The 57,381-nt window shown below is 48.1% G+C and overlaps 3 protein-coding genes and 1 long non-coding RNA gene across 6 annotated transcripts; all 4 read left to right on the top strand.

Annotated features, from left to right (window-relative positions):
• The first annotated feature begins 6,342 nt into the window (after positions 1-6,342).
• Positions 6,343-8,079, top strand: LOC125962699 (uncharacterized). The gene is made up of 2 exons (XR_007474275.1): positions 6,343-6,527; positions 7,926-8,079. It is a non-coding gene; the product is annotated as an uncharacterized LOC125962699 (long non-coding RNA).
• A 3,345-nt stretch (positions 8,080-11,424) lies between these two features.
• Positions 11,425-21,612, top strand: ZNF544 (zinc finger protein 544). The gene is given in 6 exon segments (XM_049703255.1): positions 11,425-11,491; positions 14,113-14,204; positions 15,503-15,629; positions 15,917-16,000; positions 19,672-21,589; positions 21,591-21,612. Coding segments are annotated over 5 exon segments (2,184 nt in total). The 5' UTR covers positions 11,425-11,491; positions 14,113-14,171.
• Position 21,613: 1 nt separating this feature from the next.
• On the top strand, positions 21,614-23,379 carry LOC105748719 (60S ribosomal protein L32-like). Its single transcript, XM_049703322.1, has one exon. The coding sequence runs from the start codon at positions 22,842-22,844 to the stop codon at positions 23,319-23,321; it is 480 nt and encodes a 159-aa protein (XP_049559279.1). The 5' UTR covers positions 21,614-22,841; the 3' UTR covers positions 23,322-23,379.
• A 6,075-nt stretch (positions 23,380-29,454) lies between these two features.
• On the top strand, positions 29,455-46,212 carry ZNF8 (zinc finger protein 8). 3 transcript variants are annotated; one of them, XM_012538003.3, is made up of 5 exons: positions 29,455-29,650; positions 34,161-34,287; positions 34,582-34,677; positions 39,138-40,581; positions 42,367-46,212. In XM_012538003.3, the coding sequence occupies exons 1-4, from the start codon at positions 29,585-29,587 to the stop codon at positions 40,532-40,534; spliced, it is 1,686 nt and encodes a 561-aa protein (XP_012393457.1). In that variant the 5' UTR covers positions 29,455-29,584; the 3' UTR covers positions 40,535-40,581; positions 42,367-46,212. The 3 variants fall into 3 exon arrangements, with proteins under 3 accessions (XP_012393457.1, XP_049559245.1, XP_033267681.1); XM_049703288.1 differs by having other exon boundaries at positions 29,475-29,650; positions 42,343-46,212; XM_033411790.2 differs by having other exon boundaries at positions 29,475-29,650; positions 39,138-40,568.
• The last annotated feature ends 11,169 nt before the right edge of the window (positions 46,213-57,381 follow it).

The raw sequence follows: 57,381 nt of genomic DNA on the forward strand, positions 1-57,381 counted from the left end.
GGCCACATTGGTGATAAGACAATCAATCAGAATTAGAGACTTTACTTAGAGGTTAATGTTTACTCACACAGGGGATAGCAACAGCTCCTATAGTCCAGGTGGCTGACAAGTCTCCTTACCTCTACAAGGTGATCCCCTGATACAGCAGCGTAGCTGCTGCAGCTCTAGTGGCAGAGAATATCCCTGCTGTCTTCTCACTGAGAACAGCCAAAGGCAGGAATTCCTTTCCTTTCATGACACCAAGAGAAAGAAAAGCTGGTTTGGAAAGCTAAAAGCCCACAAAATGGGAAGGAAAGGGATGTGTGAGCGGTGCGTGGGAGTGGCGCCTCCTGGAGTTTTGTGAGGGACTGCCCAATGGAGCAATGTTTTGTTCCTGGAACTAGGAGCACACCCAAGCCTGCGGGGGTCCAGCTGATCGAAGGTGAGCTAGTCAGCAGTGTTCCATCTGGTCCTGGGTGGGGTGCTGGGCTTCCTCCGCCTGCAATATTCCCTCATCCATGTGAGACAGAGTGGTTCCTGCCAGTGGCACCAACACTCAGCTTTTACACCCCAACTTTGAGGGCTCCCCCAGTAACAATGAGGAAATTGATCTTCCAGAGAAGAGGAGACATGGCTTAGACCAAACCAGGAGTTGAGGGAATCTAGGATTTCCAAGTCAGCCTGGTCTAAAACCGGCAGATATTTGAAAACAGACAAACAAACAAACAAACAAAAAACACAAGCTCTGCAGCAAGATGGCCTCGGTTCAAATCTGGGCTTTGTGTCTTACCAGCTGTGCCTTTCGAGTTAGTTACTTAACCTCTCTGTGCCTCAGCTTTCCTATCTGTTCCAAGGGGAAGTTCATATAGAGTCTATCTTATCCGGTTGCTAAAAGAACTGAGTCAATACACACGTGTGCTTTACCAGGCTGGTAGTCAGTAAGCCCTTAATCTATTACTGTTGTTATTACTATTATTACTAGCTCCTCTTTCAACACTTGACAATTTATAAGCACTAAATAATAATAGAGAAAAACCAGAAACACCCTGAAAAACAAAGGCAATGAGGGAAGACCAGCACTACTAGATAGTAAACTGTATTATGAAGCATCTATAAATTTAAAGTTGTAGTATTGGCACATGAGTAGATAGACATATTCAACAGAAAAGAAAATCCAGAAGTAGACTCAATTACATATGGAAAGTTAGTGTATGATAAAAGGAGCACCTCAAACAGTGAGGAAAAATAGACAATTTTGCTAAACTACTTAGTCTACCTGTGGCAAAAGATAAAATGAAATTCATTCCTCACACCTTACACTAGGATGAATTCTGAGTGGATCAAAGATTTAAATGTAAAATATGAAGCTATACAAGTAATAGAAGAAACATGGGTGAATGTCCGCAAAACTTGAGACTATTTCCTACCCATGAATCAAAATCCCGAAGCAATAAAGGAAAATACTGATAAATTTGATGGTGTAAAAATAACCATTTGCATGAAAAAAAAACAACAACACCATTAGCAACATAAAAAGATTACAAACTTGGAAAATTGCAATTTGCAAGGTTAATATTGCTAATAAGGAACTTCCAAAGCTAGAGTAAAAGACCAACAAAAAAAAATGGCTAAAATATGAACAGTTCGCAGAACAAGAAATGTAATGGTTCTTAAACATATTAAAAGATGCTCATAACTAGCGAAATTCTCACTCATTAGAGACACACAAATTAGAACTGTATTGGAATACGATTTTTTACCTATCAGATTGGCAAATATTCAAAAGTTTGGTGCCATAGCCAGCTGATGAGACGGTGGGGAACACGTCCTACCATAAATTGTTAGCGGGATGCAAAACGTATAACCTCAAAGGACAGGAATTGAGCAAAATTAAAAACACATTTATCCTTGACCCAGTAATCCCACTTCTAGAGATCTATTCCAAATATACACTGCCCAAAATGCAAAATGACGTAGGCACAGGAGTAGCCATTGCAGCACTGTTTGTAATAGTAAAACACTCAGTACAGCTTACATGTCATCAGTAGGGGGCTGGTAGAGGGAACTGTGGTCCTGCAACACAATGGTGCCCTAGCAGCTGGCAGAGAGTGATCGCCCGCCAAATCATTAGGTATAAGCAACGAAGTACATCAGAGCACTATGTGTGGTATGGAATATTTTACCCAAGGAAGAGTGTGGGATACACGTGCAGAATGTATTTGCTTAGATACTTTTTTAAACGGAAGGATAATCCAAAATTAATATAAATGATTACCAGTGGGAGAGGGCAGGGATAGAGGGAGGAGCAGCCAAGGAGGCTAGGCTTCTCTAAGTGTAATTTTGCTTTTGTAGTTTTCATTTTGGAACCATGAGAGTGCTTTGCATAATTAGAAATTACTTAAGTTTTAAGTGATCTCTAAAAATTGAAAGTGTTCAGTGAAAAGCTTATCACATGAATAATTATTTCCATTAACTTAAAAACACAGCAATTTCACCTTAGAGATAGATCTTAAGGACAAAAAGAATTGCCAATAACTCTTGAACTGTCAGTAATAAGATTGGAGGTAATTTGAAACACAAAGCAACTAAGTAATTCTGCTGATGTAATTGGGAGCCAAGATTTTCAGCTTGAAAAAAAAAATCAAAGCATAAAATAAATAATTAAAGCCCTGTCACACTAAATTTGATATAGAAATATCAGGATAAATCTAAAATGTTTCTCTTAAATATATATTTATATATCCCAATTTTTAAATGTCCACTGAAGAGGTTTTTAACAATAATTACCATAGTAGCAATGAATACTACTAGTACTCAGATTATGGTCTCTAAAACACATTTCCCATTAAACAGAACCAGGGTTCCTCAGCAAAATGGCCAATTCCAAGGCTGGTACTGGAAATTTACAGAATGAGCCTGTAACATCTTCTCAGACAGGAAAGTAAATAAGCTATCAAAGGCTACTGAGGTCATGTCAAAAGGACACAGGAGCCAGACTGAAGGAGCTGATCTTGGCCAAAGTTTGGTTAATTGAAGCATCAAATTGTTCACTGAAATAGGTTAAACCACAGAGAATATGTTTAAAATCCAAGTATATAAAACACACTCACTGGCCACCTTTGAAGGACGCTAACACATCTCAGTTTTTTCAAAGCAAAGGGAAAGAATGAAGCATTTGTCCTCTCTCTTCTGTACATCTTAGGTGGCGCTCGAAAAGGGACCTGAAGGTAAGTAATCGCGTGATCGCGGGACCGGAGGGGAATTTGGTCCGCTCAAGAGTAAGCGAAACCTTCGGGATCAGTAGATTAACTGTAATGGGAAATTCCCATTCAGTAGAATTTCAATACATTAGACTCCTGAAACAGTTATTACGGAGTTCAGGAGTAAAAGTGAAACCAGAATCTTTTGATGAATTGTTTGCGCTGGTTCGTAAACATTGTTACTGGTTTCAACCTACTGGTCATAACCAGTTGAATTTAAAAGTTTGGAAACAGGTTATACGAGCCTTAAGAACAGTTCATCAGCATAGAGACCCTATATCTGTCCGTGTTTAGTCTCTTTGTAAATTAATTTCCCTTGCCCTGGAACCTTACAATCTAAAACTGAAAATAAAAATGGGGCGCGCCCTCAGCGTCCAAATTCTGCTCCCGATCATTCTGCTGCTTTTCGTACTCTGTTTCGTGAGTCTCCTATAGAGGACCTTCCTCCGCCTCCTCCTCCCCTTGTGTCTGAGACAGGAGAGGATTTTTCAGGTTCCAGTGATGAAGGGGCTTTTTCTGATGATGATAAAGATCGGGAGCAAGCTAGCAAACAAAATGAGATGCCACTTTCTCAACAGAATGAGATTTCTGATATACTTTCAAAGTTAAAAAATTTGATGGTTAAATTGAAAAAAAAAAAAAAAACAATGAGCCATGTCCTACTATTCCTTCGGCTCCTCCTTTAGAATTAACAGCTTATCCTGTTGGAGCCTCTCGTCAGTTTCGCTTTCCTCTAAAACCTGAATCTAATAAACTTTTATTGGAAGAAGAGATGAATAAGGAAAAAAAGCAATATTCTGAGTCATTTTTTGCTTTCCCTATTGTTAGACAAGCTATGCCTGCTAGTGATCAATTTCAGAATGGATATGTAAATGTTGAGTATAACCATCATGATATAAAAATTTAAAAAATGCTAAAAGAAGCCATTAATGCGTATGGGATACATTCTAATTATATTTAAGGACTTTTGTCTGGATATGCTACAGAAAGCATATTAATTCCTCATGATTGGGAAGCGATTGCTAAAACTGTTCTTAAACCTGGACAATATATACAGTTTAAGACTTGGTAAAAAGAGGAAGCTAAAAACATGGCAAGGACTAATGCGGCCCGCAATCCTCCAGGGCCACTTTTAGATAAATTAATAGGAGCAGGCGCATTTAGTAATCTACAAGCTCAAGCTCAATTTGATGATTTACGAATCATTCAAATACGTATGTGTTGTTTACGAACATAGTTACGAATGGAACCCCCTGAAAAAACAGCACAATCTTTTACTAAGTTAATGCAAGGGCCTGGTGAGCCTTACACTGATTTCTTGTCTAGATTGCGTGCAGCCATTCAAAGAGCTGTAGCACAAATAGAGGTGCAAGATTTATTATTACAATCTTTGGCCTTTGAGAGTGCAAATCCTGAATGCCAGAAGGCATTGCGACCTTTACGGGCTGTAAACGCTCCACTCGAGGAGTATATAAAAGCTTGCCATGATATTGGATCTCCTACTTATCATGCCAATTTACTTGCAACTGCCATAAATAAAGGTTCAAATAGAGGATAACTGGCAAATTGCCTGTGCTCATTATATAGGCAAAATATATAATCTCTATCCTTCTGATAAATGTTTACAATTTTTGAAAAAGACTAATTAAATTTTGACAAAAATAGTTCAATCAAATCCTGTTATAGGACCAACCTTTTTTACTGATGCCAATAAAATGGGAAGAACAGGATATGCTAACAATCATGATCAAAATGTGTTACAATCTCCATATGTTTCAGTTCAAAAAACAGAACTATTTGCTGTAATACTATTGTTACAAGATTATCCAATTGCTCTTAATATAAGTACAGACTCTCAGCATGTGGAATTTACAGTTAAAAATATTGAGACCGCTTTTATCCCAAATGATGGATCAGAACTGCACTCTTTATTTTTGCAAATACAACATATAATTAGACTATGTACTGCACCACTTTATATTACTCATATTCGTGCTTATACTCATTTACCCGGCCCATTGGTAGATGGAAATGATTTTATTGATACTTTAGTGGGTACCGTACAGTTAGCTACAGCAGAACATCACAGATATCATACTAAGGCCAGAGGATTGAAAAATAAATTTAATCTTACATGGAAACAAGCAAAAACTATTCTCCGTACATGCCCGCAATGTGCTGCCATTAATCAACCTTGTTTGAATATTGAAGTTAACCCTAAAGGCTTATCTGCTAATGCTATCTGGCAAATGGATGTAACTCAATATCCTGGTTTTGAAAAGTTAAAATATATTCATCATTCTGTAGATACCTACTCTCATCTTTCATGGGCAACTCCATTATCTTCTAAAAAAGCTGATGTTGTAATAACTCATTTATTAAAAGCTTTTGCTGTTATGGGAATTCCCGACAACATAAAAACCGATAATGCTTCTGCATATCACTCTCAAAAATGTCAGACTTTTTTTACAACACATAATATACAACATATTACAGGTATCCCAAAAAACAGTACGGGACAAGCGGTTATTGAACGACAAAACCGCACTTTGAAAAAAATACTTATAAAACAAAAAGGGGGAGATGAGGTACAAAGTCCTAGGAAAAGAATACATATTGCTTTATTTACTCTTAATTTTTTGAATCATGGAGAAGATGATTTTAGTGGAGCTGACAGACATTGGACAAAAATAAGTACACAAGAACTTAAACAGCCTGTTTTTATATTAAATGAAAATACTAACACTTGGGAACCTGCCGAGGTTCTTCGTTGGGGCCGGGGATACGCTTTTGTTTCTGCAGGAGCTGAATCCTATTGGGTGCCGGCTAAAAACATAAAGCTTCGGGATGGCAACTAAGCGTAGCTTTGATGTGACGGGAATGACGAAGGGATTTGCGGAGATGGATTTGAGCAAGAGAGCATTCCGTGTGCTGTTGGATCAAACAAAGACGGCGTCTCCATTGACCTGGGGGCAAATGAAAAAGTTTGCAGGCACTGCTGAAAATCTTGTCATTTCACAGGGTAAACCCCTCACTAGCACCAATCCTTTTGTGGCTATGTTGGCAGTGCTGTCTGCACAGATAATAAGCATATCAACCAATGAGATAAATTGTACTAACCATACTTATTGGACTTATATTCCTAACCCTCCTCTTAATATGGGGGTTACCTGGTGGGATGCCCCAATTCTTGTATATGTAAATGAGTCTGGATGGTTGCCTGGTCCTTTTGATGATAGAGGCCCTTTGAAGCCGGAAGAAGAAGGAAGGATAATAGAAAATTACACGGTGGGTGTTAATGGACCTCCTATTTGTACGGGAAAGGGAGATCATTGCCTTAAAATGAATTATCAGGCATGGTTAAATGTTGTCAAAAATGAAAACAGATATCATGGGTTATATCTTTTGAGTGCTTATAGTTTTAAAAGTTCTAATTCCACTCTTAATGAGAAAGTTTCCGCACCTTACTTGCCTCCATGTCAGGTTCCTTTTGTGGATCGATTATCGGATTGGGTCCATTGGACTCGATGCCGAGGAGAAATGGCTCGGGTTCTTGCTAATACTTCTTGGGGAAGCGTCATTGATTGGAGCCCTTTTGGCTCCGTCCGAGGAAAAAGGGGTCTGAAGAATTTACACTAACATAGAGAGGATAATACTATTTATAGCAATACCATTAATGATACCATAGTATGACATGCAGGAGGGTTTTCTCCTCCTGTCCTCATTTAAATGGATATCCTATCCAAAATGATTTATGGAAGCTTATGACAGCTTTGAAAAAGATTAATTCCTGGGTAGGACATATGGTTAACAAATCTGGAAATCATAGTTTGACTTTTCATAAAAATGTTACTCGGTATACTCGTAGTTGTGTAAAATTACCTTATATATTGTTAAAGGGACCAGCTGTATGGAATGAGACTCAAGGTATTATAATATGTAAAAATTGCTCTCTGTATACCTGCATTAACTCTAGTATATCTTTTAACATATCTACTGAAAGTTTGTATATCTTACGAGCTCGGACATGTCTTTGGCTTCCTGTCAATCTTGGAAGGGAATGGCAAGAATCTCTTCCTATGGCTGTTTTGCAATATTTAGCTGATGCATTAAAAAGAAGTAAAAGATTTGTAGGAATGTTGATTGCAGCTATCATGGGTATTATAGCCATAACAGCTACTGCTGCAGTAGCTGGAGTTGCTTTAGAACAATCTATTCAGACCGTTGATTATATAACTGATTGGCATAAAAACTCTGAAATGCTTTGGTCCTCTCAACGACAAATTGATTCGGAAATACATTCGGAAATAGCAGATTTACAACAAGCTGTGGTTATGTTGGGGGACCAACTTGTAAATTTACAAAGACAAATGAAGCTACGTTGTGACTGGAATCAAAGTGCCTTTTGTGTCACTTCGGTTCCATATAATCAGTCTGCATTCCCCTGGGCAAAAATAAAAAAGCATTTATTACATCACAAAAATTTGACAGAAGAAATTGTGAATTTACAAGGGAAAATTCAACAAACTTTTCAGAAGAGATTACAACAACTTAATTCACAAGAAGTATGGACTGGAATTATTCAAGGACTTAATAATCTAAATCCCATGTCTAAATTACATGCTTTATTTGGTTCTACTGCAGGATTGCTAATGCTCATTATAATAATCATATGTTTAATTGTAGTCCGACGACGAGTGAAAGCTACCCGCCATGCAACATCGCAACAAGCTGCCGTGTTCTCCTTGATGCTGCACAAGCTGCAAAACAAAAAGGGGGAAATGTAGTGGAATAACTGAGGACATGGAAAGGAGACGTGACCCATGAGCCCCCCCCCCCCAGCAAACTGGGGGCTGGCGAATAAGCCAGAACTGCAAGCAGTCCTGATTGCTTTGAGCAACCCCCCACCCCCACCCCCGGCAAACCGGGGGCATGCGAATAAGCATTGAGTGCTTTGGGCACTGATCCATGAGATGTCCTCTGTATAATCAGAATGGTGGGAACACAAGGAAATGTTCTTGTGCTACTTCAGTATAATCAGAATTGTGGGAACACAAGGCAATGTCCTTGTGCTGCTTTTGCTCAAGGACGAAGCACGGCATGTTTTCAAGAAAGCCCATTATTGCTTGTATAATCAATAAAAATATATGTTGCTGCTTTGGCATTTCTGGAATGTTAAAAAAATACGTCTTAAAATGTAAACATAGATAATGCTTTAATAAAAGCTACCACAACAAGACAGACGGCACTGTTTTGCCTGAGTGAGCGGCAGCCCTCTACTGCTGTGCTTCGGCACAATTCATCTCGTGTGATGAGCTTGCTTTCGGCCCTGTCATAAGATAACTACAACATTAGGGAAACCAAAAAAGTTGGTAAGGGAAAATTTTTCCTTATGGAAGAATTCCAGCAAGTAGACATAGAAAGAATGATATAATTAGAAAACCACTATTTTGTAACTCCTAATGAAATAATGGGTGTAAGGCAACGATCATCAACGACTGCTAGAACCCATTCTGTGAAAAATGTTGGAGAACTTTGTAATAGACGGATCAGGCTGTCAACACCTGAATGATCAAAATAAACATCAAAGAAGCGCGCCAGATATCATGTGCCTTCTGATATGATGCAAAAGGAAATGTGCAACGCCTATGAAAGACTGTCAAATATACATACAAATTTGAATCTAATTAAGCCTCTAGATCCAACTACCAGTTTACAGGAAAAACAAGGGAAAGAGAAATGACACCATAAGGATACCATTACCAAAATCCAAAATGTAGTAAAAATTTACAGGAAAAATTTACCTGGTTTCAACAAATAAATGGAAATGAAAAAGCATTTGTGGAGGAAATCCATAAACTACAAGACTTAAGCACACATTAACCAAATGCAAGGCGTGAACCTTTTTCAGATCTCAATTTGAATAAACAAAAAATTTTTAAGACGACACAATTTGGGGTAAACACTGGATATTTGACATTAAGGAATTATTGCTAGTATTTTTAGGTGTGTTAATGATTTTGTAGTTATCTATTTAAACTCATTTTTTCCCATGATATCTTTTTTTTTTTCAATCGCTCAGACATCCCAGGAAGTTGTGCCATCATTAGACCTTTTTTTTTAACATTTTATTTATTTATTAAAAAAAATTTTTGGAGTATAGTTGATTTACAATGTTGTGTTAGTTTCAGGTGTACTATCTTTCTTCTGATAGTTATTGGTAACCTTATGTACTGATTATTAACAGCTTTATTGAGACATCATTCACATAAAATTCACCCACTTAAACTGTACAATTCACCCACTTAAACTGTATAATTCAATGGTTTTTAATATACTCAAGAGTTTTATAATTTTAGAACATTTTCATCACCCCCAAAAGACACAGATATCCATTTAGCAGTCACTCACATCGCCTCTAAAACTCCTCCAGCTCTAGGTAACCACTAATTTACTTTCTCTATGGATCTGTCTATTCTGGAAAAAATCATTATCTTTTAGAGATATGTTCTTAGGCATTTATGCATGAGATGATGTGTCTGGGATTTGCCGCAAAATCATCCAGCGGTGGCTGAAAGCAGGTAGGGATAGATTAAATTTAAAAAGCAGAATGCTGACAGTAAATGCAGCTGAGTACTGCACAGAGGAAGCACGGGGTTTCATCATACTATTCTCTTTACTCTTGTATGTTTGTAATTTTCTGTAATAAAAACAAACAAGGTCGTCTATTTTACCATAATGAAAAGCCCCAAGGTGGGCATAGGCAATATTGATTCAGTGACTCCGGGAGGATCCCATTACTTATTCTGTTTCTTTCCATCTTTCTGCTCTGCCATTCTCAGCATGTTGACTTTGCCTCTTGGGCTGGTTTCCTCATGGTGCTGGCATGGCGGTACTTTTCTATACATTACATGCAGACAACACTGTCCAGAGGCAATATAAGGGGACACACTAGTGTCTTATGTCCATTTTTAAGAGAGAGGGAAACTGCCCCAGAACCCCCAGCAGACTTGTCATTTCTCCTTGGCCAGAATGCCCTTGACTAATTCAATCACAGGGCAAGAGGTATGAGACCACTCCATCAAGACTATCCTTTGGGAAGTTAGGTTCCAGACATTCTGGAAGAACATACAAATTGCAGAGTCACATGAGCAAGTATGAAGTGTGCAAATAAGAAGCAATGGCCTTAGGTAAAGCAACCAAGAAGGTCAACTCCAGGAGAGTCAAGGCAAGGAAGACTGGTCACAGGAGCAACCCAGACACAAGAGCACAATCCAGGAGCTTAACGATGCCTGAGGTTCAAGTAGAGCCAGAGTGGTTCCCACCAGAAGGCAGGCCTGGGAAGGTTTCCTGTGGTCTCTCCCTCCTTGAAAAGCCAGGGCAGGTTACCAGGTCTGTGGGTCTTAGCCCCACAAACAATGGCCAGACCACATATAACAGAACTCTTTGACCCACAATCTCTATTTTTTGCCCCTGTCCCACTTACGACCCACCAGAGAAAGCCAGATAAGCTCCCCCGAGCAATCACATAGGATGACCCACTACTAGTTAGCCGGCCTCCAACTTCCATACTCCACACTCAGGACACACCTGAGGCCATTTCTGTTTGTTGCTGTCAAGCTTTCCCTCTCCTGTGCCGGCCTTTGAGCCTTTGCCAAACGCAAAGACTGTGGTGGACTCCCCTGCTCTAGCGGGCTCTGAAAAAACGTCTTCTGTGGTCCTCATCAGGTGGTCTCCCTTTACTTCCACGGCAGGTCTGGCCGTTGCAAAGGCCCACGAGGAAAGCACGAAGCCGTGCACGGTTCAGACACGAACGTCGCGCCCTCGACCTGTGTCGCAGACGCCCATGAGGAGAATCAGAGTCGTCCATTACTTCGGGGCCGAGGGGCAGAGCTAAAGGGAGCAACATTCTCAGCCACAACCCGAGCTGTCGTAAGAGAAAAAAAGTTGGGTCGCCGACGCCCAGACACCAAAGGCCTCGACGCTGCCGCTGCCGCTGCCGCCGCCGCCCGGAGCAACGGCCGCAGCAGCAGCTGGAAAAACTGCCACTGAAGCGAGAAAAACGGCCGCCAGCCCGCGGCCTTCTGGGACTTGTAGTTCGTTGCGCCGAGCGCGCGCACTTCCGCCACCCACCGGAAGTGCCGCCATTACCCGCGAGCGCAGGTGAGCCTGGCCCGGGAACCTGCGTAGGGAGTCAGCTGTACCCGCGACGCCACCCCAGTCCCAGAACGTGGACACGTTTTCTTCCACTGGTACGTGGACTTTTTATTTAACTTGAAGAGAAAGCGTATGTTGTCCAGATGAACAAAGAATTAGGGGCAGTCCTGGCAGAGCAAATGGCATCGGGCAAACTCCGGACCAGGGTGTTGGCCTGTGTTGGTTGTGTTTGATGATGCCCCAAGTTAAGGGCTCGGTGTGAGAGGGGGCTCGGTGTGAGAGGGGGTTGTATAGTGGTGTGGAGAGCAGGGACACAAATTCCATTGTGCGTGAGGGCTGGGGTTTGGATTACAGAGCCTCAGTAAGTAGAAGCATCAGGCGGTGGATAACTCAGTGCAAGGGATAGTGCCAAGGGAGTAGAAAGAATGAGGAGGACTCTGACTTTCCATGTCTAGTGAGGAGCCAGGATGGAGGCCGCAGTGCAAGAGATGAGGAACCGTGGTCACTCTCAGCTGTGTTGAGTCCAGGAGTCTTGTCAATGATAGAGTTAATCCATAGTTGATCTAAGAAAGAAACGGAACTTAAAAAAAAATTATTTGTTTTATTTATTTTTGGCTGCACTGGGTCTTCGTTGCTGTGCACGGGCTTACTCTAGTTGCAGCGAGCGGGGGCCACTCTTCGTTGTGGTGTGTGGACTTCTCACTGGGATGGCTTTTCTTGTTGCAGAGCACAGGCTCTAGGTGCATGCTTCAGTAGTTGTGGCACGCAGTCTCAGTAGTTGTGGTTTGCAGGCTCTAGAGCGCAGGTTCGATAGTTGTGGAGCACACACGGGCTTAGTTGCTCCACAGCATGTGGGATCTTCCCGGACCAGGGCTTGAACTGGTGTCCGCTGCATTGGCAGGCGGATTCTTAACCACTGTGCCACCAGGGAAACCGAGAAATGGAACATTTTATTCAAGTGAACCTGAGGATTATAACTCAGGAAATAGTCTTTCAGAAAGCTCTGAGGACTGTTCCACCCTAGAGATCAAAGCACAGTTATATACCTTTTTGAGACAAAGGGTCATATATCAAATGATGAGTTGACAGTTTATGTAATCCAGAGCTGCAGTACAAAGCCAGTAGTGGGTCACTATGACCCCTTACAAAGAAGGAAGTTTGTCTCCTAAGGAGATAGGGTTAATGCAGATACAGGATACACACTAAATGGGAGGGAAGAGACCCAAACAAGCAGAGAAAAAGTTTATGTTTAAATTTTTCTTGTCTTGCCATAAAATATGAATTTTATTTCATCAAGTCTTTAGAGACATGGCTGGATGTGGAGGAGGGAATGGCAGTGACAGGGAACTTGGGAGGGAGGTCTAGGCTGGACATAAAGCCTGGGGCAGCCCTTGAAACCTCACCCCCTCACAGGCAGGGAAAGCGGAAACTAGAAAAGGAAGGAGAAAGAGAGGCCTCTAGAAAGAGGGACCCCTGCCAGACCAGCCCCCTCCTGGGTCCAGCATGAGGAAAAGAAGGGGAGTTTTATGTCCAGCTATAACCAATATAATTAAATCTGCTGTGCCCCTACTGTGTGTCAGCACAATGTTAAGCAATTATAAATGCAGCTCACATAATCATCACAGCAGCACCACAAGGCAGGTGCTCTTCTCCCGGATGTCTACAGATGAGGCTCAGAGAGGTTAAGGAGGCCTGTTCAGAGTCCTACAGAGGCACGTGGTGGAACTAGGACTTCGAAAGCAGGCAGTCTGGCTGCGGAGGGGAGGTGTTCCCAGCCCTCACCCTAGGGTGTCTCCAGACTAGGAAGAAGAGGATCAGAGGGTGGAAATGGACACGGGTAGTAGGAGATTGCCCGTGGCTGGATGGGAATGTCAGAACAAGGTAGCATCATATAGAGTCTTCAGCGGCCTTCTTAGGTGTGGTGAACATCTGTGTGTGTGCATGGCGTGGGTGTGCTTTTGGTACAGGCAGGGTGAGAGGGAGTCAAACATAGGGAAGGGTTTGGGGCAAGATTCGGGAGGATTTTTGCCTGGCTGTCTCAGTGGGACTGTCACGTGACTACAGCCAAGATACTAGATGGGCAGAGTATGGGAAGCAACGACAGTGTTAAGCAAAGCAGGGGATAATAGATGTGGCCCACGGGCAGTGGGGCAGCACCCAGCAGCTCCAGAAGGATGATACCCACCTCTCAGAGTGCCCTTAGCTGTCCTCCTGGTGATTTTCATATCCTCCTTGTCCCCATACCCCACCTCCGTTTTTAGAAACCAGCTGATGTTTCATTGGGATATTTTTTAATTGTACGATTAATTGTTTTGACACTGCCTCCACTTCTCCCTATTTAGTATCTTGAAATAAGAGGAAATACTGGTCCCTCCTTTATTTGAGTGTTGAAGGACTGCTGTGTATCTTTGGGCTCATGGTTCAGACACCGCAGCACGTGCCTCAAGGCATTTACCTTGAGCCTGGGGTAGCCCAGGCCCGGACCCAGGCAGACTGGCCCCCTCCACAACTGGAAAGCTGGCTCGGCCACCTCAGCTGACCTCAGAGCCTTGAACAGGGAGATCACGTGATCAGAGCCCCGCCTCTCTGCCCCTCACTCCCCAAGGGATGGTCCTCAGCTGGCATTGGCCACCCTCTCCTTTGGGGATGGGAATGGACTCAGGAGTGTGGACATACTTAGGTGGGGCTGAATCCCTAATTGTTCCCCCAACCCCAGCCCTGCCTTCCGAGGACCTCTGCCCTCTTCAGGACAGCTTCTCCAGGTATGAGGAGGAAATGGAGGCATATCCTCAGCAGATCCTGTCTCAGGTGAGTTGGGGACCTTCGCTTTCATTGCCTTAGTCTCCTTGGCTGTAAAATGTGTCCAAGGATAGCACCCAACTCCTCAGGCCAGCACACACGAGAGTTCTGTAATGCTGCCCTATGCCTTGGGGTGAAGTGTACAGGCTCCCTGCGTGAACAAGCCAGGAACTCCACAAACCTGGTTCCCTGGGCCAGGTCTCTGCCTCAGACTTTTTATTTGTGGTTTTTGCTCAGTGGGCCCTTGAGGGCAGGCAGAGCTGAGCCTCCATAAACATGCAGGCACTCTGGGCCCATTGATCCTCACTGAGACCACTCAGGAGGGCAGCTGAGAGTGTCCCCATAAAGAGCCACAGTCACCCTTAGATGGCTCACGGTGCAGCACACGGCGGGTGGGGGCGGGTCCCTGACCTCCTTCAGGGTCCCAGCATCATACACTTGCCTGTGCTTCCTGGGTGCCAGGGGTCAGTTGCACTCATGTCCTGTGAGACTCCCCGGTGCAGGAGGCTGTCTTCATAGTCGCATCAGGGCAGCTCATGCCGAGAAGTTCAGGGACACATCCAGGTGTCCAGCTAGCAAGTCGTGAAGCAGAGAGGCCAACTTGGTCTACTTGGGCTGCTGTAACACAATACCACCCGCTGGGTGGCTTGGACAACAGCCATTTGTTTTCTCACAGTTCTGGAGGCTGAAAGTCCAAGATCAGGGTGCTAGCAGAGTTGGTTTCTGGTGAGGACTCTTTCTGGCTTTCAGATGGTGCCTTCTCTATGTCTCCACATAGTAGGGAGAGAGAGAGGCCTCTGGTTTCTCCTCCTCCTCTTGTAAGGACACCAGTCCCATCACATTAGAGCCCTGCCCTATGACCTCCATTAGCATTAATTCCGTAAAGGCCCTGTCTCCAGATAAGTCACATTGTGGGGTAGGACTTCGACATGCGGATTCATGGGGAAACAATTCAGCTCATGGCATTAGCCTTCTAAAAACACACCACAGCCCTGATTTGTCCCATGGGCCACTGTGTGCTGACCCCTGATCTAGAGCATCCTCTTTGACTGGCTTCCAATCTGTGATTTTGTAGAGAGGCTGGGGACGGGGATCTCCAAGAGGGGTCCCCGTTGTTTCCCAAAACAGAAAATCGGGATCACTGGTGTGACCAGTGGTAGATGAGATACCCAGGCAGAAATGAAAAGGCCATGGGCCTGAGTCTGGGTCTGATCTGAGCAAGGGGTTCTCCCTCCCCTGTACTGTCCTGTCCCCCCACCTCCTCCTCGAGAAAGCAGGGTCCCATGGTAACACCAGTGATGTTTCAGCCACCTGTGAGCTTCAAGGACGTGGCTGTGACCTTCACATGGGAGGAGTGGGGACAGCTGGACCTGGCCCAGAGGATGCTGTACCGTGAGGTGACTCTGGAGACCTGCAGTCACCTGGTCTCCCTGGGTAAGGCAGGCACTGCCCATCGCAGGACCCAGAGTGTGGCTCAACTCAAGGGTGTGCCCAGGCTGGGCCAAAACGTGCTGGAAGTGGGTCCCTTTGAGATTTGGGTCCTGGTATTGCCGCTTACTCCATCTCCAGAGCAGATCTGTGGCTTGTCGTTCAGGGAGTGGGAAATCTCCTCGGGAGGATGCAGGGGCCCTCCTAGTCCATTCACGTCTGACCCCAGGGGCGAGGGCTGGGCCTGTCACCAAGCAGAAGACCAAGCCCTCTGTTTTTCCTCCATTGACCAGGGCTTCTGCTTTCAAAACCGGATGTGATCGCCCGACTGGAGCAAGGGGAGGACCCGTGGAGGGTGGAGCCGGGACCTCCCCAAGGTGAGAACAGGCCAGCGGCCCAATGGTTAAGGTCCAAGGAGCAGGGAGGCCATTTTGGGGGAGTTTGCTCAGGTGTTCTCTGCTGCCTCCTCGTGTCCAACAAGGCAGCTATGTTCTCATCCACATCAGCCTGTCTCTGTGCCCAGCCCACCCACAGAGAACACTTGTTGCTGTCGTCAGGACATGTCTCACACATGGGTTCATTTCTGTCCCCGTCTTCCTCTGGTCTTCACCCCTCTGCTGCCGCATTTCATTCCCATATCCTCATGCCCCCTCTTTTCCTCCATCCTCTCATCCTGACTTCTACCCAGGGTGGAAGCTCCTCAGCCCTCCCCTTCAGGCTGGTCTTTGCTCTGCCATTTGGGTGATCGGCCGTCCTCCATGTTGGACGTTCCCATGTCTTCAAGATGATTCCAAAGTGTGGTAAAAACTTGTGCGTCCAAGCCTTCCAGAAGGATTCCTACTAAATCTTCCTGGACCTCCTTTCCCACCTCCCCTCATCCCATAGGCCCACCTCCTACCCTGTGTGTCAGCCTAATTAGAATTATCTTTTTTTTTCTTTTTTTCTTTTAGAGCTGTATCAAAATACAGTTTACATACCATACAGTTCACCCATTTAAAGTATGCAAAGCCTCTTAGTATATTCGCAGTATGTGTATCCATCACCACAATCTATTTTAGAACATGTTCATCATACTGACTAATTGGGCTGCTTCTGATCTTTTGTTGTTTTGTTTTAATTCATAGACTTTATTTTCTTATTTATTTATTTATTTAGCTGTGCTGGGTCTTAGTGCGGCATGTAGGATCTTTAGTCACGGCATGAGAACTCTTAGTTGTGGCATATGGGATCTAGTTCCCTGACCAGGGATCAAACCCCAGCCCCCTGCATTGGGAGCACAGAGTCTTAGCCACTGGACCACCAGGAAAGTCCCCATTGATAGACTTTATTTTTTAGAGCAGTTTCATGTTTACAGAAGGTACAGAGTTCCATATACCACCCCACCCCACACAGTTTCCCCTATTATTAATGTCTTGCATTCTTTGGCACATTTGTTACAGTCGATGAACTTATATTGATAAATTATTATCAACAGAGATCAACAGTTTACATTAGGTTCACTGTGGTGTTGTACGTTCTGTGGGTTTGGACAAATACATAATGTTATATATGCACCACTATAGTATCGTACAGAGTAGCTCCACTGCCCTAAAAATCCTCTGTGCTCCACCTATTCACCCTCCCTCCACCCTAACGCCTGGTAACCACTGATTATTTTACTGTCTCTGTAGTTTTACCTTTTCCAGAATATCCTATAGTTGGAATCATGCAGTACGTGTTCTTTGCTGAGTGGCTTCTTTCATTTAGCAATAAGCAACATGTTTGTCCTTTATACCACCTTGCCCTAGCCTGGAGGCGTTTAATTTATCTCATGTGTTCCTGCGCCTTTTTACCCTGTTACTCTCTTGCCTGCAGCTTCTGTTATTTCTTACTTCTGAACTCTTACCTACTTTTACTTACCCTTGGTTCTCAAATGACATCATTCTGAATCTAGTTTACCAGCAGTGTCTTTCTTCTCTTCTGTCATAGACGTTACTTTCTTGCTGACCCACACAATCTGTCTTCCTCATTTCAAGATCTTGGTGCAGATGCTACTGTAGAATTTTAACCTCCTTTGCCCAGTTTCCAACAGCCAGGCACATCTTGGACATATCTTAGCCACTCAAAGATTTCTTTCCTTTCCTCCTCCAAATACCCTTTCACTCCCCTTCATGGGGCTGTTGTTTCATTTGAAAAGTTCTCATCATCAGAGATTCCAAGTCAACACCCCAAAGGAACACAGCAGTGTCTTGGGAAGGAGAACAGTGCTGGTCGTGGGAGAGGTTGGGCATAGATAAGGACCTTCCCCATGAGGGAAAGAAGGTCTTTGTTGGGCAGAAGGGAAACGTCCTCCTGGAAGTCAAAGGATAGCCAGAGAGTGTAGGTCATACGTTGCCAAATGGAGGACACTTATCTCCTTGGCAGGCATAGGGAGAGAAGCATGGGACCCTGGGCAAAGGCCTTGATATTACTGGATGTGGGTGGCTACCTGACTGAAAAGGACAGTATGTGGACAAAGTGACAAGTAAAAAGGGAATCCTGGAGGACGCAGGCAAGGATCCTGAGCTGGGAGCCTGTGGCACTCTTTGTTAAAGGCCCAGTATCTTCAACAGGCCGAGGAATCCCCTTTAGAACCATAATAAGGGTGACGACATCAACAGTACCATGTATAGCAGTGCACCGTGTGCCAGACACTGTGTGAGGCTCACATGCTGATTCGTTTATGCCTCGAAGTAACCCTTGTTAGCTAAGCATTCGTCTTCCTGGCTTACTGCCAAGGAAATCGAGCCTCAGAAGTCGCCAGCTGGTGGAGCCCACTTGTGGCCCAGTCTGGCCAAGCACCCTGCTTCAGGGGCCACAGCACTTTTCTGGGGAGTCTGTGGCATCAATTCTGGAGTGGTTAAAGGGACTTTTATTTCTCTGTGGGCAGCCTGAAGTGATGGTAGAAACGGTGCATTAAGAATATTAAATTAGGGCTTCCCTGGTGGTGCAGTGGTTGAGAGTCCGCCTGCCGATGCAGGGGACACGGGTTCGCGCCCCAGTCAGGGAAGATCCCACATGCCACGGAGCGGCTGGGCCCGTGAGCTGTGGCTGCTGAGCCTGCACGTCTGGAGCCTGTGCTCCGCAACGGGAGAGGCCACAGTGGTGAGAGGCCCACGTACTGCAAAAAAAAAAAAAAGAATATTAAATTAGTGTTGGTATTTGGGATCTCGTTTCAAGATCCAGCACCAGGAAATGGATAGACTAAGATTGTGGATCATAAGGTTGAGGCACATGTTAAGATCCTGTTTCCTGTGACTGCTATTACAGATTACCAACTTGGTGGCTTAAAACAACACAAATTGATTCTCCCACAGTTCTGGAGGCTACAAGTCCAAAATCAGGATCATTGAGTTAAAATCAAGGTGCAGCAGGGCCATGCTCCCTCCAGAGGCTCCAGTAGGGAATCCATTCCTTGTCTCTTCCAGGCTCTGGTGGCTGTGGGATTCCTTGGTCTGTGCCCACATCACTTTAGTCTTTAAGGCCAACACCTTCAGATCTCTTTGCTCTGTGTTCAGAATGCTTTGTGTGTATCAAATCTGCTTCTGCCTCCCTCATATAAGGACACTTGTGATAACATTTGGGGCCCATCCAGATAATCTCCCCATCTCAAATCCTTAACACATCTGTAAAGATCGTTTTTCCAAATAAGGTATCGTGTTGACAGGTCCCAGCAAAGAGAATGTAGGTATCTGTTGTGGTGATTGAGGGCTTTATACCTTCAGACCCAAATTTTTTGTGTGAATTTCTCCTTTAAGCTTCACCCTTCCCTGCTTATTTTATTCCTCTGCTCCCTCTTTGGGGACCAGTCCTCCTGAGTCATCTCTTCATTACCTTTGCTTGCTTTTTTGTATTTTACCACTGATTTCCTCTTTGCTGAGCCATCCCTTCCTTTCACACCCTGCATGAAATTACAGTCCATGGATTAGAAACAAACCCAGAGATACCTCTCATACTTGGTGGTCTCCTTCATCCCACTCTCCCCTCCTAATGCTTCTCCAGTAATTCAGGCAATTTGGATTTCTTTCAGACTGGAAGACTACACTGGAAAATAAAGAGTCAGCTTCTGAAGAGGGTATTGCTGTGGAAGAGCCATCTCACCACATGGAAATGAAACACTGTGTACAGGAGGAGGGCCCCTGGTTGGTGTCATTAGGAGAAGTGCAGCATTGGAGGGACCAGCTAGGGAAGCACCAGGAGGACTCTCTGAGTCAAACAGTACTTACCTCAGAGAGACATTTTGCACAAGGGGGTAGTTATCTGAGTCTAAGCCTTCTACCTCCAACATTACCCACAAGGACACATTTCCATAAGCTCAACTCACAGGTTAAAAGGTTGAAACAGAACTCGGTTTTCATTAATCATCAGAAAAACTGGGCTGATCTGAAGTCCTGTGAAGATCATCAAAGTGCTAGAGCCTTCTGTCAGAGCACTTACTTGAATAAAATTGCAAATGTTGAAACGGGAAATAAAAAACCTTATGATTATACTGTCAGTAGTGACTCTTTAAACTGTGGTACCTCCCTTCATTTTCTTAATAGAATTTTTTCAGCAGAGAATGGCAATGACAGTAAGGACGATGGAAACAGCATTAATCATAGCATGTCTCTGAATGAACACAAGCCAATGAATTTTGGAGAAAGTCAGTACGAGTGTGATGAATGCCTTGTACAAACCGAAATAAGTGATCCTGGAGAGGCACCATTCAGATGTGAGGAGGACTGTGGTGCCTTCCACGTGGCCTCATCTTTTCCTGACTGTGACATCATTCAGACTGGAAAGAAGTCATATGCATGTAATCAGTGTGCAAAATCTTTCAGCTGTTGCTCTAAGCTTGTTGTACACAAGAGAACACACACAGGAGAAAAGCCATATGAATGTACTCGGTGTGGGAAGTCTTTCAGCCAGAGCTATGACCTGGTTGTACACCAGAGAACTCACACTGGAGAAAAGCCCTATGAATGCAACCAGTGTGGGAAATCCTTCACCCAGAGTTCCAAACTTATTAGGCATCAACGAACTCATACTGGAGAAAAACCATATAAATGTCATGAATGTGGAAAATCTTTCAGGTGGAACTCTAACCTTACTGTTCATCAAAGAATTCATACTGGAGAGAAACCTTATGAGTGTGCTCATTGTGGAAAGTCCTTCAGTCAAAGCTCTGACTTTGTTGCACATAAAAGGACTCACACTGGAGAGAAACCCTATGAATGTAACCAGTGTGGAAAATCTTTCATTCGAAGTACTCAGCTTATTAGGCATCTGCGAATTCACACTGGAGAGAAGCCATATAAATGCAATCAGTGTGACAAAGCCTTCACTGGGAGCTCTCACCTTATTGAACATCAGAGAACTCATACTGGAGAGAAACCGTTTGAATGTAATCAGTGTGGGAAAGGCTTCACTGGGAGCTCTCACCTTCTTTCACATCAGAGAATTCATTCTGGAGAGAAACCGTATGAGTGTAATGACTGTGGGAAAGCTTTTCGGCAGCGATCTCAGCTTGTTGTGCATCAGCGAACACATACTGGAGAGAAACCTTATGAATGCAGTCATTGTGGAAAAGCTTTCAGCCAGAGGTCTCCCCTCATTGTGCATCAGAGAATACACATTGGAGAGAAACCCTATCAGTGTAACATGTGTGCTAAAGCCTTCAGTCAGAGGTCCCGCCTTATTGAACATAAGAGAACACATACTGGAGAAAAGCCCTATGAATGCATTGACTGTGGGAAAGCCTTCAATGATCGATCAACCCTTACAAAACACGAGAGAACACACACTGGGGAAAAACCCTATGAATGTAATCATTGTGAAAAGGCCTTTAGCCAGCGGTGTCAACTTACTAGGCATCAGAGAATCCATACTGGAGAGAAACCCTATGAATGTAATGAGTGTGGAAAAGCTTTCAGTTGTAGTACATCCCTTATTCAACATGAGAAAACCCATGGGAGAGAAACCCTATGAATAATCAAGATGGAAAAGCTCACTGCCAGACTTTCTTTACTAGACATCAGATGACCAAGGTATGATTCTCAGAGTGTAGTCTAATGACCACATACATCAGAACTGCTTGGAGTGTGTGTGTTGAAACTGCATATTACCAAGCTTACCCTCAGTTTACTATATCAGAATATCTAGCAGTAAAATCCAGGAGCCTGCAGTTTCCAAAAGGAGCACACGCGATTTGTATATATACTAAAATTTATATACTTCTGCATTTAGGTCATGAATATGACCACTGATGAAAAACATTCAGTCAGAGCTCTCGGCAGAAGTTAGAAAACACAGAATGGAGCTGTACCCACCAGATAATCTTTTTAGTGCATACAGCCACGCAAACTCAACCAGACGTTGTCTCCACATTCATGGAGATGATGGGGAACCGAAAGATACTCTTTACACAGAGCCCCAAACACTCAACCTAAGAAGAAACCATTGCATGAGGAAGTTGGTGTTTGGTAATGAAATTTGAAGCCAGCTATGTTCAGTGTAAACCAGCAATTAAAAACACAAATTGGGGAATTTTTTGGTGGTCCAATGGTTAGGACTTGGTCCTTTCACTGCCGGGGCCTGGGTTCTATCAACGGTCAGGGAACTAGGATCCCGCTGCGTGGCATGGCAAAAATAAACAAACAAAAAACAAATCGAAGGAAAACTAATGATGGGAAGTCTTCTAAAATGATTTTTATTGGAATTAAAAGTAGATTCAATTTTTCAGGGACTCTGTCATGCTCTAACTTAAGTTTGTTGCTCAGTTAGGTTGACTAATCAAAAGAGTCAAGTGAAGTGAAAACAGGGCTCAAAACGGTATATATACAGAATGTTACAACATATAAAATCATGTGCACAGATGGTTGGTTAAGAAGGTCAACTCGGCAGCATGTTCAAAAAAAGGCTGAAGTGTAAATCAGTGGTGAAGCAAGTGGGAGAGGCCATTATTGCAGGTTTGAGCAAGGTGAAAGCAGGTGAGAGCATCGCCTGGAGATGCAGAGTGGGAAAGGCTGTAGCTAGGAACTTGCAAAGAGGGAGCTGCAGGAGTGGAGGTCACAGCCCCCCTGTCAGAGCTGTAGACTGACAAGTGGGGCAGGAAAGCAGGGTTCATTGAAGGTCTGTCCGTGAAACTCCTAATTTGCTCTCCCCTCTCTTGCGTTAAGTATCTGGCCATGGGTAAGCAAAAAATATAGTAGAGAATGAATTATGTGCTATACGAAAAAGTCTGAGGTCCTTGGCGCTGCCTACGGAGGTGGCCGCCATCTCTTACTCAGCATCATGGCTGCCCTCAGACCCCTCGTGAAGCCCAAGATCATCAAAAAGAGGACCAAGAAGTTCATCCAGCACCAGTCAGACCAATATGTCAAAATTAAGTGGAACTGGTGGAAACCCAGAGGCATTGACAACAGGGTGCGCAGGAGATTCAAGGGCCAGATCTTGATGCCCAACATTGGTTATGGGAGCAACAAGAAAACAAAGCACATGCTGCCCAGCGGCTTCCAGAAGTTCCTGGTCCACAACGTCAAGGAGCTTGAAGTGCTGCTGACGTGCAACAAGCCTTACTGTGCTGAGATTGTGCGCAACGCCTCCTCCAGGAACTGCAAAGCCATTGTAGAGAGAGCAGCCCAGCTGGCCATCAGAGTCACCAATCCCAACACCAGGCTGCGCAGCGAAGAAAATGGATAGACAGCTTGTGTGCACGTTTTGTTTAATAAAACTGTAAAATGGCCGAAAAAAAAAAAAAGTCTGAGGGACTAGGGAATCTGGTGTATTATGCTCCAGAACAAGTGCTGCCTTATTTTGGCATTTCAAGGACATTCATCCTAACTGCTGGTTCTTACCCTTTTAATCCTAAAGCAAAGTGTGCCATTAAACCAGCCCCACCCATCTGTGGAGCTTCCCCTCTGTTTCTGATAGCTTCTTCAATATCATGAGAGCTAGGGAGTGAATGATTAAGGAAGCCTCCAACATGAATGAAAAAATATCTGGGGCTTCCCTGGTGATTCTGTGGTTAAGAATCCGCCTGCCAATGCAGGGGACACGGGTTTGAGCTCTGGTCCGGGAAGATCCCACATGCTGTAGAGCAGCTAAGCCCGTGTGCCACAACTACTGAGCCTGCACTCTAGAGCCCGTGAGCCACAACTACTGAAGCCCACATGCCTAGAGCCCATGACCCGCAACAAGAGAAGCCACTGCAATGAGGAGCCCCCGCTCGCCACAACTAGAGAAAGCCCAAGCACAGCAACAAAGACCCAACGCAGCCAAAAATAAATTAATAAAATTATTTTTTTTAAAAAATCTAAGATAAAACAGAAAAAAAACTGCCAAAGAGAACAGATATTCAGGAGAAATAAATATTTTAAATGTTTTATTCTAGGAGTGAGTCAAGAAATAATTGCAAATGAAAAATAAATCCAAGATGCTCTTTTAAAAAGAATAGACTCCCTGAAATTAAAAGTAAGACTGTTGGGCCAAAAAGCAAAGAAAAGAAAGAAAGAAAAAGGGAAACTTCACCAGAGCTGAAACATCTTCAGATCATGGATAGATTCACGCAGCATGAGAAATTGAGAACACAATTAAAAAGACATCACAGACTGGGACTTCCCAGGTGGTGCAGTGGTTAAGAATCCGCCTGCCAATGCAGGCGACACAGGTTCGAGCCCTGGTCCGGAAAGATCCCTCATGCCATGGAGCAACTAAGCCCGTGCACCACAACTACTGAGCCTGCGCTCTAGAGCCTGGGAACCACAACTACTGAAGCCTGCGTGCCTAGAGCCTGTGCACCAGAACAAGAGAAGCCACCATGAGGAGCCCACGCACCACAACAAAAAAGTAGCCCCTGCTTGCCACAACTAGAGAAAGCCCGCGCAGCAACAAAGACCCAAGACAGCCACACACACACACACGCACACACACACACATCACAGAAACTTCTGGAAAGAATTTTGAAAGTAGAAAAGGAATATTTTTTAAGAAAAAGGAATGTTTCTTCTAATTAAAAAAATCAGAGACTTCAAAGTAAGCAAATTGTTTGAGAAAATGTACAGATTGTACAAGACAATTGCAGTCCAAATGTGAAGCAAATTTTTTTAATATATATTTATTTACTTTTGGCTGCATTGGGTCTTCAATGCTGCACGTGGGCTTTATCTAGTTGCGGCGAGCGGGGGCTACTCTTCGTTGCGGTGCGCGGGCTTCTCATTGCCGTGGCTTCTCTTGTTGGGGAGCACGGGCTCTAGGCTCATGGGCTTCAGTAGTTCTGCCACTCGGGCTCAGTAGTTGTGGCTCTCGGGCTCTAGAGCTCAGGCTCAGTAGTTGTGGCGCACAAGCTTAGTTGCTCTGCGGCATGTGGGATCTTCCCAGACCAGGGCTTGAACCCGTGTCCCCTGCATTGGCAGGTGGATTCTTAACCACTGCGCAACCAGGAAAGCCCCTGAAGCAAACTTTAGAAAGGAGTATTCATTTGACCCTTGTGTTAATAATTCTTCCTGGAAGAGGCAGAGGACTCAGGAAATCGGAAAAAAAGAGGGGGAAATATAATCGTTGTTTTGATTGGCCCTTCACTGAACAGTGTTGCATAGCTCTGATATAAAGAGTAGATACTGTTTATTTTTATTTTTCAATTTTAGGAAGAAACCCAGATCTGTGACAGAATAGATTTCATAATGGCAACAGAGTGGCGTGCCATTGTTCCCAGTCCTGTCACCAATAGTAATGTTACAGCCTGTGACTGTTACAAAGTAGAAAGGGGAAGAGAAGTAGAAAGGGGGGAGTGTATCCCCGTATCATCATCTTAGGAAGCGGGCTTTTAAATACAATACTTTAGGTTACTTAGGAGACCAAAACTAGAGCTCAAAACAGTAATATGACAAAAAGTTGGAAGCAAATAGAAGAGCAACGACGTGAGTCAAATCTAAATTCCTTATCAGAGCAGGAAGCCAGTAAGGTCTATAGACTGAAAGAATTGCAGAGGTGGCCTCAGAAAGAACCAGAATAGAAATGGCTAAAAGTGGTTGATGGGATTTGTGACTGTTGGGTAAGGTGGGGCAGGAGACAGCTGCTTTCCATTTTAAAACTTCTGTAGTGTTTTATTCCCTGGTGGTACACTTCTTATTTGGGTAACAAATTATTTCAAATGTGTACCTATAGGTGAGCGAAACTACAGTGCATGAAGACATCTGCAGTTGATTTGGGGGTTATGTACATGTTTCCTTTTGATTCAGTGTCACTGTAAATTGAAAATTAAAGAAGTAAGAGCTTAAAGAAAAGATGTCAGGCTCTTCTGTTTTGCCAATCAGAGTTGATTCCAGTAGAGCAGGAAGGCTCCTTGGCTTCTTAGAATTCCTTGGAGTCCTTTTAAGGCTCTAAGACTTTATTTTCCAGAAGCCTTATCACCAGGAAGTCAGTGGGCCCCAGAGAGGTGCTGGTATCCTGGGACACCTGGGTGGACAAGACAGGTGTGTGAATTTGTATAACCACCAAATACTGAATGTACTCCCCCAAGGTCACTCTGGCAGTTACCTGGTATTTACTTTCCATAAGACCCTATAAGTAACGGCCCACATGATTCATATGAGACTCGGAGTTTGAGACAGGGAATGCCTTCCTACACTGGCGTGGACAGAACAGAGGGGACTTTGCTGCCTGGTTAGGCAGTTGGTCCTGCTGCTGAGACCAACCTTATGTAGCTTTCAGAAGATGCTGGGGCCTGGGAGGAAGGACTTGTGCAATGGATCTAGCAAAGTGAGTGTTGTTTGACAATTCTTGTTGACCAAACACCCGAGAGACATTTCCATTCAGCAAGTCTTAAAATTAGCCTTGTTCGGTGAAGGCACTATTTAGGGACTCAGTACGGAAGATGCGTGTGATGCCGCAGCGCCCTCAAGTCCCTTCTTCTCAAGATGGGGACGCCACACAAGAGCATAGGGGTTATGGGTTCCTGGAGACCACAGCTTGTGGGAATCACACAAGAAGGATGCATGTAGGGGGCTGGGGGGAATGGAAGACAGAAGTTGCTGTGTACACAGTGAGTGCTTCAGGCCCTGCTCTGAGAGGGTTCTACCCTTTCATAAATCGGAAACCGGAGGCTCTTAAGGACCCAAGAAGTGGGCTCATTTGAAATAGGAACATGAGACCTTTCCGCCCAAATGATTCTCATACCCAGTGGTTCCAAATCAAAACGTGCATAAGACCCACCTGAAAGGAAGTGTTAGAATTACAGCTTATTGGACCCATCTTAACATGTTATAAAGAGTAATCTCGGGCTTCCCTGGTGGCGCAGTGGTTGAAAGTCCGCCTGCCGATGCAGGGGACACTGGTTCGTGCCCTGGGAAGATCCCACATGTCGCGGAGCGGCTAGGCCCGTGAGCCATGGCCGCTGAGCCTGCGCGTCCGGAGCCTGTGCTCCACAATGGGAGAGGCCACAACAGTGAGAGGCCCGCGTACTGCAAAAAAAAAAAAAAAAAGTAATCTCAAAATTGTATATCCATATAACTATTTCCTCTTTGTTGGTTTCACTTACATTTGTGGCTTAATTTTTAGAAGACCTTAAACAGATACCACACCTGTGTTACATGTGACCCAGGGGCTCCTTTTAACAGAAATCCATTCTCCCTGCCCACCCCCACCCCCACTTTTTAAAACACAGATACCAAAATAATCATAATGTATATTTGATACAACCAGTAGTGAATCTATTGGTGGCCCACAAGACCACTCCCACATCTAGAGATTTTTCTAGAATTCATGGGGCTCAGCATCCAACTGTACTCACGGCTGAAATTTACGGCAGTGGTGTACTAAGGATACACAGTTGTTGGGACTTCCCTGGTGGTCCAGTGGGTAAGTCTCTGTGCTCCCAATGCAGGGGGACCAGGTTCGATCCCTGGTTGGGGAACTAGATCCCACATGCATGCTGCAACTAAGACTCCATGTGCCACAACTAAGAAGTCTGCATGCCACAACTGGGAAAAAAAAATTCCGTATGCTGCAACTAAAGATCCCGCATACCGCAATGAAGATCCCATGTGCCTCAACTAAGACCCAGTGCAGCCTAAATAAATAAATGAATATTTTTTAAAAAGATACACAGTTGTAGGACTTCCCCAGTGGTCCAGTGGTTAAGACTCCATGCTTCGACTGCAGGGGGCATGGGTTCAATCCTTGGCAGGGGAACTGAGATCCCACATGCCATGTGGCACAGCCAAAAAATTAAGAATAAAAATAAAGGATACGGGGCTTCCCTGGTGGCGCAGTGGTTAAGAATCCGCCTGCCAACGCAGGGGACACGGGTTCAAGCCCTGGTTTGGGAAGATCCCACATGCCACGGAGCAACTAAGCCCGTGCGCCACAACTACTGAGCCTGCGAGCCACAACTACTGAAGCCCGTGCACTTAGAGCCCATGCTCCTCAACAAGAGAATCCACCGTAAGAAGCCCGCCCACCACAACAAAGAGTAGCCCCCACTCGCCACTACTGGAGAAAGCCGGCGCGCAGCAACAAAGACCCAACACAGCCAAAAATAAAATAAATAAATTTATATATTAAAAAAACTTTACTTTAAATAAATAAAAACAAGAGCTGTTCCCAAGGAGAAGATAATAGACTCAACACCCCACCACCACCTCTCTACCCTCTGGAGGGCTGCTGCTAAGGGGAAGGCAACAGACCCTCCTGGGACCTCCTGGGTCCCTCCTGGGACCTTCTCTGCCCACGGAGAAAGGAATACCACCAGGAAATTTTGTTGGGCTCCCAGTAGAAGCCAGATTCGGTCTCCTGGAGGTTGCCTGACCCGTGGTTCCCACAGCCACGGTGAGTGGTGAGTGAACACATGCTCCTCCTGGCATCGCAGGCCTGGTGGGGTTGGGTCCTGGGTGTGGTTGCAGGGGAAATTCCCAGCAGATTGCAGAAAGGTGGTTGGACTGAAGCGGAGAGATGCAGCAGCAGCAAAGGGATGACAGGGATGGCAGTGAGTGCAGAAACCGCGCGCCCCTTGGAAGCCGGCTGCCCCATCCCCGCAGTGACCACAGTCGTTCACCCTTTTGTCATGTTTGTGGTTTGCTGTCTGTCTCTCCCCACTATACCAGCAGCCCCTTGGGGGCGGGCGAGTATCTCTGTTCTCTGCCTTGCTGTGCCTGGTTCCTAGCACACAGTACATGATCAAATAAATACTTGTTCTGTTTCGACTGCATCCTGGTGAACATCGGCTTTTCCTTTCTTCTTTTCTAATAAACTTTTTAATGGACTCTAACAGAACCACAGATATGACTTCGCAAAGGGAATACCCCAAATTGAGAAACAGAACATGATCAACTCTCAGAACCCGCCTGTGCCCCCTCTGGGCTACTAGCCCCCTAAACCTATTCTATTAACAAAATCTTTAAACGTTCATGTAATTGTAAAGCATAGAAATATTTTAAGCACAACGGCAGTATACGATCCACAGACAAGGAAAGCCCCAGGCCTCCTCCTGTGTCTTTCCAGCTGGGAAGAGCAGGCCCAGATTTCAACCCGGGCCGTGGCATTCCAGGTTGCAGACTGGCTTTCCGATGCCAGGCCACAGGGCGCAGACTGGCATTTGGAAGCGGGGCCGCAGGGCGCGGACTGGCATTTGGTTTGGGAGAACGATTCCCCCACCATCGGGGCCCGCAACACCATAGCCACTGGCGCTGGACCCCCGCCCGCCTAGGCGCACAGCGCGGCGGCCTGAGGGGCCTCATTGGCCGAAGGGCAAGCGAGAGGAAGCCCCCATTGGTCGAAGGCTCGATGAACGAAGGCTTTCATTGGCCGGGGGTGCAGGGCGCTGCACAGCCTTCTGGGAGCTGTAGTTGCAGCGTCGCCGGCGCGGCCGCCATTGTCCGGCTGGCGGCGAGTCCCGCGGTCTCTGTAGCGGGTGGGGCTTTCTGGTTCAGGTTCACCTCGGGCGCCTGTCATCGACCTGTCGGCCCAGGATGGACCCCGAGGAGGAAGCGGCGACACTGACGATGGCTACGGGGACGCCGGCGGAACGGCTCCAGGTACGGCGGAACAATAATAGTAACAATAACAACGACGGCCGCGGGCCCCACGCCGGGCATCTCCCTCAGATATTGACCCTTTACCCCTCGCAGCGCACGGTGAGCAGGGTCGGGCGTTATCCCCTGGTCATACGGGAAGACTGAAGCCCAGGTCGGGCGCCCCGACTAGCCCAGCTGGTGAGGGGTGGCGTCGGGAATCGAACCCAGGCCTTCCAGTCCCCGATTGCGTATGCTCCGCAAGTCCTCCCGCCTTTCTGTCCCGGCCTAGAACTTGGGGTCATTCCCGAGGACCGGGCTGGCCCCGCCCCGAAGGCCGACCACCGTGAGCATGGGTAATAGTAACTGGAGCAGAGATGCTTCAACATGCGGAGTCAACCGACACCCACCCAGAGCCCCGCTCCCCGAACCCCCTGGCCCGCGGACGGGGACAGCCTCTGGGGTGAGGACAGGTGACCACACACCGCGTTAACGGGGCGGGAGCGACCACCGCGTCTGACCCTTGCGGGGCTGTGGGGGACTGCAGTACAGGGTAGTCTGCTTGCAAGGCCATCTGGGAAGGCGCCTGATTCAAAGCTCCAGCCTTTCTAGACAAAGTGGCCTCTGTTCTCCATGTAGTGCTGACTCCACGTAGCAGGAACCAAAAGAAATTCATAATTCCTGAAGCTCCGGGTCTTTGAAGTTACAGACTTTCTGTCTTTTTGTTGTTGTCTGCGGGGGGTTGCATTTATTTCACATTTGGAATGCAGAGTGAGACTCTCGACAATCCTAGGTGTGCATGTGTTCAGAGACTTCTTGTTGCAGATTGGCAGGAAATGCTTTAGTTTGCTTTTGCTGTGGATGGCAGGGAGTGAGCAGTGTCAGAGAATACCAGAGCTGGACAGTAGTTAAAGCAGTAAAAACAGATTTTATTTGGGAACTGTTGCAATTGGGGGAAAGAGACTTCAGTATAGAGCTGGGCTCTATTCCGAATACAACAGGGAAAAGTGGGTATTTATAGTGGGGGGGGCGGGGTAATTCTTGCTAAACTGACCTAAAACAGGATTATTGCTGAAGCACCCAAATGAGGGGATGTTATCTGGAGGATTGTGGGGGATGAGGACTTTGAAAAGATATCAAGAGTGGTCAGATATGGAGGGTGGGATCCTGGCTAAATCAGTGGATTTTTCGTAAAACTGAGTGATGCAGAAACGGACACAGAAGCCCAGAAGTCAAAGCTTAGTTGGGAAGAGGGTTGTAAGGAACCAGACTAAAGTTTGGTCAAGGAGAGAGTCTGTAAGCAGTGAGAGGCTTAAGAGAAAGTGTGTTCATTATTGGTTGCTGTGTAACAAACAATGAAAAATGTAGTGGCCTAAAACAACAATAAATATTATCTCAGTTTCTGATGATCGGAATCCTGGAATGACTTAGCTGGTGGTTTTGGCTTGGGCTCATGGCAGTCAAGGTGTTCAGCCTGGACAGCTGTCACCTGAGACTTGACTGGGTCTGGAGAATCCACCTCCAGGATGGCTCATTCGCATGACAGGCAGGAGGCCTGTGTTCCTTCTCATGTGGGCCTCTCTGTGGAGCTGCCTGGGCGGCCTCACAACATGGCACCTAGCTTCCCACAAAGTGAGTGATCCAAGAGGGAGCTATGTGGAAGCCACAATGTCTTATGACCTGGGGTCAAAATTCACACTCTACTATATCCTATTGGTTACGTAAGTCAAACTTGCTCGTATAGGAGGGGGCTACAAAGGGCTGGGGATCCTTGGGGGCCATCTTGGAGGCCAGCCACCACAGGAGGCGAGGACCAGAAGTGGAGGGCTTCTGGTATTAGCGTCCTCTGGCTGCCATAACATTACTACAAATGTGGTGGCTTAAAATATATACATTTGTTCTTAGAGTTTTGGAGGTTAGAAGTCTGAAGTCACCTTCACTGGGCTGTGATCAACATGTGGGCAGATCTGCCCTTCCTGTCACGGCGCTAGGGTAGAATCTGTTTCTTTGCCTTTTCCAGCTGTTAGAGCTGTAGAGCTTGCATTTTTTGGCTCATAGCCCTTTGTCCATCTTCAAAGCCAGCAGCATAGCCTTTGCTTTAGTCAAATTGTCACGTTGTCTTCTCCCTTCTGTAGTTAAATCTCCCTCTGCCTTCCCTTCAGAAGAACATTTGTGATTGAATTTAGGGACCTCCTGGATAATCCAGGGTAATCTCCCTATTTTTAAAATCCTTAATCACGTTCACAAAGTCCCTCTTGCCATTTATGGTAACGTTCACATGTTCCAAGAACTAGGACCCAGATACCTTTGGGGGCCGTTTTTCAGCCAACCATAGCCAGGCTAAAAGAGGTCATCCTGTATCCAAAGATGGAAAGGAGCCATTCAAGTGTTTTAAGCAGGAATGGTATGGGTTTGAGAAAAAACATTCAGGCATCTGGGGGGTGGGGGTAGGAGAGACACTGAGAGCTAACTAAGGCACTGGGTGAGGGGGGAGGATGGGGTCTGACAAAGCCCATCCCTCCGGGACCCAACAGTGTAGAGGAGGAGGAGGTTTGCAGGGGTCTGAAGACCTGGTGGCTGGGCTGTCACTGGTACCCCATGCAGATTAGGTGGTGGTGGGTGGGGGCAGGAGACACAGGGAGCATGTTGTCAGGATTGGAGGACCTTCTGAGTGGGAGGTGAGGATATGAGGACAGGAGCAGAGACCTCCGTTCCCAACCAAAGGGTTCTGCATATTTGCTGCACAATTTTTGTCAGCGCCATATGCCACCTGTACTATATTTCTTTAATATCTTTAATATTTTTAAATCTGACTGTGTTTTTCTTAAAAGAAAATACAATTTTAAAATTGAAGTATTTGGTCTGTGATTTTGACTTGCATTTCCCTGGTGGTGAATGATGTTGAGCATATTTTCATGTGTTTATTAGTTATTTGTATATTCTTTTATATCTTCTTGAAGAAATACCTATATAGATCCTATGCTCATTTCAATTGGATTGTCTTTATTATTGAGTTTTAAGAGTTGTTTATATCTTGTGGATACAAGTCACTTATCAGATATATGATTTGCAGTTATCATCACCCATCATATGGGTGTCTTTTCACTTTCTTGATAATGTCGTTTGGAACACAAAGGTTTTTAGTTTTGATGAAGTCGGTTTTACTTATTTTTTTATTTTATTGCTGGTGCTTTTGCTGTTATATCTAAGAATCCTTTGCCAAATACAAGGTTATAAAGATTTATCACTATGTTTTCCTCTTAAGAATTTTTTTAAATATTTATTTATTTATTTTGGCTGCACCGGGTCTTAGTTGCAGCATGTGGGATCTTTGTTGCAGCATGCGGGATCTTTAGTTGCGGCATGTGGGCTTCTTAGTTGTGGCATGCATGCGGGATCTAGTTCCTGGACCAGGGATCGAACCTGGGCCCCCCGCATTGGAAGCACAGAGCCTTACCCACTGGACTGCCAGGGAAGTCCCTTCTTCTAAGAATTTAATAGTCTTAGCTCTTACATTTATGTCTTTGATCCATTTTGAGTTCAATTTTACATATGGTGTGAGGTAGGGGACCAACTTTATTCTTTTGCATGTGGCTGTCCAGTTGTCCTGTAAGAAGTGTTTAACAGCCACTTAATCCCTATCACGGCTCCCAAGGAGTGATTCTTTGTAGACAAGGAAACGAGGAGGCAAAGGTGGGTACCTGCTCTCTGCCTCTCGAGGAAATGGCAGAGCCAAACCTTTGATCCAGCTTTTAATCATGGCCACAGCCAGCCCACAGAAGGGTTTCATTTGTGGGAAACATTTTAAATACATTGCATAAACTTACCAAAATTTAAAGTTTTCACTTCATAAAATGTGACTGAATTTTCAGCTTCTCACCAGAGATTGGGAATTCTGACCACATGGGGCCTGTATTTCCCCACAGTCAACTGATTCTGAGTCCCAGCCACCCCTTCAGACAGGTCACACGTATTACTCATCGCTTCCCGTGTCACCTCTTATCGGTTAGACCCTCGTAAGCTCTTACGTGGGCTCACTTTAGTCACCTGTGAGCCTGCCCAGTCTCTCAAGGCCAGTGAGCTTCTGACCTCAACTGCACATCCCTCTTTCAGGGAGGATGCTAAGCCTTGCTTTGAGTCTGAGGATTTCTTAGTGTGTCAGTTAGTTGTTGCTGCACAACAGACTATCCCAAAATTTAGTGGATTAGAACAGTAACCATTTCTTTAGCCCACAAATCTGCAAGTCGGCAGTTTAATCTGGTCTCTGTCGGCACCGGCACCTGTCTGAGCTCAGTTGTAGGTCAGCTATGGTTGGCTTTGATCTTGCCTGGATACTTTCTCATGTCCTCGCCATACAGCCCACCCCCGCATGAGGCAGCCCAGTAGGTGCCCAGTGAAACCTGACTTGCATTGCTCAGAACGTGCACTCTCTGGACACTGGCCTGCTTGTCTTCACCTTCCCCTCTCCTCCTCCTTTTCCCGAGCGTGTTGATGAGGACAGTCCAGCTGATTGAGAGTGTGTGTGATGTTTCAGGAGCCGGTGACTTTCCGGGACGTAGCTGTGGACTTCACCCAGGAGGAGTGGGGGCAGCTGGGCCCTGCCCAGAGGACCCTGTACCGTGACGTGATGCTGGAGACCTTCGGGCACCTGCTCTCTGTGGGTGAGGCCCACTTCCCAAGCTGACGATCAGATTCCTGTGGTGACTTGTTCTTCGTGGGTTATGGGTCGTGGGGCCTCTGGTGTGAGGACTTGACCTGGGCTAGGGATCAGAGACCTTGAATTCTCATTTCCTATGGGACATGCGGGTAGGAGGGTGTCTGCCCTTTTCTGTCCCAATGCAAAAACTTATGAGGCGCTCCCATGTCCTGATGGTCCGGAGTCTAGGGCTGGAGCCTGGGCTGGTTCTTTTTCTCCAGAGCAGGCTCCCACCTCCTTTGTCTTTCTCTGTTTCCAGGGCCTGAGCTTCCCAAACCCGAAGTCATCTCCCAGCTGGAGCAAGGGGCTGAGCTATGGGTGGCAGAGAGAGGAATTGCCCAGGGCCGCTGTCCAGGTGAGAACCCACCAAGTGGGAACCCCTAACAGGAGCAGTTGTGCTGCTTGGAAGGGGTGGTGTGTCGGGATCCCCGAGAAAGGATACAGAGGAAAGTCAGCAAAGGGAAGAGGCCAGTGGGGCCGAATCCAGAGGGGGCCAGACGCCAGCTTCAGAATCCCTCCCTGGACGGGCAGTGAGTTGTGACAACAGGGGAGAAGTGTTGGCTGCCAGGGAGGCTCACTATAGGCTCTGTGCCAGGGGGTTTATTGGGGGCTGGTCACGTGGGCACCCCCTACCTGGCACAGAGCAAGACTCCAGGCTCCCAGGAGAAAGCAGGTGTTCGCCCTAAACCATATTGTTGTCACAGAGTTTGGGCACAGTGAGCCTCTCTGACCGGTTAGGTTTGTGGCAACCCTCCCCAAATCCAAGTTCCCAGACCCAGCCAAAGACCAGCCTTGAAAGCTGGCCCTCTTAGGATGACAGCCTTGGGCCGACCCTGTAGCTCTTTTCTGCACGGGCAGTCTGGGCCCTGTCCTCCCGTCCCCTGCCTGGGGCGCTCCCGGTGCTCTGAGGCCTCCTCACCTGTGCTCCCCTTTCTCTGAGCTCAGAGACCTCCTGCCTCTCCTCGAGGGGTCAGAATGCACCACTTCTTCCCTCTCTCAGCAACCTTCCCAGTGTGCCCTTACCACAGGATCGTTTCTGATGTGTGAACTTGCCCTTCATCTTCTCCGTTGCATTCTTGCACGTCCACAGCCTGTAAACCTCTTCCCTACACCCTTCTGTTCTCTCGGGAACAGGATTGTGTTCAGCCGTAGATACCTGACAACTGGGCTAGAGCTCCTCAAAGCAAGAGAGCAGCATTTTTCTCACGAAGCAGGAGCCCAGAGGTGGCCATTGCTGGTGCTGGCTTGGCATTCCAGGAAGGCCAGGGCTGATGGTTCTGATTCTCCTGGCCTTTTCTTGGGGCTCAGCGTGGCTGCAGCAGCTTTGGCCGTCACATCTGTGCTCCAGACAGGGGCAGGAGGAGCTGGGAAGAATGGCGCCAATCACATTTGTCCCCTTTTATCAGAATTCCAGATGTTGTCCATTGAGGTCTCCTTGGTCAGGAGGGGGTCAGCCCAGCTGCTGGGGAAGCTGGAAGGAGGGAGTCTAGATTGTCATCACTGGCTTATCCATCCCTTCCCTGGGGCTGGTGCGTTGGTACCCTGACTACTTTCTGAAAGAAGTGGGCTCTGGCCACGGGATACGTAACCAGCTGTACCTGCAGCCCAGCCTCCCACCTGAAAGCCTCTGACACCATCTGTAGGGAAGCCCCGGTACCTCCACAATAGGGTGTGGCCCATCACCCGGGGGCAGGACTAACAACTACCCTGTCTCCTCTGAGGCCACGGAGCCTGTCTGACATCTTCCAGCCCCAAATGCTGGCCTTCACCCCCAGACCCTGAACTAACTCCCATCAGGCCAGCCCCCTTCCAGCTGCCAGGTCCCAAGCATGCCATAAAATTCATCCATGTAAGGTGTACGATTCTGTGGTTTTGAGTGTATTCACAGGTTGTGTATCCATCAGCAGCGTCTAGTTCCAGAACATTTCTGCTGCCCGGAAGTTGTCCATTAGCAGTACCATGGTTTGTTTTTACCCACAGAACACTCCTGACACCAAACGTGTGGGGTTTCCACATCAACAACCGGTTCTCCACCCCTCCAGACACTAGCCGTGTGTCCCAACGATTCAGTCCAATTCTGACGCTATCTCCGTGGAGCTGGTGCAGACCCCATGGCTTAAGGACTCAGTCCCATAAGGCTGCCCCCACTTCAGACACTGGCCACAAGTCAGGGCCTCCCATACTTCTGACCGACTGGCTGTAAATCGGGAGTTCCCACAGCCCCTCAGGTTCAATAATGTGCTGTAACAGCTCACAGGCCTCAGGGAAACACCGTTTACATTTACTGTTTTTTGTAAATGATGATACAAAAGATACAAATGAACAGACAGATGTTAGGGGAGAGGGGCTGAAGCTCCCCCTGAAGCTGTCCAGAGGCCCACCACGAGTCACCTCGTTAGCATGAACTCATATGGTTGAGGGGGACTTACTACAATTAACAAAAGACACTCCTGACCCCTCTCACTAAGGAAATCCCAAGCCTTTTAGGAGCTGTGTGCTGGGGACCAGAGATGAAGACCAAATACGTATTTCTTATTAAATGACAATATCAAAGGCAGTCACTCTATCGCCTCATCCCTCCCAGCCCCCGGCAACCACTAATCCACTTTCTGTCCGTGGATTTGCATATTCCATTTAAATGGAATCTTACAGTATGTGGCCTTTGGTGTCCAGCTTTTTCTTTTTTTCTGTTTTTGTCTGTTTTGTTTTATTTTTTTATTGAAGTATAGTTGATGTATGATATTATATAAGCTATAGGTGTACAGTATACTGATTCACAGTTTTTAAAGGCTGTACCCCACTTACAGTTATTATAAAATATTGGCTAAATTCCCTGTGTTGTATCAATACAATATATCCTTGTAGCTTATTTTAATACCTAATAGTTTGTATGTGTCTAGCTTCTTTCAGTGAACATCTTGTTTTCAGGGTTCAGTCATGTTGTAGCGTATGTCAGTACTTCATTCCTTTCCATGGCTGAATCATATCCCATTATGTGGATGGACCACACTTATGGACATTTGGGTTGTTGCCACTTTTTGGCTCTTGTGAAAAGTGCTGCTGTAAACATTCCTGTAGAGTGTTCTTGTGGACTGGCTGGTGTTTTTGTCCTTGTGGACTGGCTGGTGTTTTTGTTAAGTACCCTCTGGGTGCTGTGCATGGAGTCCAGTTTGGGGACGAGGTGAGCGAGACAGGCGCCTGCTGCCTGGTCAGGCTTGGCTCCTACGGCACCTGTCCCCCAGCCAGTGCCTCAATGCCTCGCATCTGAAGCATGTATTTTTGAGAACCTGCTCCCTGTCAGCTCTAGGAACTGGCTGTGGACATTCTGGTGTGGTGAGATGGACCCTAAGTGAATGAACACATAGAGTGTGCTGTGGACAGGATTGCAGCAGGTGAGAAGGTTGGAGAGGGCTGGGGTGAACAGGGAGCCTGGCCCCCAAGGATGTCCACGTCCTGATGCCCAGCGCCCGTCCGTTGGATTATTGGGCCAGCCTATTGCAGTCACAACAGTCCTCTAGTGAGAGAGGCGGGAAGAGGACAGGTGACGTCAGAGAGGGATTGGCAGGCGCTCTGCTGCTGGCTCTGGAGGCGAGGGCAAGGGCCAAGGAACGTGGGCGCCTCTAGACACTGGAAGCAGCAAGGAAACCCATTCCTGCAGTTTCCAGAAGGGGCACAGCCCTGCCAAATCTGGCTCTAGACTCTGCCTTCCAGAGAGTAGGCGTGTGCTGCTGTAGGGGTGAGTGTGCGGTGAGTTGCTCCACCGCCACTCCACGCCCTGCCTGCGTGAGGGGCGATTCTGGAGGATCCGCAGGCCAGATGCTGCTCCTCCAGGGTGTCCGCAGACAAGAGGGCACCTGCACTTGGGGATCTGGCCTGTCACACCTAGGTCTTCTGTACTCAGCTACTCGTTCCCCACCCAAGCCTGCTCCTTCTGCACTTTCTTCAGTGTCTTCCTCCCCAGCTCCAGAGGGTCACTGCATTGTCCTCAGCATCTAGGGTCAGACAGTAGATATTTTGGGCTTTGCGGGCAACTGTCACCGCTGAGACAGATTGCCACAAACACGGCTTAAGACAACATACATTTATTATCTCCCAGTTCTGTCAGACCTGACTGGTTTATCTGCTCTGGGGCCCACAAGGCCAAAGGCAAGGCAAGGCGGGCTGGGGGTCGGGGGGCCGACTTACTGGGAGGCACAGGAAGAATCCGCATCTAGACACGGGCAGGATCCAGTTCCATGCGGTCATAGGACTGAAGTTCCTGTTTCCTTGCAGACTCAGCCGAGAGCTTCTCTCACCTTTGAGAGGCACCCGCATTCCCTGGCTCATGCCCCCTGGCCAGCCAGCCTCTGCCTTCTACCTCCTTCTGCTTTTAAAGCTTGAGGGGATTGCTTTGGGCCCAGTCAGCTAATCCAGCATCATCTCCCTATTTTGAGGTTTAAGGTCAGCTGATGAGTAAACTTAATGTCACCTGCAAAATCCCTTGATAGCAGTACCTGGATGACTGCCTGAACAGCCACCGGCAGCTTCAGAATCCCGCCCACCTTTGTCACATATTTTTTTCCTACAGCCCTTTAAAAACATAAAAAGCATCAGTCGCTTGGGGGCTGTAGTTTGCCAGCTCCTGACCTAGGCCAATATCTGGCCCATGGCAGGTGCTCAAGAAGTTTTTGTTGAAAGGATGAATGAGTGAAGCTGTGTTTACAGACAGGGCACTGGGGTCAATGTGAGAGCAGAATTGGGAGGCGGGGCAAGAGGTTAGGTCACAGGCCCAGGGTGTGTCCACTAGCCCCTCACAGCTCTTGGGTTTTCTTTCAGGCTGGGAGTCTGGACCTGAGGGCCGAGCACCGCCCCAGGAGCAGGGCCTTCCTGAGGAGAAGGGGCGGGAAGGCTTCCTGGGGGAGGCTCTATGTCCCGCTACACCAGGGGAAGACTGGGAATATGAGGGCCGGGTGCAGGGGCCCGAGAAGGACCAGGGTAATTTGAGGCAATTGGAATTCAGCCTCAAGGAAGCACTGGTTCAAGATGGAAGCCACGAAGGTCTCAGACCTGGGGAAAACTGTGTCCTGAGTCCAAACCCAAATCCCCTCCCGGAGACTTCCAGGACAGAGTGTTTGTGTGCTCCCGACTCATGGGTTACAAGCTCGCAGCAGAACCCGAGTGCAGTCCGTGAGCAGATGGGCTCCTCGGGAAGACAGCCGCATGACAACAGTGACTGCAGCAACTCTTCTGGTCAGGCGGTTCTGGAACCAGAACCCGAGCCTGTGCGCAGCCAAGTGCCGGACAAACCCTACAAGTGCGCGGACTGCGGCAAGTCCTTCAACCACAACGCGCACCTCACGGTGCACCGGAGGATCCATACGGGTGAAAGGCCGTACGCGTGCAAGGAGTGCGGCAAGGCCTTCAGCCAGAACTCCTCGCTGGTGCAGCACGAGCGCATCCACACGGGCCACAAGCCCTACAAGTGCGCGGACTGCGGCAAGTCGTTCTGCCACAGCACGCACCTAACGGTGCACCGGAGGATCCACACCGGGGAGAAGCCCTATGCGTGCCAGGACTGCGGGCGGGCCTTCAACCAGAACTCGTCCCTGGGCCGCCACCGGCGCACGCACACCGGGGAGAAGCCGTTCACCTGCAGCGTGTGCGGCAAGGCCTTCTCGCGCACCACGTGCCTGTTCCTGCATCTGAGGACGCACACGGCCGAGAGACCCTACGAGTGCAGCCGCTGTGGCAAGGGCTTCCGGCACAGCTCGTCCCTGGCCCAGCACCAGCGCAAGCACGCCGGCGAGGGCCCCTACGACTGCCGCCAGAGGCTGGCCTTCGAGCCCACGCCGGCGTGGCCGGAGCCCCTGACCCCTGGGGAGGGGGCTACCCGCAGCGACAGGCCCTTCAGGTGCGGCCAGTGCGGCAAGTGTTTCACGCAGAGCTCGCACCTCATCCGACACCAGATAACGCACACCAGGGAGGATCCCCGAGGCCGGGGCCGGCGGCGCCCGCAGCCCTGCAGCCGGAGCCCGCACCTCGGGCGGCACCAGCTCGGGCCCACGGGTGAGAGCCCTGGGGCCGGGACAAAGGCAGGGCAGCCGGCAGGCAGGGCACTGGCCCTGTTTGACATCCACGAAATCATGCAAGAGAAAAACCCAGTGCACGTTATTGGGGTGGAAGAGCCTTCTGTGGGCACGTCCGTGTTGTTTGACATCAGAGAATCCACCTAGGGGAGAAACTCTGCGGATGACTTTTGAACCACAGGTACAAAAATGTGGTAAGTCCTACAAGGTGTATTTATGGAAGGGGGGCTGGGGTAGAAATGCCCTCTGATTTCCTAAGGAAATGACGCTTCCCAAACACCTGAGCTCAGTGGTTCTCCAATCTATCAAGCCCAGTACCCTGAAATGAATTGACAGGTAATGTAACCCCCACACGTGTAATGTTGAAAAATCCATACGTGCCCCCATTTTGTAAAGGATAATTAAAGCAAAAGTAATTTACAGTAGGGTAACGTGTGCTGACTTGGTGGTATCTCTCCCCGTGACCTTGTGGCCATTGTGCCCGGAGACCTGGGGCATTGCCTGTTGCCGTCTGGTACACGGGGTGTAGTGTTGACCATGGAAATGTTACGAGAGGCATTCCTGTGTGGGTGTGATTTCCCAAAGTGGTGACTAAGTCTTGGAAAAGGTTTGAACAAAACAAAATGCCAGTGCATTTCTGGAAGGTTTATGTATAACATTTAAACTTGCAGGAATGAATTGGTTTGTACATGGAGTTGACCCAGGGTCTCAATTCATACATTACAGACAGGTGGTTGCACACATACGTGCATGGTCCCTTGGGGCCAGTTCTGCACTTCAGAGTCATTAGAGCATGCATGGCAGCCACACTCATGCCCAAATCAAATGTCAGAGGAGCCCCCGTGAAATTGCACAGTGTTCCCTGGGGGGTGTCACAGCTCCCGCTGGAAACCATCGCCTTAGAACAGCAGTGTGGCCTGTGCTGGAGGTTCTCACTCAGAGTGCTTTTGTTCCCCAGGAGACACTTGGCGATGTCTGGACGAATTTCGGTTGTCATGACTGGTGGGAGGGAGGGGTGCCCCTGGCATCCAGTAGGGGAGGCCAGGGATGCTGCTGAACATCCTATAAAGCCCCAGACAGCCCCTCAGCAAAGAATCACATGGCCCTGAGGTGGAGAAACCATGCCCAGCACAAGAGCCGATTTTCCCCGGACTCTGTAAATTGATTGATCAGGGCTGTATTAACAATCCTATACGTTTGATTTTAACAAGTGATATCATGAGCATGTGCACAACATGTTTTTTAGTAATTTTTTTCCACTGTTTTTTAGCATTCGTAGTTGGTATGAAGGAAAAGAATCCACTTATTTTTCTGAGTAATCTAAATTTTATTTCGGACATTCCATGTAAAACATGGATAATACATTTTCACTGGCACCCCTGCCTGCCACGGGATTATTTTTACATCAGCCTCAGAAATCTTGTCATTTCATCCATTTTTCTGGATATCTCTAAAAAGCATGGACTTTTAAATATGTATATAAAATCACGTTAGCCCATGCTGACAGAAACCATTTTCATAATCATTCTGAGCCGTCATTTGCCTTTTTCACCAAGTTCATGTTTGCACTGATAGTGCAAAAGCAACAGTGAGTAAAGCTGCCAGACCCTGAGTGGGAATCAAGGAAGTGGTCCCGAGCTTGTTGTTCATAGTCTTCCTTCCCTGGCATTTCAGTAGAGGAAAAAAAAATGTTGGTTTCTTTTAAGAATGTCTGGGATGAAGCAGGAAAAATGATTAATTTCATTAAATCTCGAGTAAAACTATAACCATTTTCACATCTAAACAGAAATAACAGTAATTCCTCAATATATTATTAAGTATCTAGTGTTCAGATGTTCCTGGTTGCCTCATAAATTTTGTTTTGTTCTCTATTTGGTTTGTTCTAATCATGATCTAAACAAAAATCACACGGTGCATTTGTTTAATATTTTTCTTAGGTCTCTTTTAATCTATAGGTCTCCTTTCTTTTTCTTTTTTAGTCTTTTATATGTTGGGGGAAACAAACAACAGGATAACCTAAATTTTGTCCCCATCCCAAGCCTGCCCATCAGACCCTCCTTGGCCTGGTGGAGTGACTTCTGATTTGGCGTCAAGTCACCAGGCTGTGCTGAGGGGCTGTGTGAATGGTGTGACTCACTGTTCTGTTCTCAAAGTTCGTCTGCCCCATCTCAAGCACGGCTCCCCATCTTGCTGGGGTCTCTGCTGGAAGACCTTCGGAAGACTTTTCAGCTGTCAATGCCCAGGAAAGAGAGACGTCTGAGAAAATGGTTTATTTGTATACGATGCAGAACATTCTAACATGACCATTTTCATGTCCACAATTGGAAACTTCGTCTGGATCATCTTTTTGCTTTCCTCCAACTTTACTCCTCAGGAAAGCAAAACCTTGTCACCTTTGTCTATGCTGTTCTTGACATAAAGAAGAACATTGTGTTCGAGATGTGATCCTTGGTATCTCATAGCAGAAAGGATTAAAACCAAGGATTTAAACCTGCCTGCTTTCTAACCTACAATGAAAGGCGAAATGCCCATCCTGCCGGGACACTATGTCGTGTGCTCCGGTTATACAACATGGTTCCTTTTTTTGTTTGTTTGCTGTTCCCACTGCAGCTGAGCTCTAGTGAAGTTAAACACAAACCATAAACATCAAAAATTGGAAGGAAGGAAAATTGGTTATGGTACATCTCAGCTTGTGGAAATTGTTCATAAAAATGTCCACAGAATGTTGGGTTAGCAGAGCGTCAAGTTGAATGGAAGAAGTATCATCGTGGAAGGATACAACGGCAGTTCTAAGACCTCTGTCAGAATGGCTGAGCATCAGCTCTCGCTGCCGAGACGTGATGGTTGAGTGTCAGAACCCTGTCAGAACTTTCTCGTGTCCATTTCTGTTCTTTGGGTGCTGTGGGTGTCACAGCCAGTGGGGTTTCCATCCCAGCAGAGCTGGCCTCCAGGACGCTCAGAGCCAGCCTCACTGCTCATCTCCAGAGGTTCCACAAGAGCCCTTGAAGCCTCGCGTTTGCTTCTCTGCGCTCACCTGTCCTCTGGGCTTGTCCTCATGGACTTCCCTTGTTGGCTCTCACTGTCACAACACCTCTGTCCTCGTGGCTTAGCCCACACCACCTGCCACTTCATTCTTAGCAAATAACCTTCTCTTTCCATGGCTCAGAAAAGGTGTGTTTTCAGACAGGCAGTGCCTCACAGTTCTGTGAGGTGGTGGCATTTTACATGCAGGAAGATGGGGCCCAGGACAAAAGTAGCCATGGCCAGCTCGCACAGCTAGGAGCCAGAACTTGAAGTCAGCATCCCGTTAACAATGACTTAAACAGATCAGGCTGTGTCCTCAGGGCCTCAGCTACGTCAGAGGCAGTGTTTTCTCTCCCACCCCGGCCCTCCTCATCGCAGGGAGACTGCTGCAGCCTCAGCAGTTGCGTCCACGATCAGGACTGGAGGACGGGGGAAGGGCAGGCCTATGCTCGTCTCTCCAGTGAGGTTTCAAAGAAAAGCCTTTCCCCGAAGCTTCCAGCCAGTGCTCCTTATGTCTCACTGGCCAAGCCTGGGTCACAGGGCGCCGTCTAACGACGAGGGCGCTTGGAAAGCTAGTGTTCAGCTTCTCTAACCTCTGTGGCTGAGACCGCACCCTTCAGAAGAAGGTCTCGGGAAGCAGGTAATGGATAGGCAGCTGGCAGCACCCTCAGCCCTCCGCCTCCAGTCTCTTCTTGGAGGAGTCGCTCCAAGGAAGCGCACTTCCTGATCAGATGCCGCCACCACCTCTCGGCTCGGCCTCTTCATCCCCTGGATAGTTCAGCCTGCCGGCCAGGCCCCCTTCCCTATAATGCTTGGTCCCCTGACATTCTGGAACAGCCCACTCTTCCAGATCCCTTCTACCTCTCGAGGGGCTTCTTGCCCTCCCCTCCCCTCCCCTCTTAAATGTTGGGGTCCCTGGGGCGTGGTCCCGGAGGCCCATTGCATGCGCCGCTCACTCCCACATCTTGGTCTCTGAGCTTCAGGCTAGAACAGCAGCTGCATGCTGCTGGGCAGCTCCCCTAGATGTCCTGCAAAGTCCCAAAACACAGCCTACCTGGAGGGAAAGGCCATTTTCCAGGCCAAACCTGTTCCTCCTCCCCTGGGCCCTTGCACGGGGGTGGTTGCTACCCCTCACCCCATCCCTCAAGCCAGAAGATAGATATCCTGTGAGTTTTACCATCTGAACATCTCAGCTGTCTTCATTCCATTCCATTCCATTCCCACTGCCACCACTGGTGCAGGATGGCCACGAGAGGGGGAGTGACATGACACCAAGTGGCCTGGCCACCAGAGCCCTCCCCACTTTTGACTTTACCTCCTCACGGCCCCACCCGCGGTGTGGGGTGCAGACTCGGAATGCTCCCACTGCCAGTGTGCTCTGAGGAGGGGAGTCCCCGCGGTAACTTCACAGCTCTGGACAGCGTGGAATCCAGGCCTGCGATTGCCCCGTTCCCTCCGCCTTGGCCCGAAAAGTGGCAGCTGCCGAAGGGTCATGTTTCCACAGTTCTCAGAGTGGACACTGGGTGGGCTGAGGCCACAGTGGCCTCACCAGGTAAGCCTGGAACAAGCTTGTCACTGTTGCCGTTTGCCGCCCTCTCCCATGCACTGTAGATCTTTGGGAATTTTCCATTTCTCTTTTCGGGTCACGTTTTCTAGGCATCATATTCCTACTAATTTCCTTACAGATGCTTTGAAACCAAGTCAGATAAGAAACTCCTCAGGGGAAATTACTATAAACTAGGGAGAATATATGGTTTTATCAGTTTGTCAAAGTAATGCAAATTCTTTGTAGCAAAACCTGTAAAATGCACAAAAGTAAAATACACGTAAGTATGGAGGCTTATTTAAATTTTAATTCCTCATACTTCCACCATCCAGAGATGGTCATTACCTAAGATTTTGTTAATTTTCCTTGTAATTTTTTCTTGAAATATACATGTGTGTATACATAGAGTGAACATTAAATCTTATACACACAACAAAAATATTTATGTGTAGTTATCTTGTGTTTAGAAAATTAGAATCCCTTCTGTTTCTCTTGTAACATGTACTTCTTTCTCTATCTTGAACATTTTCCTCTGAAAATGGATTTCATGTAGCTTTTTAAATTACCTTTCAGGAGGATTGTAACAATGTGACCTCCACCCAGCATCTTACCAGCCTTGACTTTTATCCAAAAGGGGGAGGAGGGATTCATACACATTTCTGAAGGAGTATGAATTGATACAGCCTCTGTGAAGGGCACTTTGTTGGTTGCTATCTAAATTACAAACACTTTGTCTCAGCAAACCAGTTGCTGATAATGAATCCTACAGATATATTTGTACCCGTGCAAACTGTATGTAGTTTTAACCATGGTATTGATCTCAAAAGTGAAAATTTGGAAACAACCTCAGTGTCCACCACGTGGAACTGGCTAAGTGATTTATGGTGGACTGGCTGGCTTTTACACAGCCCTTAAAATGGGGGCTGTCTTTATGAACTGTGGAAAAGAGCACCAAGATTGTTAAGTGAAAAGGTATAAACCAGTTTGTATGGTATGTTTCCATTTGTGTAAAGAAGAAGCCATTGCTTATGCACACACACACACACACACACACACACACACTATATCTGAAGGGTACAGAGTGAACATACATACTACTATATATACTACTTGCTCTTGGAGAGGAGAAGTGAGGGGAAAAGGATGAATAATTTTCACTCTATATCTTTTGATATTTTTGGAATTTTGAAACATGTAAAAGTATTACCAGTTCAAAAAATAAATTTAAACAAAACCTTAATTCTTTAAAATTAAACTAAGTTTGTTCATTTGTTTCATTGTTCATTGTCTGTCTCCCCCCAGTTAAATGTCCCCATGACTGTGTGTCTTGGCCACACCTGTTCTGTGTATATGCACACGTGTGTGTTGAGCTAACAGGACCAATTGAGTGTAAAACAGCATAGACTCCATAAAGTTTCCTGCAAGCTAGTTGTAGCACATACATTTCCCATCAATAAACCAATCTATAGTAGGAATAGAAGAAAGTTTTATTTGAGCCAAACTGAGGACTATAGCCTGGAAGACAGCATCTCAGATAACTCTGAGGAACTGCTCCACTGAAGCATGGTTTTCAGTGCAGTTTTGTATCTTCTCAGAACAAAGAGCATCAGACAAGTCAAGGATACCTTCCTTCAAGGTTTCAAAAAACAAAAATAGGGCTTCCCTGGTGGCGCAGTGGTTAAGAATCCACCTGCCAAAAAAAAAAGAATCCACCTGCCAATGCAGGGGACACGGGTTCGAGCCCTGGTCCGGGAAGATCCCACATACTGTGGAGCAACTAAGCCCATGAGCCACAACTACTGAAGCCCGCGCGCCTAGAGCCCATGCTCCACAACAAGAGAAGTCACCGCAATGAGAAGGCTGCGCACCCCGACGAAGAGTAGCTCCCGCTCGCCGCAACTAGAGAAAGCCCGGGTGCAGCAGCGAAGACCCAACGCAGCCAAAAATAAATAAATAAAACATAAATTTAAACAAACAAAAAACAGTCAGTCAGTATGGCCTTGGCACCTGGGAAGGGAGCCTTATCATTGAAGGAGGACGGGCATTGCTGTCCCAGGAAGGAAGGCATTTAATCTTTATTTTTAACACGGACATTCTTTACTTCTGGTCAGTGCACCCTTTTCTTTAATGATTAAAGCAGATATACAATGTGTGTGTGATAGGCTGCAAACAGGCTTAAGTTTTAGTTAGCATAAAAGTAAATTTAAATCGTGTACAAGCCAGAATGACTTCCCGTACCTCAATACATGAAAATTTCTTCCATTAATACTTATACATGTATATGTGTGAGGAGGAAGAGGACATAAAGTACATACGTTGCATATCTAAAAGGACACAGGAAACTGTGCCTGTCCCTGTATGTCCAGTCCTCCAACCCCCCCGGGGAAGACGGACTGACACGTCCCCACGCTCTTCCCTTGGCGGTGCACTTGGACTTCATTTCCCAGAAGGGCCTTCACCCTATGCCGGCTGTTTCCAGGCACGGAGCGCGCGGGGCCCGCTGGGAGATGAAGTCCCCAACCACCGGCGCTGGGCGGAAGTGGCCTTAGTGAGCCTGCACAGGGCGACATGCGCGAGGGTGGGGGCGCCCCCCGACTCTGTGGTGAGTTCGCGGTCCCAGCGGGTTGGCGGTGCGAGGGTGAGGAACGGGGAGGCCCGTGTGTGCAGGCGGTGGGGCCCAAGGGGCGTGGACCGGGGCGGCCGGGCTGTGGGGGAGGGGAGAGAAGAGGCGGTGATGCGCGCCAGGGGGTGGGGGTGGGGAGCGACCTGTGCTGGCAGTTGAGACCACAGGTGTGCATCCGAGCCCGACCCCGCATGTGTGACACCGCCTGTGTATGCAGGTGTGACCTCAGGTGTGTGCCTATATGCCCTGAACCCGTAGCCACCACTCCCCCGTTCACCTCCTCCCCAGCCCCTGGCAACCGTTGATCTACCTTCTGTCTCTGTTCTGGACATTTCATATACATGGGGTCCTACAATATGTGCTTTTGTGTGTGTGCTTTTCTCACTGAAAGTGATGTTTTCCAAGTTCATTCATGTTGTGTCGTGTATCAGTACTTCATTTTTGTAGTTGAATAATATTCCATCGTATGGAAATAGACCGGTTTGTTTACTCAAGCATCACTGCTGTGAACATTCACACACAGGTTTGTGTGTGGACATATGTTCTCAGTTCGGGGGACTGAGGCAGTTGGTGTGTCCCAGGGGAGCTCATGTGTATGGCTGTGGCCACACCCACTCCCTGCTGCCTGTGCTCAGCCAGCAGTACTTCATTTACGAGAATCCCAGCCCTGGGCCCCAAGGTTCAAGCCAGAAGCTTGGAGCCCCACTGCTGTGTGAGAAGTAGACTCTGGGGACAGGAATCCATCCCTGCCAGTGTCACCTACAACCTGGCTCCTCAGCCTGAGACTAAGACGACTATCATGTATCTGGTGAGGCCAAGCAGTCCAGAGACCGAGCAGTTGATGGAGCCCGAGGCACCAGGTGAGGCAGACGGCAGGGTGGTGGTCACAGGGCTGGACATTTTTCAGAAACCAGGTCTCCCTCAAAATATGCCCTTCTCCTTGCCTTCCTCAGCCTAGCCCAGACCACCACCTCCTCACAGGTCTCTGCCACCCTTTGCCCCTTCCACCTCTCTCCACATAAGACTGGAGGGGTCTTTAACCCTGAATGGTGAGGCCACCCCTCCCCTTAAACCCTCTGTCACTGCCCAAGTCATCAGAGCAGGGTCAGCAAACTCTCCCTGTAAAGCACCAGACAGCAAGTATTTTGAGCTTTGCAGTCCAAGAGGCAAAATCAAGGATGTCATATAGGTTCTTATCTAACAAGAGAAAAAACACGCATCCACACTCTTTTCTTTTTTCCTGACGAAATCCACGACTTTGTTGATGGACACCGAAATCTGACTTTCATGTAACATTTGTCTTCTTTTCACCTTTCCCCACCCCAGCCACTTAAAAATGTAAAAACTATTCTTAGCTCATAGACCATACAAAAACAGGCAATGGGGCCGTGTTTGCTGACCCCTGATTTGAAACAAATTCACACTTCTTTCCATGCCTTCCAGGCCCTGCATGACCTGACTTCTACCTGTTTTCCTGGCCTCCCCTATGGCTCTCCCTTTGCCCATCATTCTCTTCCTCCACCCCACCGGCCACTCAATAGGGTATAAGCTTAGCCATTCAGAGGCCTTTCCTGGCCACCCAAACCCACATTACGCTTTTATGTCTTACCACATTTGAACACTTTACACTTGTTCCCATTCATCACAGACTGTAAATTTCATGATGTGGTGCCCAGTCCGTGGAGTACTTGTTAATGAATGAACAAACAGCCTCCCACAAAAGGTATTATTACACCATTTTACAGATAGCAAACTGAGGCCCCAGGGGAATTGAGCAGCCCAAGGTCACCCATCAGGGAGTGGTGAAGGTGGGTTTGATCCTAGATCTGACATACTCCACTTACCCACCTCCCTCGCTTAGCAATGACACCAGGAGGAAGGGCACTGGGCCCCAGGGATCTGCTCACCACTCTCACCCCTGTGGGGAGGGGCAGAAGGCCTCAGTCAGCCGTTCCCTCCTGGGAGTCTCTGTCGGGACCTGAATTCAAGGCAGCTGAGACTATGATTTTCATCCCTGTTGAGTACTCGCCCACCTGGTAGCTCCACTTCATCCCCAACCGTCCCTGTAACAAGGGATCCTGAAAGGTGCCTTCTGCTGCTGTCACCCATAAGCCCGAGAGAGCTTGGAGCTGAGACTTCAGACTGTTACACAGCATATCATTCACTTTGTACGAAGTTCAAGAATAGGCACAACTCCTGCGCTGTCAGAAATCCCAGCAGTAAACCTCCTGGCTGGGGAGGGCATTGCCTGGAAGGGAGCCAGGAGGGGTCTGTCCATGGTGCTGAAACGCCCCAGGGCTGAACTTTCCAACTGGTATCTTTGAGCCACGTTGTACGTATTGAAATCTGAATTAAATAAACAAACTTAAAAATCACAAGTCTAGTTTCTCAGTCACACCACCTGCGTTCCTGCTGCTCAGGAGCCACTTGGGGCTGACGGCTGCCAAATTCCATCCTCACAGAAGGCCCTAGAGCTTGATCTGGACGATGGTTGCACAGGTGTGTGCTTGCTCAGAACTTATTGAGCTGAGCCCTGATCTCTCTCTTTTTAAAAATTACTGTTTTGAAGGCACAGACTCAAGTCTGACTGCCTTGTTTCAAATCCCCACCTACCCATTATTTGCTTCACAACCTTAGATTTAACCCTTCTGTGCCCCTGTTTTCCCCCACCTGTATAACAGAGGGTAGTGACAGTACCTGATTGTCCCCACATTAGGGAACTGGGCCAGTGTGGCCCAGAGAGCCTTTGAGACGCTCACGGGCTGGGGGTGGCATGGGGCCGCAGCTCAGGGACTCAGCCTAGGCTCAGGGACGGTTTTAGAGGCAGGGTCTGAGGCCCAGCCCCCAAGCATCAAATCAGAGGGCTGCTTTCTATGGATCCCTGAGCCCCATGACCCCTTGCCCAGCCTAGGAGCCAGGCAGGGATGCAGGGTGTAAAGCTAGTGTGGCCTTGGGCAGCAAAGACCCTGTGCGCTGTTCTCGTGTTGTGTTTCATTTCACAAAGACTTTTCACAGCATAATGCTGTTCATCCTCCCGGAGACTGTCCCTGCTGTACCTGAGAGGAAACAGGCCCAGGGCAGGGATATGGGGCCAGAGGTCCAGGACTTCCTGGTCCAAGCGTGCATCTTCCCCGGGTCACCCTGGATCCATGGTGGCTGTGCAGACCCCTGCACGAGAGCCGAGGTGGTGTGCCACATCCCCAGACTAATTCCAGGGGCACAGATCACCCCGTCTGTCCATGTGAACTCAGGCGTCTTCCCCTCTTGATGCCTCAGTTTCCTTCCTGTCACATGGGTCAGGTAGTGTTGCCTCACTCGTAGGGGCAGAGTGAGGATCAAGCAATCTGATGGAAGGTTCCCACAGCAGGCCTGGCACATAGCAAACGTTGGGGGCTGTGGTTCTGTGAGCCCTGGAGAGCGAACAGGAGGGAGCAGGCCGAGGGCAGGCAGCACAGGAGCAAACGCCTGTGGGAGGGTCTGGTCGGGGAGGGCCAGGGTCCCTGGGAAAGGGGCCACTGGCTGGCAGGGCTTCTGGGTGAGGGGACTTTGGGGCTGCGGTCCCTGGGGTCTGAGGGCAGATCTGGCCTACCTCAAGCCCCTCCCCTGCCCTCCCCCAGCTCCTCCCTCTCAGGGGAGGATCAAGGGCCATAAGCCTGAGGCCCAGGACACCACATTCCCGTCAGATGCTGTCCGCGTGAGTCTCCAAAATGCCTATGTTGTCAGCAGGCACACCCGTTTCTGCTCCTGCTTCTGCGCCACTTCACCTGCGAGCTGAACTGGAGCTGCAGCCCCCAGGGAGGGTGGGTCCTGGGGCAGGGCCAACCTCCTCCTCTCCCTCCCTTCCTCCTCCTCTCTCCACCCCAGGGTGGAGCTCAGTGACTCTGTCACTAATCGAGGGCACCTTGGGAGAAACCCTGACCCTGGGGAGATCTGGGACATGGGGTTCTCTGTGGCCACACTGTTTACCAGCCAACACCCAGGCTCATGACCACATCTAAAACTAATCACCCCCAGCGGCCCCACCTCCAAATACCTTCACATTGGGGGTTAAGGCTTTAACATAGGACTTTGGGAGAGACACAAATATTCAACTGGAATCACAGCACCCAGTATCAAGGTGATAACAGCGCCAACTCTTGCCTTGGGCCACTCAGCGTGAGTCCCCCCACTCCCTCCCCCATGACAACAGGGTGTTCACATCCTGCTGTTTCCCATGGGACTGACCCCTGTCAGACATAGCCCCTGGCTGAGCCAATGTGTGTGGGATGTTTCAGAGCCAGTGACATTCAAGGACATGGCCATGGACTTCACAAGGGAGGAATGGGGGTTGCTGGGCCCAACGCAGAGGATGCTCTGTGTGAGTGTGTGTGTGTGTGTGTGTGTTCATCCCCTGCCTCATGCCCGGTCACTCACACCAGATGTGTCCTTGCTCTGCGTCCCCAGCTGGGTCCCCTTTGTACAGACTGGATGCCTCTCCCTGAATCACCAGGGAGAGGGCTTTCCCATGCCTCAGGGCACACACTGCACTACTGTTCAGCCTCTTGGGGCCTGACTGACTTGTAGCAACCCCTTCCTCCTTTGTCACCATGGACAGGACTTCCTGATTCCAAACCAGATGTGATCTCCAAGCTGGAGCAGTGGGAAGACCCGTGGACTGTGGAGAGAGACGTCCCAAGAGGTCCAGGTAAGTGAAGGAAGGTCTCTCTATCTAATCATTTTTTAAATTAAGTTTCGTTTTTTCTCTCCCAGCTTTACTGAGGTGTAATTGACAAATAAAGGTTATATATATTTAAGGTGTACAAGGTTGTATTTTGACATACGTATACATTGTGAAATGATTACAACAATCAAGCTATTGATTCAGAGTTACCGTGGTTTTTTTAATAAATTTATTTATTTTTTTATTTATGGCTGCGTTGGGTCTTCGTTGCTGTGCGCAGGTTCTCATTGAGTGGCTTCTGTTGTTGCGGAGCACGGGCTCTAGGCGCGCGGGCTTCAGTAGCTGTGGCTCGAAGGCTCTAGGGCACAGGCTCAGTAGTTGTGGCGTACGGGCTTAGTTGCTCCGTGGCATGTGGGATCTTCCCAGACCAGAGCTCGAACCCGTTTCTCCTGCATTGGCAGGCAGATTCTTAACCACTGCACCACCAGGGAAGCCCAGAGTTACCGTTTTTCACCATAGTGAGAACACTTAAGATAAACTGTCTTAGGACATTTCAAGTATACGATGCAGTATTATAACTATAGTCACCATGTTTCAGATGAGTTTATTTCTCCTCCTGGGGCAAGGAGGTGGCGTGTACACCCAACAGAAAAGAGCCAAACCCCTTACTCATTAAGCAGTCAGTCCCCCCAGCCCCTGACAACCACTAATCAGCTTTGTGCCTCTGTGGAATTTTTGTATCTGGCTTCGTTCGCTCAGCATAATGCTTTCAAAGTTCATCAACATTAGCACATTATCAGCACTTTATTTTTTGTGGCTGAATAATATTCCATCGCATGGATAGACCACATTTTATTCATACAGTCTTCAGTTGACAGAGAGTTGGGCTGTTTCCACATTTTGGCTGTTGGGAACATTCACATACATACAAGTTTTTGTTTGAGTGCCTGTTCTCCACTCTGCTGGCCAGGCCCTGGTCCGGTGAGGGCGTGGCTGTGCCCCTCATGGCATCTGACCAAGGGGATGGCTCTCGGTGGCCTTGGCCCGTGCCTTTCTCTGTTCCCTTCTACCGTTTTCCTTCCTCGCTGTGCAGAAAAAGGTTAACACAGCAGGTCTGAGGCTGCTGTCCTTGGAAGGGCCTGATGCAAGGCTGGCCTTTGGCTGGTGTCTGAACTTGGATTTTGGGAGCGTGGGGTTCTCACCACTCCCTAAATGGTAACAGCGGCTCACTGCGCCTGAACCGTGCGTACCAACAACATGGTTTATACTGAGCACCTGCGTTCCTCCTGGGAGTCTGGAATTTTGGTACGTGCTCTGCGGTGGGTGCCCTTCCTCAGATGCAGGAGCCTCTGCTTGAGGCCGCAGGTCCGGGCCAGCAGCTCGTTCTGTTGTCCAAGTCAGGCCGCTGGGGCTCTGTCCCCGCGCAGATTGGCAGTGCACGTTCAGGTCGCGGCTTGAGCACGTTTCTTGCTTACATTTCAGAATCAGAGCCTGGGTCCCGAGCTCCCGACAAAGGGCAGGCTCCAGGGCAGGTGATGCTCTGGTTCCAGGGCAGGTGACGCCGGGGCTGCCAGGGCACACACCATCGTGAAGTCACAGAGCACAGAGGCCAGGCAGCAGCGGGGACGCGCAGCCGGCGGGAGCAGAGCCCCGAGCGGAGCCTCGCAGGAGGTTTTCCCTGGCTGCCCTTCCTCACCGAGCATCAGGACACGCCGGCACGGGCGCAAGCTCCCGCGAACCATGTTCGCCAGGAGGGCGTCGCGTGCATTTCTGCCCTGGATCCGGGAGAGGGCGTGTGCGTGGAAGCCTTCGGCTCTTTTCCAGACCACAGTCTCCCTCGAGGAGTCGAAGCTGGGGAGGACGCGCCGGCGCGCGGTGGGTGGAGAGGTGCGTTTGGCGAGAACGCGTGCCTCGTGGGCTGTCCGCCGAGTCCCGGCAGACGGAAGCCCCACGCGTGCGAGGAGCGTGGGAAGGTCCGGAGGACCCACGCGGGTGAGAAGCTGTTTCCGTGCCTGGAGTGCGGGCGCGTCTTCAGCGAGAGCTCGTCCCGGGCCCAGCACCGGCGCATCCACAGGGGTGAGCGGCCCTTTGCCTGCACCGAGTGCACGCAAAGCTGGACCCTAGCCAAGCACCTGAGGGCGCACATGGACGAGCGGCCCTACGCGTGCGGGGAGTGCGGCGGGGCCTTCCACCAGAGCAGGTCCCTTGTGGGGGGGGTCGGGGGGAGACCACGCGAACGCAGCGGGTGTCAGAAAACCCTCCGTGATCGTTTGGTTCTCATGCATCAGTGAACTGCGGACGTGCCAGATGCGGCGGAGACCTGTCCGTCCTGGGTGTGTTGTCCCCCCAGCCTGCGAGGGCCCTGGGAGCGTCAGGAACTTGGGGCTGGTACAGAGCAACCGCTGTTGCACTTCACGCACTTCTCCACGCAGGGCCACCTGGTCGGGTGAGAAAGCTGAGCATGGGCCTGGGACCTGTCCTCTGGAGATGCCTCTCCGTGAGCTTCAAGGGGAGTCACGGCCACCCCCAATCCTCCCCCATGTGCAGGTTCCCGCGGGTGCCCACTCTCTGGTAGGAAAGATCCACAGGTGTGAATGGTCTTCCTCTCAGCAGGCCTGGAACAGCTCATTTCAAAGTTTTCGCCAAGGGAAAAGTGTAATTAAAAAACAAACAAGAAAAAAAACTATTTTAAAAAAAGGTATTTTTTTTTTTAGTCCTTTGTGCCTTGCATTAACTCGGGCCATATGGTTTTCTGTTTCCCACCCCACCCCCCAAAAAAGGAAGCTCTGTGTGCTGAAACGTGGTGTCACCAAGTCCAGCTCTTTAAAAACTGTGTCGCTCCTCAGCTTCAGCATGAAGACTGTTGAAATCAGCTGCGACGGTGATGCCGGTGTAAGGCTTCCACACTGTGTGAGCACTTTGCAAGTGTTGTCCCATCTCATCCTGTCAGCGGCCCTGGGATGCAGGCATCTCTATCCCCACTTAGAGCTGAGATTCTGAGAGGTTAAACTGCTTGCCCAAGGCCAGCTGGAAGCCATTCACTGTTCAGGATGGAAATATTAGATGTAGCAGATAAGGACAGCGTGGTGGAAGTCCATCCATCCCTTTCAGCGGACACCAAGACGTGTGGAATATAAAGCCCCCTTGAGTATTGGGAGATAACAGGAGGATTGGGTCCCATCTGAAGAAGCAACTCGAGGCAAAGGCAGCGTGGGAACTGGGCAGTCCTTGCTCAATCCAGACGTCGTTGGTGAAATGCCTGCTGGGAGCCACGAGCTTGTTCCCGTCACAGGCGGGGGCCTTTCACTTCCTGTACAACTTTGCTCAGGGCTTCCCTGTGGCCACCAAGGTAAGAACCAACCTCAAGCCCAGCCTCGAAGCCCCTGCACTTCCCCACAACGGCCCACCTTTCCAGGCTCATTTCTCGTCATCCCCCAGGCAGCTTGCAGTGACCAAACCTACCTCCTTCCGGTTCCTTAGACAGCCCAACTTGTTCTCGTTTCCTGTCCTCAGCATCAGCTCCAGGGTGACTCCCTGAGCAAGTCAGAGGCCCGTGGCCCCCTCGCCCCCCCCCCACCCTGGCAGCACATCCCTTGTGTGGCTTTTGACTGTGTCTTTGTTCAGAGCCCCCCCTCCACCGCCCCGGGCCAGGAGCCCCATTAGCACATGTCCACGTCTCTGTGTCCCTATCTCCTGGCACGTCACGTATGGGGACTGCGTGAGTGAGCCAGTGAGACACCGAATACAAAACAACTACTGGGGGGTCCCCCAGACCATCCTGTGGTTTGTGGACAGGGAATGTTGCCTGCCATTCCAATAGACAAAGATCAAGCCATCAGCCAGTGCATGCCTCCAGACGGTGAGCCCTGAGGGGAATTCAGGATGGAGAAAAACAGGAAGCATTCTGTGGATAACACAGAATGTTATCCATTCTGTGCTTTGGATACTGGCCTAGATAGTTAAGATACATATCTAAGGAATAATTTCAATGAACCCAGACTCTTGCATCTTCCAATACATAGAAAAGCACTAACGTTATTAACTTGAGGTGTCTGTTCTTTGCGATTAGCAGTAATCTTCTGATGTTCGACTACATGTTTTGTTGTTTGTTTTTCCAGCAAAAAGACCTCTATATCCTGGCTCCTCCCTTACCTCTTTTTTTTTTTTTTTTCCTTCGGTACGCGGGCCTCTCACTGTTCTGGCCTCTCCCGTTGCAGAGCACAGGCTTCGGACGCGCAGGCTCAGCGGCCATGGCTCACAGACCCAGCCGCTCCGTGACATGTGAGATCCTCTCGGACCGGGGCACGAACCCGTGTCCCCTGCATCGGCAGGCGGACTCTCAACCACTGCGCCACCAGGGAAGCCCCCCTCCCTTACCTCTTTGAACAATGTTACTGCGAACATTTCTGTATAAGATTTTGTGTGGACATATGTTTTCATTTCTCCAACTGTTTTCCACAGAGGCTGCATCATTTTACATTTCCACCGGCAATGTATGAGGGTTCCTATTTCTCCACATCGTCACCTACACTTGTTACCTGTCTTTCAGATCACAGCCATCCTCTTGGGTGTGAAGTGGGATCACAGTGTGGCTTTGATTTGCAATTCCCTGATGACAAAGGATGTTGAGCATCCATTCATGTGCTTATTGGCCATCTGCATGTTTTCCTTGGGGAAATGTTACTGTCTTTGCCCATTATTATTGTATTTATTTATGTAGCCACACTGTGTGGCTTGCAGAATCTTAGTTTCCCCACCAGCGATGGAACCTGGGCCCCCAGCAGTCCTAACCACCGGCCCACCAGGGAATTCCCTGCCCATTTTTAAATTGGGTTATTTAGGGGCTTTGTTGTTGGGTTATTTGCGTTGTAAGAGTTCTTTATATATCCCGGATGCAAGTTGTGTTTTTGTGTGTCTGTGTGTCTTTATGTGGGTCTGTATGTCTGTGTGAGCCTAAGTGTGTGGCTGTGTCTGAGCAGGTACAACTTTGCCTCCCCCCATGGACATGGAGAAGCAGAGGGCGTCATGGTCATCTGGGAAGAGCAGAGGGTTTATTATCTCCGTGTTACAGAGAAGGAAGTAGAAGGCCAGATAAATGAAGTCATTTGCCCATAAAAGAGTTAAGAGGCAGAACTGGGAAT

The sequence above is a fragment of the Orcinus orca genome, chromosome 20 (assembly GCF_937001465.1).
Source record: "Orcinus orca chromosome 20, mOrcOrc1.1, whole genome shotgun sequence".
Classification (NCBI taxonomy): Eukaryota; Metazoa; Chordata; class Mammalia; order Artiodactyla; family Delphinidae; genus Orcinus; species Orcinus orca.

Coding starts and splice junctions, on each gene's coding strand:
- LOC105748719 (XM_049703322.1), top strand. CDS start 22,842: ATGTGCTATACGAAAAAGTCTGAGGTCCTTGGCGCTGCCTACGGAGGT.
- ZNF8 (XM_012538003.3), top strand. CDS start 29,585: ATGGACCCCGAGGAGGAAGCGGCGACACTGACGATGGCTACGGGGACG. Junction 29,651..34,160: donor CGCCGGCGGAACGGCTCCAG/GTACGGCGGAAC, acceptor GTGATGTTTCAG/GAGCCGGTGACTTTCCGGGA. Junction 34,288..34,581: donor CGGGCACCTGCTCTCTGTGG/GTGAGGCCCACT, acceptor CTCTGTTTCCAG/GGCCTGAGCTTCCCAAACCC.